Source organism: Protopterus annectens, chromosome 11.part0 (assembly GCF_019279795.1).
Source record: "Protopterus annectens isolate FY-2018-M chromosome 11.part0, PAN1.0, whole genome shotgun sequence".
Taxonomy (NCBI): Eukaryota; Metazoa; Chordata; order Ceratodontiformes; family Protopteridae; genus Protopterus; species Protopterus annectens.
The window spans coordinates 522,667,544-522,739,632 of record NC_056745.1 but is presented as its reverse complement, the minus strand read 5'-3'; positions in this window follow the sequence as shown (position 1 = coordinate 522,739,632).

Here is a 72,089-nt window from a genome sequence, read left to right as displayed (position 1 = left end):
TTTTTTACCTAGGGAGAAGGAGAGTAGAAGCTGGCCAGCGGGACGTTTAGGTTTGTGGATGGAGATTAGGTTTTGGTGTTCAGATCGCAGAGATCTGTTTGGGATGTATGGGGGAAGGATGTTGTTTAAGGCTGGGCATTTATCTGGGTAGAATATTAATTTGTGAGCGGTGGTTAGTTGGAGATAGTCTAGATGGTTAGGGAGTTCTAACCAGTTTAGAGATTGTAGGGTAAGGCAGTGGTGTGTTGAGGTTTTAGATTTAGTGGCAAATTTAGAAATCTTATTATAGCACACTTCAAGTTTTGAGGAGTTGGAAGCAGACAGATTAGTTAGAAGGGGGGCTCCATATAGTAGAGAGGGTAGGAGGTAGGTAATTGCTAGGGTCAGCCTAGAGGAGTTTGAAAGAAATTGATTATTCCTATAGAGCATACCTAACTTTTGGTGGGTTTTCTTTATGTTTTGGTGTATGTGGAGATCGAATTTAAGGTGTTCATCTATGGTGATGCCTAGGAGTTTTGCAGAAGGGACCACTTCAATAGCAGTGTTGGTTTGGCTTAGGACCTTGAAAGTGTTTTTGTCACAGGAGGACACCTGGTTGGGGAGGAAAATTAGTATTTTAGATTTATTGGAGTTGAGGGAGTGATGGTTTTGGTGCATCCAGTTCTCTGTAGTGGAGAAAGCTATTTGTGTTTTGGTCAGTAGTTCAGGAATGTTACAGGCGGTACAAACTAGGGTAGAGTCGTCAGCATATTGGATGACTGTAGTGTCGGGGATGGCAGGGTGAAGGTTATTTATAAAGATGTTGAAAAGCATGGGTCCGAGGATGGACCCCTGAGGAACGCCGGTAGGTGTAGGCAAAAAGGAAGAGGTAGAGTTCTTCCATCTGACAGCTTGGGATCTGTCAGATAGGTAACTGGAGAACCAGGATAGAACATTAGGACAGAGATTAAGGTTGGCGAGATGAGAGAGAAGCTGTGTATGGGAAATGGTGTCGAAGGCTTTCGCTAGATCTAGCAGTACTGTGGATACAAGAAGTCCGGCATCTCGGGCTTGATTGACTGTTTCTAGGAAGGATAGTAAGGCAGTTATGGTGCTGTGACCAGGACAGAAGCCGTCCTGGGTGGGAGTTAGTAGATGATTCTGAGTTAAGTAGGGCAATAGTTGGTGGTGGACACATTTTTCTAGAATTTTAGATATTGGGGAGAGAATGGCAATGGGACGGAAGTTAGAAATAGTGGTGATTTTGCCTCCTTTGTGAAGAGGTAGAATTTAGGCAGAGCGCCAAAGTTTGGGAACGTAAGACTCTTTCAAGGATCTGTTAATCAGAATGCTAATTGGGAGGGCAATACCTTCGGCTGCGCATTTGAGGAAGGAGGAAGGTATGTTGTCAGGGGCATTAGGGCATGGCTTTAGTTTGGATAGTAGCTTTTTTATAAAAACGGTGGACACTGGTTTGAATTGGAAGTTAATAGGACAGTTGTTAGGGTTGTTAGCAGTTGAGTAGAGGGAGTTGGGTGGATTATTGTTTGGGAATGTTTTGGTTAGCTTAGCTATGGATTCTGTAAAGAAAGTGTTGAAGTGAGAGCTAAGCTCCTTGTCAGTTAAACTAGGGTCAGGGCAGGGATTATTTTTTGTCCTAGGGTGGAGAAGGGAGTTAACAGATTTCCAGAATTGTTTTGGGTTGATATTATTGTTGGACTGGAGTTTACTATAGTAGTTTTTTTTGTCCAGCGTGATTAATTTCTTTACTTGGTTGCGAAGTTGGGAGTATTGGAGGAAGGTGGAAGACAGTTTGTTTTTCTGATAAAGCTTCCAGGATTTGTCTCTGTGGCACATGATTTGTTTAGTTTCTTTGGTCAGCCAAGGAGCAGAATTGGCTTTGATTCATTTGTTTCTTAGAGGAGCTAGGGAGTTAAGAGTATCTAGGAAGATAGAGTTAAAGTGCTGTACAGCGTTGTCAAGGGGGAGAGTGTTGAGGGTTTGCCAGTTAATTTGTTTAAAAGTGTTTGTGAAGATTGAGGGGATGAAGTTGCTAAGGTTACAAGTTTGAATGTATTGATGTTGGTATTGGGTTGAGTTAGTTCAGCGATGAATGAAGGCAGGGAGATGGTCGCTGAAGGTGTCAGGGATAGTGCCAGAGAGAATGATTTTATTTGGATGGGAGACAAGAATCCAATCTATGATGGACCCAGGGGGGTGGTTTTTGTTAGGACGAGTTGTAGAGTGGATTACTTGGGTGAAGTTGTAAAGGTTAATGGATAGGGTGGGGGAGGTGTATTGATTTTATTCCAGTCAATATTGACATCGCCTAGAATATAGGTTTCATATTTTATTGCAATTGAGGCCCAGTGAAGAATGTTCTCAAGGGTGGAGATGTTACATATCAAATATCATTTGACTTCAGACTTTTCCAGTTGATATGTAAAAGGATGCTCTTAAATGATTTACACCTTATCCCATTTCTCATACAGAGAGAAACTATTACCTGTTATTTTGGGATGGTTTTTTTACTATGCAGAATGGTTTAGAGAGGCACTGCCTACTATTTTTAGTATTTCCTTAGCTGAATAATTTAGAGAATATATTGTATGCTATTTTGGTGTACTTTCCAAGGCAATCATCTTCTGACTTAACTCCCCAATTTAGGCATATCTCCCTCATTTTCCAACTACCTTACAGATAGACAACAAGCAACCAGATGGCACCAATTCCTCTCTCCTTTCTTCAACATCAATACTGGAGTCCCACAAGGGTCCATACTAGGTCCACTGCTCTTCAACATTTTTATTAATAATTTCCATACCAGCATACCCCATGCTAGTTTCATCCAATATGCAGATGACTCTACCATCATCTGCATGGACAAGTCTACTTCAGAACTACTTACACTCATCCAAAATGCCTTTACCTCCACTGAAACCTGGATGTATAATAACCATTTACCCTAAATGCTAATAAAACCAAACTTATGTTGTTCACCCCCAAAAAACAACACCCTTTTACAAAAATGAATTTACCATCAACTGACTCAACAACACATGCCTCAAAGTAGTCCCATATACCAAACATTTAGGGTCATCATAGACGAACACCTAACTTTTGACCAGCATATTAACACAAACATAAAAAAAAAACATCAGAAACTAGGCATCCTGTACAGGCACAAACATTTCCTCACATATGCAGCAAGACTATCCCCTTGCCTCTTCCTTTCTACTTCCATACTTGCTCTACGGTGCACCTCTCCTTACTAATATACAATCCTCTCTTAAATCCAAACTTGACTCATGCTACAATAAAAATCACAAAATTTCTGACTTGCACCAAACACTCCTCCCACCACTGCATATCACTCCAGTGCCTAAACTGGCTAGAACTTCCCCAACATCTATCAATCCTGCAACTAACCACAGCTCATACGCTAATCTATAATCTTTCTAGTTCTCCTGCCCTCTCCTCTCTGTTCACCATGTATCACCCAAATAAACCTCTGTGATCAGTCAATCAGATGCTCCTTAATGCAGCAAAACCTAATATTTCCACCTGTCAAATGCATTACTCATATGCTATAGAAGAACTATGGAATGCTCTCCCTCCTTCATTTAGGTCTACTAGCAACCATGAGTGCTTTAAGACTTCACTGAAACAACACTTGTTCTCCCATTGGCTATGTACATGTACCGGTACATAGGTTCATAGATTCATAGGTTCATAGGTTGGTAATAGGCTATTGGCCCCCTAGGGCCTATACAAGCCTAGCCATAACAATTCCCTGGATATTTCTTCCCACGATATTTACTTCCCTAGACCCCTGTCTAGCAGGGTGACTGACATGATCCCTGGGGTGAATTTCCTATCTCCCATCCAATCGTCAAGGTTCCTTTTGTAGAGGGTCAAGGAGGCAATCTGCTTGACATGTATGGGCAGTCTATTCCAGAGTATGGGGAGTCTCTGGGTCAGAAACCTATCCCTCCAGCATGTTTTGTTCATTGTGATGACAAGGTTTAGATCCCTGGAGCATGTTGCTCTGAGGGATAGGGATTTCCTTAAGTGAAGCATGTCCAAGAGCTCAGGGTTTGACATGACCTTGTATATTAAGCAGAGATCACCTCTGAGTAGACGATATGCCACAGAGTATAGCTGGAGTTTTTTTAGACGGTCAGCATAGGGCATCTGCTTTAGGCCTGTAATTCTTTTAGTGAGGTATTTCTGTGGCATTTCCAGCTGTTGCAGATGTCTTGTGAAGTACATACCAGACGGGGCATTGTACTCTATAATGGTTCTAATGAGGGATGAGTACAGTGGGACAATGACCTCCTTTTTTCTGTATGAAAAGCTCTTAGTGATGAGGGTTGCCACATATAAGGATTTCCTGACTGTTGTGGCAATGTGGTTATTGAAGGTGAAAACACTGTCCACCTGTGTCCCTAAGTCTCTCATCACACATTCGGTGTTTAGTGTAGTGCCACCTATGTGGTAATTCATGGGTACATGGTTTTTCCCAAAGGGGATAACTATACAATTTCTTGGCATTAAGCTTGAGCCCATGGCTCTGGCACCAAACTTCGGTTTCTGTAAGGCCCTTTTCTAGAATATCCACATCATATGGGGATTCAATAATGGCTCCCAGTTTGCAGTCATCTATGAACTTTGTTAGCCAGTCCCTTAGTGTTGGCCTGTACGTCAGAGAAGTAGATGCCAAACAAGAGCAGTCCCAGGACTGAACACTAAATTCTAGTGAGGTGATTTACCTAAGTACGTACATACTGAATGTCCTCACATGGTTCAATTAGTATAAAGTGTTAACTAAGTATTTAACTTGAGTTCAGTATCACATTTTTTTTTATATTATCTGATATTTTCTCAGTCTGAAGTATGTTGTCTGTTTAGGTACTGCACATTAGATTATTTTATTTTGTCATACACAATAATTTGTGGCTTCAGAGACAAACAAATCATCATTTGTGCAGCAGTGAGGGTGAAGTGGCAGCACTTTTTGTTTATATGGCAGGATACTCATTTTAATCTGTAATTTTCTTATATAGTGCTACCCTGAAAATGGTCGTATTACTACTTTGAAATTTTAGGTAACTAGCAACTGTAATAATGTCAGTGCATTACAATCTTATATTAAGACATAGAGCTTTCTTTCCACAGTTCATTATTATAGGAATGAAATGTATACTGTTGAAAGATGTCCTAATTCCCCCCTTTTTTAAATATCCTATTCTTCTTCGAAATAACATTGACCTGTGTTTGTGACGGTCAAATTGTAACAAAAATATCACACTTGAATCTTGATTAACAGTAGGTCAAAGTCACATGTGTTGTACTCGTCTCCTAAAGATAGGCTAGGTGATGGTGCAAGTGATTTTGAAGCGGGGCTGTCATGAAAGCTGAATGGTGAGTTGGTATGATATCGTGACTTACCTGATACAGGTGATCTTGCAGACACTGATTTGATAGTGCTGCAGGACCGTGATCGGGACTTCGAAAAAGAGGTCCTACTAGATGTCAATGAACACTGGTGTGGCCTGTATGAAATCTGTTCTGCTTGTTTCCCCCAACTAATTACAGTACTTTTTTGAGAAGCACTTGTAGTGTCATGAGATATGCTCTCACATGACCCTGTCCTCTTCCCCTTTGCAAGACTGACACTTACTTAAGTCTGGTAAGTCCTAACTAGTGTACAAATGGAGGTGGCCATGCATGCTTGGTGTGCCACCATACTACACATCAGTGTGACCATGACATTATCCCTACTCTGTGTCATTTCCAAGCAGTGCTGGCAATCCTCACTCATATCCTAGAGGACTGTGACCATTTCCAGCTGACTTGCTATAGCACTGCTTTAAGCCATAACAATGACACAGCACATTTGCTGCTGGCCAGCCAATAATTTACTTGTCTCTTGGGGTAGCTGTGACAAATTCCTGCACCTGGCTCCCCGTTTGTAAAGGTGTCCCTCTGGACATATCTGCCATCATCCTGGAAGTGTCTATTTGGGTTTGGAGAGACTGATATAGAAGCGCATGGATTTTCTCTCTGTACAAGCACAAGAATAATGATCATGTGCACTGTCACTTCCTGCAGATAACGACCATGTGCACTGTCACTTCCTGCAGAGCTACTAAAATGTTGTTGGATGTCAGATACTGTCATTAAACTTGGGGACTGTGTGCCACTTTTGTCAGGCTGCCTCTTAGATATAAACAGGTTATCATCATCTTCATCATCTTTAACAGCCACTCAGCTGCTGATATCCTCCAAATTTATTGGTAAAGTGGAACTGTTTGTTTCTGTAAAAAAATATTTGAAAACACTACTAGTAAAGAAATAGCATGTACTACTGTATGCTTATTAAGGAGGTGTAGGGACACACTTACCATGCACAATGCATTCACTGTCATTCTTTGTAGACGTGGAAGGTTAATCTATTAATAGTAATTGTCATGGGTTGAATGTAATCATTTCATGTCAGCATTCAATTCTCTATGCAAATATATGTTATTGTTTTTAAACCAACCTTCCTGAGTGTACAAGTGTTTCTACTGCAGATGATGACAATAGCCAGTGTCCACACTATCTCAGATTATTCCATTGCCATCACTTTCTGTGTTGTAGTCATTCCCATGTATGAAAAGGAGGTATTCCTCATCCGGTGTTGAAGGGTTAATTGTTGGACCCGCTCCCCCAGTACTGGTACATGCAATGGCATTGTGTCTTGCACTGCTACTAGTAAATCCTACTATATTATTTGACCTCTTCTTGCACTGTGTTAATGTGTTGTTTCTTTCACTAATTGCCTTAATGTCCAGGACAACCTGATTCCAGGCTTTTATCCTCTCAGCTTCTTTGTTCCTGCCTTTACCAAACAGGCATTTACCATATGTCCTAAGGTCTTCCACAAGGATGTAGTTTTACTCATTACTGAAGTTGTGTTTTCTCCGCTTGCTCCCTTGTTTTGCATCATTACTGCACATGAAAAATATGCTAGTCATACGCAAAACCTTTTGATGTAATATCAGTCAAACAACACAACAATGAAATTGTGCCTGCCACTCAAACCCCATAATCATATGCACATGCAAACTCTCAGTCCAGCCAAGTAAAGCTGTGCTATACAAATGTCTACAGTATGATAAATACATTCAGAACAGCCCCTACCATGGTCTTGTATTCATAATTTTATGCTTTTTCATTCTTCATTGACACTCAGAAATCGTAAAGACACTTGTATGTTCAGTCAACATCACATCCTTATTGCTTCATACTTCCCAATTAAAACACTGCATTTCTACAGTGTATGCACAATCATTAAATGACACCAAAGCCATGATTTTCTTAGTGATCGCTAATCATTTCCACTGGTGCTGTAATGATTTTATTTTATTTATTTATTTATTTTACATTTGTTGACCGGGATAGTCCGACTGGATACATGTCCATTTTCAGCGGAGGCCCGGGGAGAAAAGCTCCAATATAGTCTCAATGACAGATAGTTACATATTAGAGTTTAAGATAGAAAAGAATGAAAAACAATGTACATACTACATACTACCACAAACTACCTTTCTCTAACAAACACAACATACGACAGTTCATTATACAGATCTTTAAAAACATGCTAGTGAAATAATTAAGACAGATTATAGATTAGAGTTTGGCTAATATACAATGTACATGTTTTGGATTACATATCCCCACCCTAGGTTGTCCTTTTGGGCCTGAGAAATTAGTATGGCCTTGGTTTAACGAAGAGGAGCTAGTCTGGGTTTGAGCATTGACAAAGCCAATGTGACTTAAAATGGAGTTTTAGACTCTTTTTGAATTGAGCTGGGGAAGTAATAAGCATGAGGTTGTTGGGGAGGGAGTTCCATATTTTTCCAATGGCGTTGGCGAACAGAGCGTCACCGCCTAAGTTGTGGGATTTGAATTTTTGGACAAGGAGTCTGTTTGATGAGCGAAGGCAGCTTAGATTGTTGTAAGGAATTATTATATTTTTCAGTGCAGGGGTGTTATCAGGTTGTTTAAGAATTTTAAATGCTTCTATGAGTTGGTTCCGCTGGAGAAGGTTTGGGAGTTCTATCCAGCCAAGTTTTTTCAGGTTAAAGCAGTGGTGTGTTCTATAGGGTAAGCCAGTTACAAATCTGGCAATATGATTATAACAACATGAGAGTTTGTTCATGTCAGATTTGTTAAGGTTAGTAAGCACGGGAGAGGCATATAGAAGGGTAGAGAGAAGGTGTGAGCGGGCAGTGGCCACTTTCGCCATTGGGGTTAGGAAGGTCTTTATCCTGTATAAGGACCCAAGTTTCTTGTTTACGGACTTAATGGTTTGGGTGATATGCATATCGAATCTAAGTTTATTGTCAATGATAACTCCTAGTTGCTTTGTGTAGGAGTTTGGGAAGATGATGGTACCATTGCTGGATTGTATAGTAAAATGTGTAGGAGGGGATGTATTCGTTGGGTAGAAGAGAAGTAGCTTGGTTTTGTTTGGGTTTAAGATCAGATGATGATCTGAGAGCCAGTTTTCGACTGTGGTAAAACTGAGCTGGGTTGTAGCTAGTAGGTTTGCTAGAGAGTCATCAGAACATATTAGAGTTGAGTCATCTGCATACTGAATACAGGTGGCTTCAGGGATAACTGTATGGAGGTTATTTATAAAGACTGAAAAGAGAAGAAGTCCTAATATGGAGCCTTGAGGAACTCCTATGGTATTTGGTAACAGGCAAGAGAGCTTATTCTGCCTTTGACAAATGACAGGTTTACACTATTCACAAAAGACATTGTAATATGTCCATCATATCAGTAAGATAAACATTTTTTGAAGTGCGCTCACTAATTTTATATCATTTTGAAAAGTTCCATATTAATTTACAATATGTCTACTATTTTTTTCTTAATTTAAAAAGTCTGTAGTTCGCTAATTGATTTGTCGTCAACACAAGTAATCACAGGTTAATATGGTGGTGTTAAACTGCTTCATATAAATTCAGGTCCTTTTACATTTATTTATTTATTTATTTTATTTTACATTTGTTAACCAGGAAAGTCCGACTTGGAATGAGCCAATTTTCATTGGAGGCCCAGGGAGAAATGCTCCAGTCGCATGTTTTTGTAACGTGTGTACATATTTTGTATGCAAATTAGACTGTTTTACACTTAGTTTATGAATTTTAGTAATACACAAATGTGTATGGCCAGTTATGCATGTAAGTTGTTCTCAACTACTCATCAATGCAGACTTGGGTTCACATGAATGTGCTAGAGACAATGGCAGAATCCACAGCAGTTTTTATCAGTCCCCCAGCAAGCCATAGGAATGCAAGGATAGCCTTAGATATACTCAAATCTAAATATCTTTAGAAACATGAAAAATGAAGTTATATGCATGAGAGTTTGCACAGCCATGAAGTCTAATCCTTGCTCATCTGATATCATCTGGCACTCCTTATCACCTCAAACCAGACATCATATAATAAAAGTCAATACCCAGACACACACTGGAATATTTATTTCTGCAAAAATACCCTAGAAAAATATTAGCACTCCGCAAGGAAGGTAGCTAAGGCAATGCACAGCAGCAGCAGTACCAATTGTAAGTAAACTAAAGAAAACTGATAACTGCATACTGTTTTTTTTATCCACCATATAAATAAAATGTGAATGTATTTCTTTAAAAAAGCATGTATGTGACAAAGTATTTTTGGTTAAACTAAACTTGTCAATAATAATAGTACCCTGCTGGTTAACTGAGTTTAGTTAGGGTGATGTCACACAGATGAACCACAGCCCTGCCCATATTTTCTTCATTCTGGTTCTGGAAGTTGGAATGATGATAGCATATGTGAAGGCACAAGGCCGTGCTCTGAGTTGGTCAGATAAGGAGACCAGAATTATGGTCTACATTCTTAGTGACTCATACCCAGATAAGATCCAGGCATGTGCAAGGGGGAGTGAATGGAAAACGACAACTGGCAGGAGCTGGATGAGCACCTCTCATCCCAGACAGGGATCACCTACTCTGGCCTACACTGCCACCACAGGTACAACAGTCTACAGAAGCATAGGCCTGACCAACTGGCCAAGTGGGTTGACCAAGTAGAAAATATAATTATTTTTCTTCTTTTTTGGTCATATTAAAGGTAAAAATAAACTATCTGAAGTTTGCATAACTGAAAGTATTTGCTATAAAAAAATAGGCGTAACTGCAAATATGCATCTGTAATGTTATTATAACAATAATATAAAAGAAAGCATAAACACATCTGTACACAGAACTGCAGCTGTATACAAATGTATGGAATGTTTATATGATAACACAATTGTCTGTATAAATAGAAATGTGATATATGCATTAGTAAAATAATAATCTGCATATGTATGTTTGTAAATCAAAGATATATATCTATACGAGTACACTTAAAACTATTTTGTCATGTTTATAAATGTATATATATATATATATAGTTCCCCTTCACAAGATCGAATGGATGGAAGCTCAAAATTCATAATCTCGAGACCAGAATCTCGAACTTCCATTCACTTGAAATTGTGAATGGGAGGCTTAGGTTTAAAAAAATAAAAAAGTTAACTTACCTTATTGCAGGGGCCAGGTCCCCTGTACCCTAGCAGTTTAAATGTGAGTGTTCCGTGACCGCACTATAGTGGAGGAATGAAAAATCTTCAGTTTTGTGCTTAAGCATATAGTGCGGAATGGGAGGTTTACTTTTCCTTCACTATAGTGCAATCTCGGAGTAGGTATATTTAAGTAGGGGGATGTGGGGGGCACAGCCTCCCACGTGGGAGGTGCAGGGGGGCGAAGACCCCCTGCAAAAACATTTGAAAGGTATTCTTTTTTTTTTTTTGGCCCTTTCATATGTTCGAGTTTCTCTAAATTCGAGATTCTGGTTTCGAGTTTATGACTTTCGAGTTTAGAGAAATTCGATTATATGAAGGGGAACCATATATATATATATATATATATATATATATATATATATATATATATATATATATATATATATATAAACACACATATACATACAAACCAAAAGATATATGCACTGTCACATAATTTCATTTAGCATTGCATTACATTAGGTAGTAGTTAAGGTACTTAAAGATTGTTTTTGTAAAGAAATTATTTTATTTTTGTATTATCCCTTTGCACACAGGAGTAAAATCAACAGACATTAATACCTTTAGACCTATAGCAATCTTATCTTCCCTCACCAAAATCCTTGAAAAAATATATTTAAAAACAATTGCAAGACTATCTCCTGCAGGAAGAACTCCTATCCCCTACACAACATGGCTTCCGTCCTTCCCATAGTACTAGCACTTCCCTGCTAGCCTATATAGATGTTGTCAATAAAGCTAGAGATAATGGCAAACTAGTCTCCTCCTTATTTCTAGACTTGTCTAAAGCCTTTGACACAGTTTGTCACAGCAAACTTAAACTTCAAATGTCCTCACTAGGTCTCTCTCAGCCCTCCCCACTCTACTTTTTGGTGATCCCATCCTTACTAACCTCCAGGCTTCACAAAAAGTAAAATGTGAAGAGTGCTATAGCAAAGTTGCTAAATTTGCAGTTTATATCCCTTTCAGAACCCACCACTGTATTCCACCGAAAAGCATTAATTGGATAGAACTGCCACATCAACTAAAATATACACAACTTCTTACCACCTATAAAATTATCCAGTATCCATCTGCCTGTCCAGCACTAAAAATCATTCTACACAACTATGTTCCCAGTCAGTCACTGCAATCGAGTGGCCAAAAACTCCTGAATGTCAACAAACCTAGCAAATCTGTTGGACATTGTCTGTATTCATACAATGTTTCTAAGGCCTGGAACTCCTTACCTGTATCCATCAGGTCTATATTCTCACTCCCTCCCGTCTTTCAAAACCACTCTGAAAGACTTCCTAGCTAAAATCTGTCTCTGTTCTTGCTCCCAGTCAGGATAAATTATATCCCTAAATGTGAACATGTACATTTTCATTCTTATATCTTCTTACTCTCCCTTCTTCGCTTACTTCCTTACTGCTATCAAAGTCATTTCTCTGACCTTCACTTTCTAAATATACTATACACCTGTTTTACCATCGCTTCATATTGCAATTCTTATTTGTATTAGACTGACTTACTTTTAATTTCGCTACAAACTGTCTAAAATTTCTCTAGATATTAAACATTTGTTATATAACTTATACTGATTCTTAACCAATGTTTTTATATTGTGTCTAATCCGTTATAATTATTTAAACTGCATGCATTTTGTTTTATTTTTGAAGGTTGTAAAATTATTGTTCTTAAAATGTTTTATAATAATTTGAAGCTTTTCTCCCCTGGACTCCACTGAAAATGGGCTTCTACCCAGTTGGACTTTCCTGGTAATCAAATATCAATAAATAAATAAATACATAAATAAATAAATATGGGCCAGAAACATATTTATTAGTATTGTAATTGTATAAGACAGTCATTTATTTCACAATACTAACTGCATGTACAAGGTGGATGAACTCAGACAGACACCATGTCCTAGTCAGAGGAGAGTCTGGGAGAGGCAGTGGGGGGCGTTGCAATGCCAACTGAATAACCAGCATGCTTTAGTCTGAAATGACCAGTTGAATTACTTCTGTATACATTTTTAACTAACTCCTTACATGCTTAGAATTATTAGGCAAAAAAACTATCAAAGCACATATTTTTTACAGCCAAGGAACTGAAAACGTATTTGAATTAGTACATTTTTACGTGTTTACACCTTCTGCCTGAATATAATTCAAAGACTGTTATATGCAAAGCATAACATTTTAAAACACCTTTCCTCCAAATAGATAAGCTGTTTACACTTATAAAAATCTAACAATTTATTTGTTTGGCACAGTAAGTACAGCAGCAACTTAACTGTCTTGCATATTAGTATTAGTGATATTAGTATTAGTGATATTAGTATTAGTGATATTAGTATTAGTGATATCAGTAGTATTAAGGAAAAAAGATTTAAAATACAAATAAACCACAACTGTCTTATGTCTTCTCTTTCCAATGATAAGGAAATAATTTACAACCCATGTCAGAAAGGTAGCAGAACAACTAGGATGGTTGAAGGCACTAGTAAACATGAGTAAAGTAGTAAGCAGTAGTGCATGTTTAACTGATTTCATTAACGTATAAAAAGAAATAATTTATAAGGATAGTGACTGAAGCACTACAGTGTATTCAGTATATTACTGTAACCAAATGTAAGAGATATGTAAGTATATACGTGCAGAATTCTGTATGTAATTGATTTCATGAATGTACATTAAAAATACTTTACAAAGGAGGGTAACTGAAGCACTGCAATACATTCAGTACGTTACTGCTATCAAATGTGTAACTGCAAATGTAAAAGATATGTCAGTATATAAGTGCAGTATTCTGTCTTTAACTAATTTTATAGACTATAAATATTTGTAAAAGGTGTCCAGTACAATATTGCAAACAAAGGCACAACAGGCACAAAGATTTTATATATGCTAGAATAGTAGACTGCAAGGTATAGACCCCACCAAAACTTAATAACAATACACTCTTTCTTCCCAAATGCACATAAGCACTTTCCATGTAATTTTATCTAAAGTATACACAAGCTTTTCTCATATCATTCTTCCCATGTACTCATAAGCATATCCCAAATCACTATGTATAAACACTTTTCCTACATTATCTTTTACTTCAATAAAGATTTATAAAAGTAAAATGTTTTAAAATGTTTTAAAGTAAGAAATTGAATGTTGTGAAACTGCATTTGAAATTTGTTAATGTGTATTTTGTCTTTTGTCTCTCCATCCCTATTTTTCTCTTTTTCATAGTATGCATTCTTTGTCCTTCTTAATTTTATTTCTTTCCCATCTATGCTCATTTTTTTACAGATGCAAATTTCTCAGGAACAGTCCAGAAGAATAGCTCTCACGGTAAGGAGTGTTCACCCTCTGCCCATTCAGGGATGTCCTCGCAGGGACTGAGCGATGGTATCAGTCCTACAGGGACCCTGGCTCATGGCAGCCTGGCAAACCTCACTAAATGATACAAAATTTATGAATCGCTGGCTATCCTTCCTGTAAATACTAGATTCAAATTTATTTCTAATTTTATTACACTTAATTAAAACATCTAGATAACTAATATTGTCACAAAAGCTAAAAAATTGTGGTCTGTTGCAAATAATGAAAACAGTCCTTTAGCAAATCTATATCACTCTCCCAAACAAAAAATAAATCGTCCAAATAACAACCATAAAAATGAATTTCTTTAAAATACTTGCTATTGCACACCTTGTTCTTCTCCCAATAACATATTACTAAAAATTGGGGCTGCTGCTGCCCCATAGCCACTGCTGATTTTTATTTAAAATATTCACCTTCAGATAAGAAAAAAAATATTGCTAAGAACAAGCTGCATGAACTCACATATAATGCCAATCTTCATTGAAGAAATATACTTGACATCCAATAACATTTCTCTAAACCAATTTAATCCAGTGTCTTGTGGTATAACTGTAAAAAGCTCAACAATATCAGTTGTTACTAGCAACAATGTTTCTGAGCATGTGTTGTCCCAAAATAAGTCAAGTAGGCACCAAGAATCATGTAAGACCTGAGGAAACAGATCTAATATATCTTATAATGTGTGATCTATGTATATATCTAGTGGCTCAGTTCTACTATTTTTTGTTTGCCTAATGGAGGGTCATATTTGTTTTTATGTATTTTAGGAGTCCCACACATAACCGGAAAACAAAATGGATATTGAACTGTGATGTAATCAATGTACTATCAATCATTCATTCCAGTAATAAGTCCTTACTATAAATAGTAATATTTTTGTATGCTATATATACTTTGTTGGCAGAAACAGTCTCGTAAAAGTCATTGTTATGTAACATTCGAAATATTTTAAAGTACACATTGTTGAATTCATTAATACTAGTTTTCTTCCCTTATCTGGGCACATCACTCTAACATTTCTATCAGCAAATAACCCTTTCAAATCTTTTTTTCTTCCTTATTTAGATTGCAATATCTATTGACTATTTTTTTGTTATTATTGCTCAATAATGCATGCATGTCGGCTTCTACCAAAATCTCAGATGTAGATATGATAGGAAATAAAGGTGGGTTAAACACACTTTTCCTCTTTAATGCATTTTTAGAGTCTTGATTATCAAAAAGAAATAAAAAATACAACTTACAGGTATACAATTTTAATTCTGTAAGTGTTTTGACTAAGTTGGCCTTTACTGTAGGTTGGAAAGTTAAATCTATGTTAAAAAGTGATTTATATACTTCAGTTATGTTAACATCACCAAAATTGTAAATTGAGCAGTTAGAATTGTCTCTCCAATCTGGATTGTTACCAACTGTTTTCCTTCTTTGTACATAAAGTGCTTTTGTGTGATACATGTATTGTGTCATTTAATTGAACTGTACCTCCTTCTATCCGGTCCTCCATTTTTGATGTTGCATTCTACTGTCTTGGCATTTTTTCCTCTGCTGTTGATTGTTAATCTTCTCCAACCTTCTCAAAGTCACTTGATCTAAAAAACATCATGTTTGCTGTGCATAAATTCGTTAAAATCATCCAATGTGAGAACAGCTCCACAAGCAATTACTTGATTCACTTTCCTGTTCAAATTTCCAGTACAATGAACAACATTTTTATTGGAACCTGCATCTGTGTTCTCTTTCCTCATATTACTCATCTGTGAGGAATATTTATTCCCTTGATGTTTTGTTGATGTACCATATATAGACCCATTTTCATATGGGGTTTTGTCTCTCAGTAATGTTTTAGTCTTTCGATTTTTGTTGATACTGATTACGTGTTCCAATTTATGAAGGATTTAGTTGTAATTTGAGCTAGTGTCAAACAGTAAACCCACCTGTATATCGTTGTTCATTAAATACAATTCCTTTTTCAGACTATCAAGGGTTTTGACATTTTGTCCAGTCAAGATTTCAAAAAAACACTAAAATCAACTAAAACAAACACCACTTACACTGGCAGATACTTTCAGCAGCAAATACATTTCCTGGTACAAATTAACACATTTCAATCAACGGTGTAGTGTTAAGAAAAAAGGGAAATGAATAGATGAATTTAATGTGTATTGTTTTATGTTAGTTTAGTCTGTGGCATTTGAGTAATTATTTAACAATGCTTTTAAATGATGGTATTCTTATTGGTAAGTGCTGTGAGATTTTTACATCCACCTGAGCTACCATTAACTCAGAGAGATTGGACCTTGGTTTAACATCTCGTCTAAAGGATGGCATACCTAGGATTGCAGCACCCCCTTATGCTGCACTCCAACATTAGTATTGAAAACATAGTCCAAGTACCTGGTGTGGAAGGAAGAAGAATGCACAGGCCTTCTGCACCAAAGGCAAGTAGGGCTACCTATTGAGCTACTGTGACTGCAGACAAACACATTAGTTTTCCAGCTCCCTTCAAGGAAAACAGCAATTAATCTTTTGTATCACTATGCATTTTTTAATGATAAGAAGTATAAAACTCTAATGACTGCCATTACTAACTGACTGTAATCATGAGAGATTTTCCACAAAACCAAAAATATTATGAGAGACAGGACAAACATATGCAAAAACGTAGGGACAGACTACAAAAATAGGGAGAGTTGAGAGGTATAGGTAGCACTTAAAATGGAATACCTGGTCATAATAACCTATTCAATGGTTGGAATATTTTTTTGGATGTGCAGGATTTTAAATGATGCATTTATTATATTCCGAATGGTGTTACAACTGTCTGTGAACACGTCTCAGCAGATGAATTTAAGAAATGTAGTTTTAATGACTGATTCCTCTTTATTTTCAGATAGTTTAGTATGGTTTGACATTACCCTAACACTTATAGAAAAGGAGTTAAAGAAACTATAGCCATAGACAATGTTCCGTCTTCCAAGTATGGAACACTATACTACCACTTATAAGGTGAAACGAATGGGCAAAATATGGAACATTTACTAACAAATGGAAGGGAGCTTACAGCATGGCTAAAAGTGTTACTTTATACTTGTTTTACCAAATACCCATTTTTTTAACCAATAGAAACCTTCTGGAGAAACAATTCAAGTTGCAAAACTCCAAAGCCCCAGGTGGGCAAGCCAGGCACCCCCCCCCAAAAAAAATGCAATAATTTCCAGTCAGCATCAAGCAATCAAGCAATGCAAAGAGCAAGCTTGCAATAGCATACCAACCATAACAGTCATAACACTAACAAGAAAAAAGTTTAAAGAAACTACAGCCATAGTTAACCTTCAATCTTCAAAATATTGACTACTACACTATCTTAAGCAATGTGGAACAGAAGGGTAAGGCAAGACACATTTTCTAACAATTAGGAAGGAAGTTCATACGAAGGTTAAACTGTAGATTTTATACTTATTGAAACTGGTATAACAGGTAGCACATTCTCCTTTGGTGTAGAAGGCTGTGGGTTCTATTCTCACACCAGGTAAATTAATTGCTGATACTGCAGTGCAGCATAAAGGGGGTAGTGCTGCACTCCTGAGTGAGCTTTTCTTAGGATGAGACATTAAATCAAGGCACCATCTGCTTGATTTGGCGGTAGTTAAGGTGGATGTAAAAAAATTGCGTGGCACCTATCAAAAAAGGAGTCGAGTAAGACCCCTTGTGCCGTGGCCAAATTTTCCCTACGAGTATAACTACCACCTCATCTCTCTCCTGAAAAGAGGTTACTATTCTAATGGGACTAACCTGATCAACAAAGAATAAAATAAAATAAAATAAATAAACAAAAAAGTTCTTTGATACCACAGTATCCCTTTGCTTGCCAAAACAGTCACTTGGTTACAATGTAAAACTTTCATTTTGCAATGTTCATAAGGTAATAAAGTCATACAGAAGTTGTAATATATTATGTTTTACCATACACCCAGCTCTTCAAACATTAGAGACTTGAGAATAAGTTGAAAATGTACAGGACACCTACCCCCACACATACAGAAAAAGTTAGTAGATTATTTTCATATTCTTTCTTAGCATTTTCAGTTACAAATTCTGAGTGACAAACAACTTCCTTGCTCCTCATCTTAATGATTATTATTTCATTCTACCCCCTATATTGCTAATGTTTATGCTACACCTATACACATGCTCAGGAGTGTATGCATGCATACGCATCTACCAGTTACAGCCACTTGCATGACTGTACACCTCAGATATTTGCTTGAGATCAAGTGAATGAATACATTCCTAAATAATGGCCCAGAAATGTATCTCAGCTCGCTGATGTCAGAACCACACAGTGCAACTCCCCTCTACCCTCTCAACTTCTTAGCTTAAGAATCAGAAATAAGGAACAAAATCAGGAACAGCTTTTAAATATTTCTCTTATATACTTAGGAAGCTGATAGAATAACAAGCTTTGCATTAGCAGACATTAAGGATACAAAATCTGATCTGCCCGTACTTATCATTACTCAGTGAATGTAATCTGCCACAATTTGCCAGAAGCCACACATTTTACAAGGAACACACCAAAATACCTCTCAGTTTCTTTGCCTCAAGATTTCTGGACAAAGCCCAAAATAATGGGAGATGAAAGGACCACATTTTAAATATTATTTTATATATTTTTAACCAGGTAAACCAAATGGATAGTGTCCACTGTCTGATGAAGTGACTTGCTTAAAGTCACAAAGCAGGCAAATGAAGGCAAAATAATTCAAATCCTGCACTTTGGACAACAGGACTCAATTCAGTAAAAGCTATGAAACTGTAATGACTGACATTATTGGCCTTTTAGGTTTATAGGTATATACTAGGCTAATGATCAGTGGGACCTTCATAAGCCTAGCCATGAAATCCAAATTTATTCCAAGAGTTATTATGCCTTACAGGTTATTTTAAGGGGTGTATGTTACTAAGGCATGATGAAATGGCTGCCTCTGTCCATCAGAGACATAGGTATCAGACCAGGAGTGAATTTCCAAATTCCTATCTACAGCAGTTTGTAGAAAAAAAGAATACAGCGGTAGAACTTTGAGGTAATCTGCATAGGGCATTATGTTTATGCTCTGTATCCTTTTTGTGAGAAACTTCTGTGAACATTCCAGTTGTTGCATGTGCCCGGTTGGGTACCTACCTAAGGGGGCATTATGGTACCTACCTAAGGGGGCATTATAATCAATAATAGGTATGATAAGGGCAGATTGCAGTGGCACATTGACTTCCCTGGACCTAAACTGGCAGTTACACTCCGTGATTTATCAGAAAAAAAAGAAGTTAACACAAGAGAGGGCAAAAATAAGAGGCAAAATCAGCAACGTTCTCCAAAAATCAGAGACAGATAAGAAGCAAAAAATTCTAATTCACTTTATTGCATTAACATGCATTTTCTGGGTTTTTGATTTAAGCTATGAAACTGTAATTATTGGCATTACTGACTATCAACCTTAGTGATTTTTAACCCTCAGTAATTTGGCAGAAATGAAGATGGGAATAAAGGTCTGGTACTTAGTAAAGGGAATTAAGGCCTTAAACTCTTGGGGACCTGCTTCCTGTAGTCTAGGCTACAGGGTTTGACCCTTTCTATCTCCATTTGTCTAATGTGTGACTTTGAGTAAGTCAACTAACCAGATAGCGCTCCTAGGTTGTCTCATTATCTTGTTTAAAAGATAGAATAAAAAACATAGGGTTGGGAGGGTGGCCTAATGGTTAAGGTGTTTGTCTTGCAAACACAAGGTACAGGGTTTGAATCTCACAGGGGGATAATTGGCTAGGCTTAAAATGGCTCGCAAGAGCAGTTAGCCTAGTACTAATCTATGAACCTATAATCTATGAACCTATAGGGCGTATGCATGATGCTATATACTCTTGGGCAGTTTCTGAACAATAAGAGCAGAGCATGGTCAAATGGGACACTTAGCAGAGCAATGGAACAGACCTCCCCCTGCTGCCATACCCATATCCCATTACTTGGCAGTCTCTTCCCAGTTACCATAAAACACTGTTAAAATCTAAAAGTTTTATTAAAAGTTTTAAATTAATCCAAATATCCCTGAAAAGGTAAATCATAAATCTTTCACAGAGAAAAACCTTGACAGCCATTTGATGAACAGAACAAAACACTTTCATATCGAAAACAAACAGCATGAGCAACTGTAAACTCTTCCTTTGAAACTCATATATTAATTAAATAGCATGTTGTGAGGCACTAATTAGGGGCTATCTAAAGGGTGCAGGAATTCAAAAGATAAAAGTGTAATAAATTTGCTACCAGTTTAGGACAGCCTATTGGAAACAAGTACATTTTTTCAGAGGGCAGCACCGGAGCACTGTCTGGTGAAATGACTTAATCAAACTCACACTAGACAAAAAAAGGCTCGGGAAATCAAAAGGAACACTACAGGAAGCAGCTTATTAACAGTTTATAGCCTTAACTAAAACTAATGTATTTCGGCTTAAGTAGTATTTTTTATCTATTTGTTAACAATTCAACCCACTGGGAAAAGTGTTGTGTTCCTTTTCAGGGGTGACTCAGGTATACTGTCTAAGTGACTTGTTCACAGTTACATCACAAGCAAATGGAGGTGACAGGATTCAAACCCTGTACCTTTGACTACAGGAAGCAAAGCAATTCCACTTCAGAGCCTTAAGTGCCAGACAATTATAATTAATTTAAAAAGTTAACAGAACTACAACAGGTCCAAACAATGAGAACTATGAAATGTTAATGGCTGATTAACCAAAAACAGAAGTTAAGGGGTGTTTGGTGCAGAGGATTAAGGTGTCGAGCTTGTAAAGATCTTCTTCAAGGGTCCATGTTTTTATCTTTTTTCTACCTCGATCTGTATGACTCTGAGCAAGCCACTTAACCAAAAACCCCTATTTTACAGGAGCATTCACACAAATTAGAGAAATTGTCATAAAGATCACATTCCTGAAAACACCACCTTCTCTCAAATGCTTAAAATGTAGTAATGGATACCTCTACCTCACTCAATCTCCTGACAAGAAGGCATTCAAAAGGCATGCTAAACAGTCAACTGTGCTTCTGGGTTGCACCCCGATATAAATGCATGCCCTTTTGTGACATGCTTGCCATTTATTTTAGCATCAAACATTTTTAGCATTCCCAACATTTTTTAGTATTCCAGGGGATAGGGATACACATAGGGGCACACGCTTTCATAATGGGGCATGTGCCCCTGTGTGCCTCCTGTAGCATCATCCATGCTCATTCCCAGTAGGTTAAAATAATTTCAACGAAGCCAGTCGGTAAAGCAAACCACAGTTTAATCTTCAGCAACAATAAATCCACTCGGTTAAGTGCTTTCGTCTGATAATTCAGACATCATCAGAACCAAGAAGAACATTTTAAATCCAAAGCTAAAAATACAAGTTAGATTGACACACCCATACAGAACCACCAATGATGGTTAGTCATTAATTAGACACACCAGAATTAACTGAATAAAAACTTCAGTACCTTATGTATCTATGCTGACAAACCTAATATTTACCAAGATGCTAAAGTGTTAATGTCCTTCTTTTCAATTCACTATAAATTGAAAATGTGTTCATTCAACCCCGGAAGGTTAGCTGCATCTAATCTCATCTGCCCCAACATTTCTTTATGCAGTAATTGATTCTCCCAATCACCCAATAACTATGGTATCTTAATCTGCTCAAGAATCAAAAAAACAAATTTATTAAATTTCGCACAACGCATAGAATGCCTTGCTAGTGCACTTTTGTTGTCTCTTTTCCTTATACTGTATTGATGCTGGTAGATTCTTTGCTTCACGCTATTGTTAGTCTTACCAACATAAAACGCACAACATGTGCAACAATAATTTTCTGAGCTCTACAGTTCAAATGTGTTGTTGCATCCCATAAAGTAATGTTCAAAACTGCACCCTGCTTATTTACATTAATATAAGACCAGTAAGCACACTGCTGACACTTCCTAGTTGTAGGAACACCATAATTCACGGGCATTTTTTCCAAGGCCCCTTTAACATTTTGCTTGTTATTATATGTAAATGTTGGTAAAGATTTAAATAAGTGACAAATGTTGCTGTCAGATTGCAGCAACATCCAATTTCTATTTATAATCTTTTCAATTGCTTTAACATCTGTTGTGTAGTGCATCACCACATTGTTACCTGAAAAAGTGTTAGCTGTATTCATCTCAGCATTATGTATCATGTTTGTCTTGCCATGCTTTATAATACATGGTGATGCACTACAAATGCAAAGAAAACACCAGAGGCCAACTATTCAGTCTTAGAAAAAAAAACTTTTTAAATCATTAGGCAAGCTGGTCTGTGCAATCTTTCCATGATGCAAAAAAAAAGTATAGCCAGTGGGCTCTGAGCCACAAAATAATTATGGAGAAAGATTTGCCTTATTTCCTTTATTATAATTGATGTCAGAGTAATGTTTAGCTAAGCAATGCTTGTCTGCGAAAAGGCCTGCTATTACCCACCATTGTTCCAACCTTTGCTCTATGGCTACAGTGTATGAATGTAAAAAGGCTAATGAGGTTGAACAGAAGCTAGTTCATTACAAAGTCAATCACTGCATGGAACAGATCAATCAAGAACAATATTGAGGGCCATAGTATGTGTCACATTATTCACTCTGATCATCTGGACTGGATTTCAGAAGAAGCTGCTCCAGTACAGGAACAAGGTCAGTGATAATATTGCATACATTCCTGTACTGACCAAGTTCTGCACTGGGTGCAGTGATCCAGGGTGCATTGGGTCAGATAGAGGTTTTTCCAACAGCCTGCTTATCTGTTATGTCCAAGGAGGACACACCCATTTAGAAAACTAAGGTCAATAAATGACCTCACAAACCGTAGCAGAGTCAACTCACCTAAGCTAGAATTATTTCATTATCATAATGAGTCCTCTACCAGGAGCCAAAGACTTGCAGACAAATACATTTCTGAAGTCACCACGATCAACCAGGTTAGGTGACAACACTGTAAATGAGGAAGTCCATGAATGCTTGTAGGGAAAACAATTTGCCTACATGGTGGAGGGAAGACAAGAAGGAAGCTGCAGTTTGCCCCTTCTCTAACAATGTACTTGAGCCACTTGGAATCTGAACCAAAAGTAATTAGAATATCAAACATTTTGATAACCAACTCCCACACTGATGTCCTATCCAGAATATTTGAGTAATGGAGACATTGAGAAGAATGTCCCTCACTAAATGCAAGGCAAAATTCTCATTCAACCACCTCTTTATTATAAGAGCAGAATTAGTACATCATGTGGGTCAAAATCTGTGCCAGACTTGTTGCAGATAAATCTTGCCATTCACTGCAAACTGCCTTGTTGGGACCTATGGAGTACAAGTCCTGGCTGGCAGATTGTCATATCTTGCAGAAACCCTGTGTATCCTACAAACACAGTGAGGACACCTGTCCAAATGTGGCTTCACTTCAAAGTACTAACCTATTGTAATTGGGATCTATACAGTCCACTCAAGGGACACCTCTGTAATCTCCTTCCAGCTAGTCATTACCTTAAACTTAGACTGAATTCTGAATTCTTCACAAACATGGAAGGTAGTGGTGTGAATCCTAAGGGTATGAAAAGGGTGGAACGCAAATGAAAAGGGTGGACGGCAGATTCTTGTTGCCTGACATCCCAGAATAAATTACCATAAGCTATGGTGTTAAGAACTTGCTACCGGGCAATTATTAAAATACAGTACAAACTCCAGTCAACCATAATGAGGAAAATAACTGTGTAGAGCATAAAGTGCATACATTGTTGAATAATCAGTGTGGTCCTGAAACATGTGACGTGATACAAAAGCAGAAATGCTAAATAAACACGTGAATGGCAATCAAAATATTGACTCTTCTAGAAATATGGCTTAACTATCAAATTTATCACCAGATGATGACTTATCTCTGCCATTATGGTACTAAATGAGAGTAGTTGAAGATTCATATATATGATAAGAACATATAAGATAGTTACAGTTGTTAACCACTACTGAATCGGCTTGCAAGATTAAATGTTTGCAGTAGCACCCTGATCTAGTTTTCATGTTACCTGAAGAACATAACTTTTGAGGTTTATCTCAATAATTAATTCTGTGAAAGTTCAGTCCTGGGACCACTCAACCATGTACGCAGACAGACCTCTCAACTGTCCAGATTTTTGCAGAATGCAAAGACTTTTCCTTCCTATTTTTGCTCTGTTCCTCATACAATTTGTCATTATCTAGCAAATCACTGGGATGACATTGCCCCCCCCATTTTGTCGGGTTTTGTCCAGATTTCTTGCACTAAGAGGTTGTATGAAGATAATATTCTTCTGCGAGATTCAGCCAAATCAACAGAACTGCTGCAGCACAAGATGCAAAATGGATTGAACTTCTTCATTGCTAACAATTACAAAGCAATCAAAAACTCCTGAAGAAGTATTTTGTTTGTGGTAAAATGGCAGGCTCAGATTGAGGCCTGATAGTAATGATCAAGGTAAACTAGGATTTCCATTTCAGAAAGGTTGCATCTAAAATAAAATTATTTAAGGTCTAGTTTTGGAGAAAACTGGATGATTTGTTACCGCTGAAGAAAAAAATCTCAGTAAATGGCGATCAGGTAGTTATTAGTAAGACTTTCTACAACTTTGACCTCCCCATGCCACAGCAACCACAAAGAGGTGACAGCTCAAGTCAATAGAAAAAGAGTACTTAACAAAGAGCAGTCGTTTGGTCAAATACTGAATTGCAAACTTGTGAATATAATTTATCGGTAAGGGAGTCTGCAAATATGAATAGCATATGTTCAGAAGGAGTCTGTGCTGGAAGTAAATGTATAGAGAAGATTTTGCTGATTAAAGTGTACAAGGAAGATTGATACAGTTGTCCATTGCATTGACTGAAGTAATGGACATATGAGAACTTCAATGCAAAATCCAAACCAGTAGCTACATCTGCATACAAAGGAGGATACTAGAGGTAAGAGTTTTGTTCAAATTCAAAATGTCTATCATTTGTCTGCATGAACATGTCTAGAGTTTTATCTGCATATATGTGTTAACATTTAGACATGCCAAGTTTCTCATATGCCAAATGACCTGGTATATGTGGTTGTTTCAGTAGATTTTTCAAAGGCACAACTTACAAAAGCACTTTATAACTCTGAACTAATATGTCAACAGTACATACCCCACAGGCTGTTCTTCATGTCCTGTAGATGTCAGTAAAGTATAAGCTGATTTGCACACTTCGTTTGCAAGTTCAGTGTTAGAAATGTAGACTTTAACAAAATATTAAATTCTATTCCTTTATCAAGCTTTAAGATTAAGATAAAATATTTGCTATTACCCATGCATGTTTCAGCCCAGCTGCATGTCTCAGAGGTGAGTGCACAGTGCCAGCTGGTTATTGATTTGTGCACGACACATCCATCATCTTGTTGCTTTTAATGTATAAACCACTGGACTTCTCTCCTGTCCTTGTTCCATTACAAGAAGTTATGGGACACGGTGCCTACCTACAATACCACACACAGGTGAATAAGAGATATGACATTAGGGATAGAAAATGTCATGGTGCAATTGTACAGAAGCTGAGATGACAGCAACTACAACAACCTTAGAAAAGGAATGTGGTCCAAATCCTGCATTCTGTGCAACATCTGTTTATTTTTTAATAGGCACTGCAGTGCATTGAAGGAAGATGTCATGGCAATATAGTAATTTGTTTTGTAGTTGCTATGCATACTAGAACAGAAAAGGACAACTTTCTCTGAAATTGTGATCTCTAGCTGTGGAGCTCATACCCTATTGAGTGAGGAAGATATAAAAGCATGTGTTACATCATGCAGAACAACACTGGGCTTATCTACTGCAGTGCACTGTTGCTATGTTTTGGATAGAGAGATGCAATACGTGCTCCAGCAGAGGGCACTGCTACACTCTTTTGGGCTGCTGTTCTCTATGATATTCCTCATATGTTCCATTGTCCACATATGTTCTAAAATATTGTCACAATTTTCTTTTCTTATTGGAACTGTGAAGGATAAGTGGCACCACTGCTACCAAATGGGAAGATGTAGAGGTACCTCTGTCTGCAAGTGGGTGAAGTAATAGTAAAAATGTACACACAACTCTGTTTTAATAATTAATCCACAAAGTACAACCTTGATCCCAGAGCATAAAGGGAATATAAACTGTTGTCCTGGGTAGGAGCTTCCGACTTCCACACCCACATTTAACTGCACACTGGCCACTGGCAGAGCTAAGTATTTGGCCCAGCAGTCAAAGGCACCTGCCTCACAGCTATGTATCCACAATAACTACTTTTTTGCACAAAGTATTTTCACATACACACAATTCCCAGGGAAAGTAAACATAATTCTCAAATTGCCCAGAGCTTTCTTCCTGGCATGGGTGTACTGCAATCACTCTGAAGAAAGTCAGAGCTTCCAGTCAATGGTTTCTCTAAAATAAAAAAAAAATGTGAAATACTCTATTTAAAGCCTGTTTTACTAGTAGTTAGCCAAAGTAGTCTCATAGGCATGTGCCATAAAACTTGATACCTCACAATGTAAATAATTTCCCTATTGATGGATAACAATACATACATACATTTATAATGAATAAATACTAGGCATGAGAGCTTAAATGCAAATAACTGAACTTTGCTTAAATAATAAAAAAAAACAGTGCAAGCACAGAGTGGAATATATACAGGATGCCCCAGATATCTAAGTTCACTAGCTAGCTCACCTAGCAGAAATATTCATTATAATAAATAATAGCTAATACTCACAAACAGTTCCACACAGACATGACAGCATCCACATCAACTGATATAGCATACAATTAAATAGCCTATCCCCTCCAGCCCCACTGTTCATAAAATCATTAATCTGTTGCTGGGGAAACACATCATAAACCCAATTATTCTACTCAGCATAACAGCACCAAAATTTGTCAAAACACATCATCTACTTTCCTTGACTCCTGAACCCAGATGTATTTTGAAGTTTTTGTAGCAATTACATCCCACTGGTCTTTCATTTTTGTTTAATTAGCAATAGGTGCCAGCACGTCTGGAGCTTCCTACATTTCACAGACATTCACTGCCCTTTCTCATTCAGAAAAACATATTTCTGTTAATTACTGTCCAACTGCATTTTACTCCATTTTGTTGCTGTTTAACTGTATTTTTTCATACTGTGAGTTCTGTCCTTTTGACTATAAATGATTAATCTGTACTTCATTGCGAGTTTTTTTTTTTTTACTGTGTTCTTAACCTCAAAATTGGGTAGCATAGTCTAGATACAGGCCTGATGTATCCAAAGCTTCAGCTGCATGGTTTTTAACCCTTTTTAAGGTATTCTGGCTACAAATGTTCCCTTAGTAGCACTTGTGTTATCATCTAGTAGTGCTATTTTTAGACCTTCCTATTTTTACCCTCTTAGCTCTTTCAGTTTCTGACAAATAATGGATGGGAAATTTCCTACATTTTCTCCTGCCAGTCTGGCTGATATGGGCATCCTGAGACAGTGGAGCAACTGCCTCATGTACACAACGAACCCTCTACTACTAGCACCTAGGAACACAATTTGTGAGAGATACAATTACATCAAGCACCTAGTGTCATTGTTCTCTCCCCCACAAGCCAGTATATCTGGCACTGAGAAGGTTGGCAACACAAACATCACACCTCAAATACCACCCACACCCATACAACACATCTCCACATATGTGGAGGTCCTCAACGAAAGCATATGCAAACAAAAGTGACCTCTGAGGCATAAACGCATGCAAACACCACTACCCACCACACCACACATGGTCCACACACCTGTGTCTCACAGCCACTAAGGCCTAAACATAAACCCAACATATTAGTCATAGGAGACTCCATTGTGAGACACTTATATGTGCCCCTCACCAGGATGGATAAGGAGAAAGTCATGGTTAGTTGTTTGTTAGGTGCCAGAATCTGCCATATCACCAATGCACTCAAGTATCTCAACAGGACCTGTTATGACTCTGTCATAGTCCATGTTGGAGTGAATGACTTGAGATGTACTTCCCTGGACTATACGAAGAAAGACATGATCTAGCTCACTGAGTATGTGTCCCAGGCAGGTATGTTCCTAGCCTTAAGCAGCATTCTACCATCACTTAGAATGATGCCTCAATACAAGCAGAAAATTATTGACTTTAACAATTGGCTTAGTTCCTAGTGTCATTCCAAGGGGATCCAGTACCTGACAACCTGGGATGACATGACTGACAAGTCACTATGCTTTGCCAGAGATGACCAGCATATGTCTCCTTTGGGCTTCAGGTTCCTGGAAAAGGTTCTTGCCTCCCCCATAGTGCCTTTTTAGGCAATGCCATGAGGTCAAAACTACTAACATGAAAATTTCATCAAAACATAAATTAAAGGTCATGCTGCTAAATGCTAGGAGTCTAAACATGAAACTGCACTCATTGCAAGCATTCTTAACCCTGGAAGAAGCTGACATTTGTGCAGTCACTGAAACCTGCTTCAAAGCTGCGGAGAGCACCTCAGCCATACCAGTTACTCATCTTATCATTCATTCAGACCCCAAACCATGGGCAGCAAAACAAAAGGAGGTGGAGTTGCAATATATATAAAAGACATACAAAACCTCTTGTATGGTCAAACAGTATGATGCACAAGAAACACTCCAGGTGCAGTTAACAATTGACATGACTCTTATTCAAATCATAGCTAGCTATACGCCTCCAACTCTGACTCAAGATATCCACTCCACCTATCTGGACCTCTTCGAATCTATCAAGATTCAACCCTTTACCCTGATCCTGGGTGACTTTATCTATCCAACTATAGATTGGAAGAAATACTCATGCCAAAATACAAATGCCCAGAGATTCCTTGGTTTCGTCAATGCAAATGCCTTAGACCAGTTGGCTGACACCCCCACAAGAGGTGAAAATATCTTGGACTTGGTATTAACCAACATGAGTAATCGCTGCAGCATCCATACAGAGTCATCATCCCTGGTAAGATCCGACCACAAAGAAGTCACTTTCAAAGTCAATCTCCCCTGAACCCCCCCCCCCCCGCCCCCCGGTAGGGCTAACAAAAAAACTTCTCCAAAGCTGATTACAACCTCCTGAGGGAAAGTATATACAGATTCACAGCCCCGTCCCCCTCCATAGGAACTGGTACATATGTCCAAACCTACACCAAAGTACAATATGAGCATTTATATAGCTGCGTGGAATCAGAAATACCAGACAGGACGAAATCCTCCTCCTCAAGGAAGACAACTACAATAAATAAACTCTACAATAAAAGGAAAAAATTGCTGTCTAGGACCAAGAAGGAGCAGGTGTCTAATTGGAAGCAATCTCTCTTTAGACTGAACAAGCAAATAAGAGCACTAATGAAATCCTCCAAAGCAAACTTTGAGTCCAAACTGGCCACATCCACTAAAGACAATCATAACGCTTTCTTCACATATGTCTGCAATCTCAAGGGAAGCACCCAAATCTGCTCAGAACTGGTGGACAAGGACACCACATCCACAAACACTGTAGATATAGCCAACTTGCTGGCAGACAGGTTCAGTGAAAACTTCACTCCTCTGCCCCTACCATCAGTAAAACAGGACATCCCCAGTACTTGCTCCCCTCCCCTTATCTCTAGGGAGCAAGTCACCACTGCCATCTCAAAAGCAAAAAATGCAGCATCCATGGGACCCAATAACATCCCAGGCCACATCCTACATGAACTCAGGCAGGAACTTGCAGTACCATTAGGCACCCTATTCAACCAAAGCCTGAGTAACGGCTTTGTCCCAGCTGAGAGGAAGACAGCCACTGTCATCCCTTTACACAAAGGTGGAGCATCCACTGATCCAGGAAATTATAGACCAATCAGCCTAACTAGCCTGATCTGCAAGGCCATGGAGCGGATTATCATGGACCTCATTAACAAGGACATTGGCAACCTCCAGACACTTGATCCCACACAGTTTGGTTTTGTTAAGGGGAGATCATGCCTGTTAAATTTGGCCGACTTCTTTGAGATAGTCACCAAGGCCATAGACAAGGGGAAGACAGTGCACACCACCTACCTTGACCTGGCCAAAGCCTTTGATACTATTCCCCACTCAGGTATAATACATAAACTCTCTCAACTAGGCATCAATCTATATGTTACCAGATGGGTAGCAAACTGGCTCACTGATAGAACCCAGCTAGTCAAAATAAGGGAAGACACCTAAAGTTGTAGACCCATAACAAGTGGTGTACGCCAGGGAATGGTCTTGGGGCCTCTGCTGTTTGGGCTATACTACTCGGAGGTGCAAGCCAAATCTATTGGGATATGGCTGACCAGGTTTGCAGATGACTGCAAGCTGAGTGCTGTCATCAATTCCACTATTGATGTGGACATCCTCCAAGAGAGTCTCACTCAAATAAATGACTGGTGCCAGAAACATGGCCTCAAACTGAATGCCAAAAAATGCATCATCATCCCTTTTGGGGAAAGTGACATCCCCACAAATTATCACATTGATGATAAGGTACTAAGCACACAATCAGTAGTGAGGGACTTGGGCACCCAGGTTGATAGCAAACTGACTTTTGACCACCATATTGCCTCCATTGTACAGAAAGCTTTCTACATGGCTCATCTCATTAGTAAGGGTATCTCATCCAGGGACAAGGTGGTCATAACATCCCTGTATTCTTCCCATATAAGACCCATTATTGAGTACAATGCCCCTTTTGGCATGTACCTCACAAAGCACATGCAGCAGCTGGAGTGACCACAGAGGTTCCTCACCCGGAGAATCTAGGGCCTCAAACATTTACCCTACACAGACAGACTAAAAGCCCTGTCCCTCTACTCAGTCTCCTACAGATTCCTCAGAGGTGACCTCTGTCTGACATACAAAGGAATCTCAGACCCTGCCCTGATGGCAAAGATGCATATTCGCAAGTCAAGCTCCACTTGAGTAACCCACACACATGACCTCAACCTGGTCTGTGACATCAATAGGACTCGTTGGCAGGACATATTTGTGTCCCAGAGACTCCCCCTTTTGTGGAATAGATTCCCTCTGCACAAAAAAGCAGAGTATGTCATTAAACTTTTTTAAGCGCAACCTAGACAACTAGATGGGGAACAGAAAATACACCCCTGGCATTCCACCTGTGTCCCTGTTGGACAGTAGCATAGGGTGCTGACTTGTTGGAACATGGGATAAATTCTTGGATAGGCTTGTAAGGGCCTCAGGGCCAATAGCCTAGTAACTTCCTATGATCCTATGTTCTTCCATGAGAACATACATTATAGATAAACATAAGAGGAGAGACAGAAAAAGAAGAAAGAAGTACATTCTTATTCATTATCACAATTGTTTGTTTTTTTAGCCCTGAATTACTCCTGACTTCACCTTTTTCCTCCCTTAAGAAAGCAAGTCTTCAGGAGGCATCTCTCAAGAAAAAAGTTTTAAGCACGAGTGCAGACTTCTGGTAAATTATCCCTTACCTTTCTACATACACCATTTGCATTACTATTGGCACTATATTAGCAATGTTGAATAGTCATGTTATAGGACTGCAGTGTTAAACTCCCTCTAAGAAGCTTCACATTCTGTCCACTTGCTCTGTGTAGACTTTTTAAAGAGAGATGTTGTGCAGCTGTAGTGATATTTCTGCCATGCAGGTATGTTTGTTTATGCAAAGCCCAGACTATACTAAAACACACTTTCTCTATGGTTGCATAAAACCCCTCAATAGGTTGAAGTCTACATCTCAGGTACACAACAGGGCACTTTTTTTTCCTCTGAGGAAACACAAGTACAGTCCCTACCCCATAGTTAGAAACACTTGTCTGTAAAATGCATTCTACTATAATAAGGGCTGGATAATACAGTGGGATCACTGAGAGTCTCCTTGAGCATTTGAAATGCACAGTCTCTGGCTGGTGCCAAGACAATCTTATCTAGTTAATTTGTAATGGTAAAGTCTGTAACGGGATTAGCTATAGTACTGTACTGTTGAACAAATTTCTTGCAGTATCCTGTTGTCCCTAAGAATGCCTGTACCTGTTTCTTGGTAGAAATAGTGGGTAATGAATAGCCTCAAATTTGCAGTATTTGGCCTAATCATTTCACCACCCAATCTGTGACCTAGGTAAAATACCTCTGCTGCACCCACTTTACACTTCTTACCATTGATAGTCAACCCTGCCCTTTGCAATCTTCCCAACACTTCCCTGAAATGTTGCACATGTTCTGCCAGGAGATGCCAAAGTCATCCAGATAAGCAAGGGCATAATCTCTTGCTCTTGCTCCTATTAGGATGTGCTTTACTAGCTCCTGGAAGGCTGCTGGGCTCATACTAAAATGCATTTTTGTAAACTCTCAAAGCTCACTGGTTACAGGCGTCAAGATCACCTACCAGTATCCCCCTGGTCAAGTCAGTAGTAATAAGGTATTTAACCCCACCCAACTGTTCTAGGGAATTTATCTGACCAGGGAAGTCTGTAATGGGATTAGACCATCTGACTCTGTGTGATTGTTAAATTTTGCTGTAATCCACATAAACAAGTGGCTCAAACACCACATTTGAGACCTGGAACACTACCTCAGCGAACAGTGCAACAACCAAAGAATCAAAAAGTACAGAACAAAGGACGAGAAGCACTGTGCGCCGTACTTCGCCTCTGTGTCTTTAGAAATTCCCCACTGTACAACACTTCTACAGTCCAAAACAACTTCGGTAATAAAAACCAATTCTCGAGTTATAATCAAATAAAAATGGAAAAATTTATTGTAACCAAGACGCCAATACTGGTTAAGCGCTTTCACTTGTTGAAAACAAGCTTCATCAGAACACCATAACTAGTTGAACAATTCCTTAAATAACATTTTTGGCGCCATTTCAGTTTAAAATTTTAAAGAAGTACACACATATTATAATATAAAATTTGCTCATATTATGATATGAACTACAATACTCATAAAAATATGATGTTATAAATAAATAAATAAATAAATTCCAATAGCCAACACATATATAAAACTGATTTAAATGAAATACAGTATAATACTGTTCATTTCAAAGCCAAGAATGGTTTAATTGAAATGGTGTCATTCAAACCCGGTATAACAGAGGCATCCGTATAAATTTGCCACCATAATTCCTTATACAGTAGCAAACTATTAAAATCACCACCTCTATTATTGACTTGCACCAAATCAACTATACCAAAATTAAAATAGTGTTTGTCTCCATACTGCTTTATATGTCTATACAACGCATTTTTTTCGTCCTTTCTTCTAATACTATACAGGTGGGAATAAATGCGTTTATTCAAGCTCCTTTTTGAGTCTTACCTATATAGAAACCAGAACACATCCTACATATAGCAATATATACCACCATTTTAGTTAGACAATTACCCCCACAAAAATTAACACAAGTGTGTTTGTAGTTGTCCAATATCACACTATCCCCCTGAAATATAGTGTAACATTGTTTACATGCCCCACATTTGGTAGTATTCCTAATTGTGGTCTTCTTAGTAGGAATGCCCTTGTCCAAGATGGATTTGATGTTAATGCTACTTTATAGACAAATCTGGGACAATCACCTAAAATAGGTGCTATATCTTGGTCAACTAATATTATGTGCCAATTGTCCGTCAAAATTTTCTTCACCTTACCAGTATGTGCTCCAAATTCCAATATACAGGTCCTATCAAAGTTATTAGACTCTGCCTTCTTGACAACCAATGTGTCTGTACCTAAGGCTAAACTAGAGTTGTATTTTTCACCCAATAGGGGCTTATATTGATTCCCCCATTTACTCACTACATATTTACTAACATTGGCCATAACTCTTACATCATATTCTCTATCCTTAAATAAAGAAGTAATAAATTTAACCTCATCCAACATATCCTTGTGTCGTGATGTCATCCTAACTGTTCTAATGAGTTGACCCTTATAAATGTTAGTAAATTGTTTCCTCGGGTGGTAGCTAGAATATTCCAAATAATTGTTCGAAAATGTACTCTTCCTAAAAATTCTCGATTTAAACTGGTTACCATCTCTAGACACAATAGTGTCAAGATAAGCCAAACCTTCCAAACTTTTGGAAAACGTGAATTTTAAAAAATTGCTGCTACTGTTCATAAATTCCAAAAATTGTACTAACAAATGCTCACCACCATCCCAAATCAAATAGATGTCATCAAGATATCTAATGTAATGTTTAATATACTTCATAAAATGACTACCAAATATAGTCCTCTCTTCCCATTCAAGCATAACCAAATTAGCATATATGGGAGCACAAGCTGCTCCCATAGCTACTCCTTTGGTTTGCTTGAAATACTCTCCCTCAAAAAAAATGTAATTGTGGTTGAGTACCAATGACATCATGTCAGTGAGAAGGCATGTCGTGTCCCACTGTATGTCTGCGCATTTTCTTATACTAGTGGCAAAAGCCTGCAGTCCATCTTCCTTCGGTATACAAGAAAATAGGTCTATGACATCAATGGTCACAAATGTCAAGTCTGAACTAGATAAATAGACCGGATAATTTTTCAAAAATTCCCATGAGTCCTTGGCTATATGTGAGATCTTGTCATAAACATGTTTCAAATAAATGTCAATGACCTTACCTATTTGGAAGGTCTTAGACCTACTCCCTGAAATAATTGGTCTAAAAGTGGGTTCTTCTATACTTTTGTGTATTTTAGGGATACCTACTATTGAGGCTATGTTATGGTGTTCTGATGAAGCTTGTTTTCAACAAGTAAAAGCGCTTAACCAGTATTGGCATCTTGGTTACAATAATTTTTTCCATTTTTATTTGATTATAACTCGAGAATTGGTTTTTATTACCGAAGTTGTTTTGGACTGTGGAAGTGTTGTACAGAGGGGAATTTCCAAAGACACAGAGGCGAAATACGGCACACAGTGCTTCTCGTCTAACATTTGAGACCTGGAGATTGTTAGACTTCTGGATTATTCCAGGTTCCAACATGTCCTTCATTTTCTGTTTCAGAGTCTGTCTTTGTTTCTAGTGGTCCTGTATGTCTACATGATTTCCCACCAGTTTGATACACATTGTTCTACCAGTAAACCTATCCTCAGATTCTCACAATACTGCTCAGATTTCCAGATCCTGGCAGGAGGTTGGTTGAGGAGAGAGGGCCACCCCATCACAGGTGGTGTCATATTATACATCTCTGAGGATGTAGACCCACCCCCAGACTCCTCCTACAAATCATTACAGAAGCTAAGTACCAGGGCCTTTGTCATGACATGGCATTATCATGTTAACATGTCAGATTTTGAACTTTGGCCTCCTGCCTGGCAACTCTATCATGTAATTGACATTCATTCACCTTTCTTACAGTGGTCAAATGGCCCTCCCAGGCTGTCTGCAGCTTGTTGTGTCTCAGAGGAATAAGTACCACCTGTTGTCCTACAAAATGCTCATTGACTGTAGTTGTCCTGTCATACCAGACTTTCTGCTGCGGCTGTTATTGTGTCTATGTTAGGTGCTCCTAAGACATCCCTATGAGAACTGAGGTTTAGGACATACTTCATAACTCAGTTCTGGGACCACTACTGTTCGGCATATATTTCTCAGAAGTACAGGCAAACACAGGAGGACTATGGCTAACCAAGTTCGCGGATGACTACAAACTGGGAGCCATAATTGACTCTCCGGCTGACATGGACATCCTCCAAAAAGGCCTTACTGAGACAGACACCTGGTGTCAAAGTCATGGCCTCAAGCTAAATGCCAAAAAATGCATAGACATCCCATATGGGAAAAACAAAACACCCACAAATTACCACATAGGCGGCAGCCCCCTTAATACAGAAGAGGTAATAAGAGATCTGGGGACCCAGGTAGATAGCAATCTCTCCTTTGACAATCATATTGCCAAAGTAGTTAGGAAATCCTTCTATGTGGCCCATCTAATAACTAAGGGGTTCACATCTAGAAATAAAGAGGTTATAGTGCCCCTCTACTCGTCACTCATCAGACCCATCATAGAGTACAATGCCCCATTTGGGATGTACCTCACAAGACACTTTCAACAGCTTGAAAGACCACAAAAGCACCTCACCAAGAGGATTACTGGCCTCAAACATATGAAAAAACTCCAGCTGTACTCAGTGGCATATTGCTTACTCAGAGGTGATCTCTGCCTGACTTACAAAGCCATGTCCAACTCAGAATTGATGGACATGCTCCACCTAAAGAAATCTAAGTCACTGCAAGCCACACGCTCTAGTGAGCTAAACTTCGCCACAACAATAAATAGAACATGCTGGAGGGATAGATTCCTGTCACAGAGACTCCCCATGCTTTGGAACAAAATTCCTAGCTACATTAGGCAGAGCCCCTCATTAACACTCTTCAAGAGAAGCCTTGACGAGTGGATGGGTAACAGAAAGTACACCCCAGAGATCACTTCATTGGCTCTGCTTGACAGAGGCTCAGTTAATTAATCAATGGGGTGGTGAAAGCCAACACACTCTGGCTAGGCTTTTAAATGCCCTCGGGCAGATAGCCTAGTACCTACCTATGAACCTATGAACCTATAACAGACTCATTGTGAGAATCACACTCAGCATGAATTAAAACCATGGGGCCCTTATTCTGTGGCCATATAGTAGCTCATAGGTGGAAAATCTTGTGCATTCCTGTGGCACCTCCCTGTATGAGAAGAGGAGAGAAGAGAAGAGAAGAGAAGAGAAGAGAAGAGAAGAGAAGAGAAGAGAAGAGAAGAGAAGAGAAGAGAAGAAAAGAGAAGAGAAGACAAGAGAAGAGAAGAGAAGAGAAGAGAAGAGAAGAGAAGAGAAGAGAAGAGAAGAGAAGAGAAGAGAGGAGAAGCGAAGAGAGGAGAAGAGAAGAGAAGATGAGGCAGGTACTAGTTCCATAACTCCTGAAAGTAGTCTGCTAATGCCATCAGTATGGTCTATATTGCAGAAGAGCAATTAACCCCCCCCCCCCACCACCAGACCATTTGTCTGTGGATAGTAGGGATCTTCGTTAAGTGTTTTATCCCCAAAGCACTTCCACAGACATGCCAGCAGTTCTAACATAAAGTTGGATTCCATCTATCAGTATTTTCCTAAAAAAACTACCCTGCTGAAAAAGTATAATAAAGAATCTGCTATCCTATCTGCTTAAATGGGAGACAGAGACACCACTTCTTTTTACCTTGTGCTGTAATGCAATGCAGCACTACCAGGATATATTTATTTGCTGCAGAACTTTGGGTACACAGATGTCCCTCAGCATCCATGGCTGCTCTCTGAAATTGATTCTGAATAGTCAGCAAAGGCATCTGCACTACCTTGACTTTGTCTCCAGTCTTAACAACCTTTTGGCACTGCTTTTATGTCCTGCAGCACCTTATTACTTTCCTTGCAATCCAAGGCCAATGAAAAATCTGTACAAGCTTTTAGTATGCTGCATCCCCATATGGCCTGCAAAAGGAATATCATGAGCAGTGGCCAGAAGTGAAAGTTAGTAGACCCTGATACTACCATCTGCTGTAGCCCTCCTTCACAATTCTATTCTTTATAAAACAATCTTTTGTCTCTGTATATAGACTTTCTATGCCCTTGAGTGTCTGGAGCCTCCTTGGCTACCTCCCTCAAGTACTGTAAACTAGGGTCTGAGATCTGAACATACCTTAACTATGCCTTATACAACATGACCAGCTCCCCGTCCAGTGGAGATTTGATACCATCTGTCAGTGGTGCCTCAAGTTCTGTTTGACTACTATCACTTATCTCTTTCCTATGAGTATCACCATTCAAGGGAAGCCCAGTATTTTTTCCTGCTCTGACTCAGATCTTGGGTCACTGACCAGTTCCCCCTATGAAGTATCCACATCACCAGCCACAGATGGAGGTATAGGTTCTGGCTGAGTCTGTCTCCTACTGTCTTCCCCCTGGGTTTGCCTCCATGTCTAGCTTCATATAAAAACATATAAACAAGGTACTTTACCATCAAAGTAATTCCCTGTAAGGACATCAGGAGGCATGTCCTCAAACTCAACCACCTGCTTGCTACCTTGACTGTCCCCATCCAAGACCAGATAGACTTTAGCCAAAGTATCTGAAAAAAAGGTTCTTCACCTAAGGCTGTAATTGGAGTGGACTGCCCAGGCAAGTAGGCCTCTTACATGATAATTAAAGGTTTGACTATGTTTATGTTTGAGGCTATTTCCTGTTTGGCATTGGCATCCTTCCTTTCTACCAGTATAGGATACAGATTTTTACAATAGTTGGGTACAGCTATTGTCGCTAAACAAATCACCACTCTCACAGTGCTAGTCTTGCTTGATGCTTCATGAGACTTTTGATCTTCCTCTGCCTTAGTGAACAGTGAGACCATGCATGCCCTATTTGGTTGCATTTAAAAAGTTCCAAAACCTGGGTATGTGCCTGAACCTATCATCTTGTCCTATACTATTTGCTGAGATTACTTAGGATACCCTCTATGAGTTGCCCTATAACTGTGTGCAGGGCTGGGTCCCTCTTCCTGTACAGTGATAACCCTCTAGCCAAGTAAAAGTCCCCTTTCTTCTTCATTTCCTCAGCAGCATTATAGTCACAGTCTACTACCCAAATTTTCATGCCTTCAGGCATAGTGCTAAGGGCTTGTTCCCTGACAAAAAGATTTGCAAGAATTTCAAATGGGGTGACCTTACATCCACTCACCCATCTGTGAAAATAGGTGCTGATTGCTGCAATATACTCAGTCGTACTTTTATCTACCTTTTCCTGTATTCTATAAACTTTTTTCAGTACAGATCTGGTGCTACCTTGTAACAAGCAAGAAAATATTTTTTTAACTTTGTCAACTGAGTTTAGAAACTGCATGCATTTCTTTTTTCATGAGCAAGGGAGGTAAAACCTCACCCACTGACCTTGGACAAACTGGTACTGAATACACATTCTGTTAAAAGCCTTTATACAACAATCCAAATCACCCCCCCCTCCCCTATACCAAGGGAATGTTTTGTATTAACCTGAGCTTCCAGGGTGTGATTTTCCCCTTAACTATAACTTGCATACTTCTGATAAATGAAATCATCTACTTTTCATGTACAATCTGGCTCCCAGAGCATAAAAGAATATGTACTGCTGTATTGCATATGATCTTCGAGCTTCATTACCCAAGTGGAGCTGCATACTGGCCATTTACAGTGCTGAGTCTTTGGCACAGCAGTTCTAGACATCTCCTTCACTGCCGTCTCTGTGAAACAAAGTCTTCCAGCACCCCTTTGTCAATGGTAACTGCCTTTCACACAAAGTATTGATTACACACATACACACACACACACACACACACACACACACACACACACACACACACACACACACACACACACACACACACAATTCCTAGGGAAGGGTAGCAAAATTTTCCAGTTTCCCACAGCTTTCTTTCTGACATGGTAGTACTGTTCCCACTCTGAAGAAAGTCAGACACTTTCAGCCCAATTTGCTCTAAAATCAAGCCAAATATAAAATACTCTGGTCAATATCTCTTTCACTGATAGCCATCTGAACAGTATATTGATAAACCACAATGTAAAGAATGATTTCCCTCTTGACAGATAAAGAACCAATGCACTTATAATAATACCAGTCACAACGGCTTAAAGTAAGCAACTGAACTTTACTTATACAATAAAGAAAATAGTACAAAGTAAAAGATGTACAGTATAGGCAAGTGCACACATGGAAATATAAAAAAGGCTGTAAACATAAACATGATGCATATAAAAATATACATGCCCTGTGGTTAGTTTACTATAAAAATACTGTCTTAAATAAAACAACTGCTATCTACAGGTGGTCCCACACAGGCAAGACAGCATCCACATCCACTGCTATAGCATAAAGTTTAGTGCATATTTTCCCCCACTCCGAGTGTTTGTGACATCAACAGCCTGCTGCTGGAGAAAGGCATCATAAACCCCATTATTATTATACTCAGCATAAAGTCACCCAGGTTTGTTAAAGTACATCTGCTATCCTTGAATCCTGAATCTCAGTTGTGTCTTAAAATTCTCACAGTGATTACATTCCACTGGTCTTTCATCTTTTCTTGTTACAATAACAAGAGGTGCCAGCACATTTGAAGGTTTGCACATTTCATATGCATTCCCTGCCTATGATATTCAGAAATACAAAATTTTGCATTCCTACCACAAGAAAACATACTGCTGATAAACATGAGTACAGAGAAAAAAAGTAGAAACAATTGTTCTTAATCTTTCAACCTGGCATTATCACAGTTGCATTTCTTTTAGTTTGCCATTGCTAGCAACACAAGGTCCATATCTTGCAATATAGTAATATATCATGTTGGTCTATCTGTTATTGTCTCCACAGTAAGTGGCCTTGTGTGGAATATATGACACAGTCTGATCACAGACACATTTTTCTGTTACTTTATGCATCTCGTATGAAACCTTGGTTGTCCTCCTCATACAAGCTATGGCTTTCACCCTACTGCTGTATAACTCCCTATTTCCCCCCATCTGGGATGACCTAGTTCTATCTCCTTTAGTACCTCATACCGCTGTTTAATACACCGTGCATTTTTATCTCTCACTGATATGATCTTCCCTGTTTTTTGTGTTAATACTTCTAACTTTTGCTGTTAGGTTTTAACATTCTCACTGCTATTGCTAATGTCCTAGTCTATTAAGACATTTTTTTCTAATATTTTGGTAATCCTGACTGTCCTACAAGACTCAGAAAAAATTGATATTAATGGAATAATTCAAACTAGGGAATTTATCAGCACGTAATTTCAATTACCAAAGAGTCTCGGTCTGCTCAATTTTATTCTTAAAGTTGCCCCGTTTTGCATTTAATAAAACTTATTCTAAACCATAAAAACTAGAATTTCTTATGGTCTGGATACTAAATCTTTGTCAGCTGATTGGGTCATGTAATGTTAGTATAGCTATATAAAGGCTTGTACTTATCTAATATGTTGTTTTCAAGAAGTCCATTGTATTGAGGAAGACAGAACTTAAGAGATTCCATTTTAATTGTTCGACCATCAAGCTGTTGTGTTTACAATTTGTATGGTTGCACCTTGCAAAGTTCATCCTTTTTTCTTGCATAGCTAAAGATAGCTGCTGATGCCATAGCATACCCAGTCTCTATCTTTCTCAATAGATTGCTATCTGAATCATATGTACCCTCATTATGGAAAAAATCCATCTTCATAAACTTGGCATCTCAGCTGACATCTTTTAACTTTTGACCTATTGCAATAGTATCACCTCTCTCATAAATTCTTGAAAGATGTATTCATAAGCAACTCCACCACTGTCTTCTGCAAGAATGTCTCTTAGCATTCACTCAACATGTCTTCCACCTAACACACAGTACAACTACTTGCCATTTTATCATTAACTGATACCATAAACAAATGCAGGGACTCAGGTAAACTTGGTTCTTCCTTATTTCATGAACTGTAAAAAGCTTTCAACACAGTTTCTCACCATAAACTCCTGTATAAACGGTGTCAATGTGGACCACCCCCTTCATTATTGTGGTTCAATAGCCTTTTAACTGACAGGCTCCAATCTGTGAAATAGCAGAATACTCTCTTTCCATACGTACAATCTCCATTGGTGTACCACAAGGCTCTATTCCTGGTTCCCTCTTTTTTAATAGCTTTCTCAATTATGTCTATACCTGCATAGGTCCAGCCTGTTATACAATATGCTAATGATTCTACACTTACATGTACATCTAATAACTTGCCTGAACTCTTCCATATAACACAAGAAGCTTTTTCCTCAGTTAAAAAAATTACTCCATAATGCCCAGCTACTACTCAGCCCTAAAAATACAAAGTTACTGCTATTTTACCCAAATCCCACAAGTGTGATAAAGCAAATTTCAAAATCTTTTCACTAAACAAAACTGAAATTGAAGTAGTCTCCCATACAAAAAAAATCTTGGAGTGATTATATTTGATACATTTAATTTTGAAATGCATGTTCAAATTAACATGAAAAAGACTCATCAAAAATTTGGAATACTCTACAGGCATAAAAATTTCTTTAGGAACACCACCAAAACCATTTATGTCACTATCTACCTTCTCCCAGCTCTCTTACATTGTGCACCCTTCCTAACCAACTTTCAGGCTTCAGTTAAAAATAAGTTGGAGGCATGCCATAGTAAGATTGCAATATTTACCAACAAACACTACCACAGCTACCACTGTTTTGCTCTTAAGGCTTTGAACTGGCTTGAACTGCCTCACCACTTAGATTATATACACCTTATCTCCACACACAACATTATTCACAAAGCTGATAACTGCCCTGTTTTATCGCTATTCACCATTCTTATCACCTTAATAGACTGCTTTGATCTAATGGACAATATCAGTATATATAAACCCCACAGATCCTATGGCCAGTCTCTACTCATACTCTGTCTCTAAAAACTGGAATTCTGTCCCTGCACGAATTAGATCTACCTCTGATCTATCCAACTTCAAACTACTACTAAAACACATATTAAATAAAACCTGGCACGGCTCCGGCAGTACCCCAGGCTGAACAAGTCTTTCCCTCCTACTACCTCCAGCATACTTTGATTATGTTCCAAGAAAAGGAATTAGTAAAATCTATTAATCAGGCAAAAAGTGAATATATTTTTCCTAGGCTATATCATCTAGTCATCTCAGTTCCAAGGAGTGTACTCAGTTTCATCTCTATTAACTCGCAACTTGATCAAATATTTGCACTATGTTTGTATAGGTTCACATTGTATGAACTGAAGCTGAGTTTTTAGTTAATTAATATGTCATTCTTCTATATTAGGTTTTGTTATAACTATTTAACTGTAACCATATTATGTCATTGTGAGGCATTTCTCCCCAGACCTCTGCTGAAAATAGGATATTATCCCAGTCAAACTTTTTTCTGGTAAACAAATGTCAAATGTATAAATAAAATAAATAACTGTTTACATGTTATCTACATTACTGATATTGTTCAGAAATTAATGCTATCTGTTGTTCTATGTCACAATGCAAAGTGTCATTCATTCCTTGTAGTGTGCTCTTTGTGCTATTTTTGCTGACAGCACCACAGCCCTCCCACATAATCCTTCTTACGTACATTTATGTTCTTATTTACACATAAGTTACTGCACTCACATTATATTGTACTAGTTAGTTACTAGAGCTCAGTATATAGCATGCATACCCTGCATGCCTACCACATTGCCTCAGTATCCCACATGCATATCTCATTGGTACCCTATCTTCCATGCATAGCCCATTGGCACAGTATCATGTATGCACATATCACTGGCATAGTATGTATGCTATGCCCTATATCCTGAATACACACTTCTTTACACACAATTCCAAGCTCCACCATAAATACATAATCTCCTTGTTTTACGCAACATGCTGTTATCTTCTGCTTGCTCCCTTTCTTGACTTTTTCTAGCATGTTGCATATCTAGCATATACTATGCCTGATTGCACTAGCGTGTATTTGTCCATTTTTTTTATTCTTGTGACGCTTCTTGTAAATCGTTTTGCATGAAACACTGCAGATAGTAACTCTTGATATTGCACTGCAGACTATGTCCATATGTAATACGTGCTTCCTTGCGTATATTAATCTAGCCGATTATCGTCTATATATCGGTCGCACTGTTTTGCGTATTGCTACATCATGACAGTTTTGCACTGTGGTATACTGCTTCTTGTTTTATGTTATGCATACACTCCATATAGTATATACTGCTCATCTCTGCTGACATGTAGAATACCTATTACAAAAACACTAAAAAACATATTCTTCATTTCAGGAATAAAGCTTGCTCTATCCACTTAACATTATTTTGTCCCAATGAAGTCAATGAAATTAGAACATTTTTGCAGTTATAAAAGATGAAGGTGGTTATCCTACAGGTAAACAAGTATAATTTGTGGGCTGATCATCAAACTCTCAAATAATAATTGCATACATTTCTTACAGAAGATTTAAAACATTTTTTGTCATACATATATATGGTTACAATTAGGAAGAGCAAATGCTCACGTGAGTGAATGATTTTTCATGCTGACAAAAAATAAGCAAATGCTCATGTGAGTAAACATTCTTCCTAATAGAGTTTCTGCCAGCAGTTGTTTGAATGGTCCAGCGGAGTAAGAGGAATTTGCCCTTACCCTACTGTTGTCAGATTTTGGGAATTAGTTTGTATAATTAGCACGGCACCCCCACATGGGGGCTACCCCTGCAAAAAGATACAAAATAATAATTGTAATTTTTTTTTTTTTTGAGCATTCCCTCATATGAGCATTTGCTCTAAACTGAACGCTGTTTGGAGGGTCGATCATATGAGTGTTCGCTGTTTCATAACACTGACACACACACACACACACACACACACACACACACACGTATATATATATATATATATATATATATATATATATATATATATATATATATATAAAAACATCTTTGGGTATCATACACATACGTTTAAGAAAGGTCTTCACTCTGAAAAGGTGTTATACAGCAGTTTCTCAACTTCACAACTTCTAGATGTTAAAAGTCAAAATCTAAGCGGTGTTACAACTAAAAATGCTTGTTTCAAGCATCCAGGTGAAGAACAGTTAACATTCCCAAACCACCTACATCAAAACATTAAGCCAAACATCAAAATCCAGACATTACTTAGTGAAAAAAATCAACCTTCCCTCAGGAAATACCATCAAATATAACTCCCCCTGCTATCACTAGGGAAAAGAGCCCTAATGCTCTCTCTAATGCCAAGAACACTGCATCAATAGGTCCAGACAATATCCAAGGACGCCTTCTAAATAGCATGAGACATGAAGATTTACCAGGACCTCTGGAATCGCTATTTAACTGTGCCTCATGACTGGAGAATAGCAACAGTCATTCCTCTGCACAAAGGTGTGCCATCGGGTCTATATTATAATCTCGAAAGTTTAATACTTCGAATCACTAAAGATCGAACTTTAGTGATCGAACCATTAAACCATCGAAACCCTACAAAATCCTAAAAAATGAAGAAAAAAATGTAGAAGGTGTTTAGGGAGGGGGGCAAGCCTCCCTGCACCCCCCACACCCCCCGTTACTTAAATATACTAACTCCGAGATCGCACTTTAACAGAGTATGGTTCAGAAATGGAAGATTTCTCTTTCCTACACTGTAGCGTGATCCCCTCAGGGTAAGTTTTTGATGTTTGAATTTTTTTGTTTATCTTCAAAGTTACGGAACTTTGATGATTTGGTGTTGACAATTTTGTATTCGATGTTCCGTAACTTCGAGATTATAATATAGACCCGTGCCATCTACAGGCCCTGGAAACTACAGACCGACAAGTCTCACTAGTCTCATGTGCAAAGCTATGCAAAGAATTATCAGGGAAATGATCACTAATCATACAGGAAACCTCCAGACACTGGATCCAATCCAACTTGGTTTCCTCAAAGGTAGGTCATGCCTACTCAACCTGGTGGACTTCTTTGAGAAGGTCACCAAAGCAATGGATGAGGGCAAAATAGTCCACACTGCCTACTTTGACCTAGCCAAGGCATTTGACACAATACCCCACTCAGGCATTGTTGACAAACTCAAGAGGTTAGGTATAAATCCTTATATCACCCAGTGGATAGCCAGCTGGCTAAAAGACAGAACTCAGTTGTTAGAATTGGGGAGTCCACCTCTAAAAAGTGGCCAAGTATAGTCTCTCAGGGTTCGGTCCTGGAACAGCTCTTTTGTGCCATTTACTTCTCTGAAGTCAAAGCCAATGTCAATGACCTATGGGTGTCTAAATCTATAGTTGATTGCAAATTATGAGTGGCCATAGAATCCCCCACTGACACAATGTTGTCCGGGAATGGCTGACACAGAGAAATAACTCATGTCAGAGCCATGGACTGAAACTAAATGCCAAGAAATGCATAATAGTATCCTTCTGGAATTCATCCATCCCTGGTAATTATCATATTGACAACACACATCCAAGAACTGACCCAGTAGTCAGGGATTTGGGGACCCAAGTAGATAGTAATCTAGCCTTTGACCATCATGTGTCTACAGTAGTGAGGAAATCGTTCTATGCTGTGCAACTTAGAAACAAAGGTATGGTATCTAGGTCCAAGAAAGTCATTGTTCCACTGTATTCAGAATTCGTCTGACCTATTATTGAGTGCAATGCCTGTGATATAAATAGGAACTGCTGGATACGCAGATATATATCCCAGAGATTACCCCCTTGTATAGAACAGGCTCCTCATCCATGTGAAGCAGAGTTCCTCCCTAACCCAATTCAAGTGTAACTTGGACAGTTGGATGGGGAACAGGAAATTCATCCCTGGCATGGCACCATTGTCTCTTAACAGACACAGGCAGCCTGTAAATGTTTCATCTTCCAGGCCCCTGCTTGCAAATGTTTCATCTCCCAAGTCCCTGCTTATATTTATCAAGGGTACCAGAACTTGGCAGAGATTTGGGATGCATTGCTAGTGTTAAAAAAGGTTCTTGTGGTCATTTAGCCAAGTAAACGCCTATGAACTTATACTGACTGTACATAAAATTCTTTACAGAAAATACAGTTTCTGCACCACAAAAAATATATATTTATCAGACTGTGTGATTTTTCCAAAAATGAAAAGCAATTAAGATCTATTATCTGAAGCAATAAACCTTAAAAATGAAATGGCAGTGATTTGTTTTAATCAGAACTGTTTTCTTTTTAAAGTTATGAATAGAAAATCAGATAAAAGCTTAACTTGCTAAATGACATACTGAATTCAAAAAGGAAGTTACTAATTAGGCAGCAAGATTTTTTTTTTTGTTTGTTTTTTTTACAAGAAGGCATTTCATGCATACCTCTCAACTGTACAGTTTTAAGCAGAATGTCCAGATTTTTGTCTTATATTTTTGGTCTGTTCCTAATAAAATTTGTGTCTTGCTGGCAAATCACTGAGAACTGAAGTCACTAAATAATACTAAATAATGATAGACATTTGAGTTTCAGTTTTTATATCCTTCACAAAATATATAATAATGCAAAACCTGTCATCATAACAACTTTCGAAGTTTATAATAATATTTCAAATCTGTCCCTATTTTTGGGCCTCTGTCCCCCATTATTTCCAGCTTTGTCCAGATTTCTTGCATTGACAGATTGAGAGGTATGATTATGATTTTACAGGATTATGAGAATACAGATGTTGTTCTTGCTAGGCAGAGAGCTGAAGGAGGATGAGAAGGGAGGCAGTAGTCATAGTCCGGGGCTGTGCAGGTGCGTAGCACATAGCCACGAACAGTGGCGCTAAGTGAATATGCAAATTACTTCAGAGTAACATAGTTGCATTGAATACAGAAGCAAAACCTATAATCATGCTCTTTTTCTCTATGCATGGAAATTATGTAAAGGCCATCCTTTCATATATGTGAACTATTTCAGTTTCATAAATAGAATGTGTGTTGACATATTGTGGGAAGTGCGGCTGAGTGCAGTCACACTTATAGCATTATAGTAAAGCTGCGGACTGTGTAGTGAAATTGTTGTTTTAGTAATGTCAGCAAGGGAAGAGTACCTGTCAGTGGCAGAAACTACTGCATTTATGTACTGAAAAATGTCAAGTCGTGCTCTTTAAAATCTCAGTTAGATTATGTTGGAGACAAAAATAGCAGGCCAGAGGAGTAATCTTTAACTACTGATTTCATGCAGACAGTACCATGAAAAGTGTCTAGCAGTAGCCATTTTTTCCTCTATAGTACAGATGTAGAATAAGGGATCCAGACATAGACATGATAACTTCATCTATGAAGAATATTGTGTACTCATGGTACCACTTAGGACATATGGCAAAGTGATGCCAGGTAAGCGGTGACCCAGACAAGTCAACTGGAGCAAAGCATGGAGCCAAGAAGTTATTGAAATCAATGAATTTGGAGGCAGAAACAAATCACTGGCACAGTGCAAGAAAAGATCAAATGATATGGTAGGACGTGCTAGAAGCAAAACCAGACAGAATTCAACTTCCAGGACCACTATGAGGGTGTGTGTGCTCCAAATCTTATTAACACCAGATGATGAATACCTTCTATCCATCCATGGGAATCACTATGATACAGAAGATATTGTAACAGGAATAATTAGAAGAGACATAGACACTGTTCCATCAAACCAAACTCTGCAGCAGCATCTGCACTCATCAGGTCCTGAAGGTTGCTTTAAAGTATGTTGTGTCTTTTGGCTTTTCCCGGTTAGGGGTCGCCACAGCGGAACTCCGGTCTGCTAATGATTGGTAGTTGATTTTTACGTGCCGAGTTACCAGCCCTGACACACACCTTTAACGAAGGTACACCCACTCACGCATGTCTCCACGCAGAAGACGCTCTAGCTGAGAATCGAACCAGACAGCGTCTTACTGTGAGGCAACAACGCTACTGCAGCACCTTGTAAATGTTTAACATTGAATGGTGAGAAACTGTATTGTCATTAAACACAGCTCAATTTATTATAGCATCTAATGAAAATGAAGGCAGACTTCATAGCAAGTGTACCACCAACCACCCCTTGTAACCCTGCTATAATGTATGCTGTTGCAGGATTACTAAAGATGGCACAGTGGTTCAGCTGTAGCATTGTCACATCCCAGCAAGAGGTTCTCCAGTTCAATTCCCAGCTGGAGTGTCTTCTGTGTGGAGTCTGCATGTCCTCCCTGTATTCATGTGGGTTTCCTCCCACATTCAAAGACATGCATTTTGAGCATTTCTCCCTTGGCCTCTGCAGAAAATTGGCTACGTTCCAAGTTGGACTTTCCTGGTTAACAAATGTTAACTAATAAATTTATGTATTTTAATGATTTCTTTTACAGAGTCGGTATCAGAAGCAAACAGGTCAACTGTATCAATAATTATGGATGAAGTCAGCAGTAGAATAGATGTTGCTGACTGTGATAAAGGGAAATACTGCCACCCTAGCTATCTGGACTTTTGTATATAATTGTGTCATTTGTGAATATCAACATAACTTATATGCTTGTGTTACAAATGTATTAGAACTGTATGTCATATAAGATGGTTTGTACAGACATTTGTGCTGAAGAGATATTTTGTAAAGTACTGAACAATAATGTATATGCACTTTTGTAACTCTTTAGATGTATATATTTTAACAGAGGAGACTGAAACACAGGAAATCAACTTGCAAAACTTCAGAAGAATAGTTGAAATTAAGTTACTTTATGGCGGAGCCAGAAACAAAGGATGTTATCTTTCAGTTTCAGTCAACATGAGACAGAATGTCTGTACTAGAGAAGTTTTTTGTATTGTCTTTAAATGTGGAAGAATGTAAATTATTTTATGACTTCTACCATTTGCCAAAAGATCTGAGGTCTATGCATTTTCACAGGTAGATGCTAAATGCTACAGATGCATCAATGGTTGTGAGCCTGGGAAGTCAGATGAGAAAAAATGATGTAATTCTGCAAGTATCCCAGCAGTAATATTTGGAATATTATTTTAAGAACTCTCTGTGAGAGAGAGACTGAGCATACTTAACTAGGGTGTGACAAAAGGAGGTACTGCCAGTCCAGCTATCTGGAATTTTGTAAATAATTGTATGTCATTTGTGAATATCAACATGATTCATATGCTTATGTTACAAATGTATTAGAACTGTATGTCATATAAGATGGCTTGTACAGAGGGTGTTTTGTAGAGTACTCAGCTTAGAGATGTGTCCACAGTGTACCCTACTGGAAGAGAAAAGAAATGTACATAAACTACTGTAACTGTGTAATTGTATATATTTTAACAGCAGAAATGGTAACATAGAAGATTAACTTGCAAAACTTGAGAAAAATAGTTGAAATTAAATTACTTTATAACTGCGCTATAAAATATGGTATCAATACAGCAAGGAGACAGGATGTCTAAAACTAGGGAGCCTTCTGCATTGTCTTGTAAGTGTTTATTGTTTTATGACTTCTAGCAGCTACAAAGATCTGAGGGCTAAGTATTTTCACAGGGAGATGCTAAATGCTGGCACTTTCTAGCAATGTGGTATAGCTTGGGAACTAAAGTCAGATGACAAGAAGTGATATCATCATGCAAGCTAACCTAGCAATAATATTTCAGATATTAATTTAAGAACTTTCTGAGAGAGACAGAACATACTATATTTTGTCTTTGACCTGACAAGAAGACCCATTCACCACATTTGCCTTGCTCCGTAAGTTAACTAGGGTATAGTAATTCTTTTAGATTCAGTCAGGAATATAGTAAAGCATAGCTTAGATATTTTCTGTATTTATTTGAGACTGTCCTGCAATGTTCTGTTAAGTATTTCCTATTAATTTTAACTCTAACATAACTGTGATTATTTACTGAGTATGTTCATGTTCTTTTATTATTTATTACTAAATATATTTAAACCTATCATTGTGGCTGATATTTGTGAGACATATTTAAGTTCTGAGAGTACTTTCATATTTATTCACTGTCACTGTGGGCCATTCCTAATAGCCTTGATCTTGGTCAAACTACCATTTGTATTGATAGTAACATTACACAGTAAGATTGGACACCCTTTGTTTAGGGCCTTAAAGTAGCTGATAAAGAGTGACTGGTGGCAGCAATAACTACCTTATCGTCTGGGCAGAGGAGGGATAGCTAGTAAACCTGTGCCAGCCTTTCCCAGGTATGTGTGTGTGTGTGTGTGTGTGTGTGTGTGTGTGTGTGTGTGTGTGTGTGTGTGTGTGTGTGTGTGTGTGTGTGTGTGTGTGTGTGTGTGTGTGTGTAAATCAAACCTCAAAGAGTGTGTGTGTCAGCTACTTGGGCAGGGACACAAAGTACTGGTTGGACAGAGAGGGTGCTGGAGGCCTTGGCTTGGTCACTCAACTGAGACCTCAACTCTACAGATGTGCCAGTGGGTAGTCTTACTGGGGATCTGGAGAAGGGGAGAGAAACCATTCCCAGACTGACTGTGGTCACTGTGTCCTCTTAAGGGAAATTGCACTTGATGCAGGGAGCTGCATCTGGGAAATATTGTGTATGTACCTGTCATCCTGCCAGTGTGTATGTCCCCCACTGTTGCCAGTGGTGAGGATTGAGGCTCCTTTATTACTGGGCCAGTGATGGGGTGTTACATATCAATTGGTTATCAGTGGTGGGATATCCCCATATTAAGATTCAGTGGTGAGGATATTGAACTCCTGTAGCCTGTAAACAGTGGTTACTGAAGAAGGTGTTTGTGCTCTCAATCAGCCACACAGTAAACATTCAGAGTTTCATATCACAATAGTTTTATTTAGTTTTTGTTAGGTTCATTAATCAGGGAGAGCAGGCAAGGATGTCAGCAGAGGAGTATGGCAAGCTGACAAGGATCTAGTTGGCTGAGATGTGCCAGGCCTAAGGACTGGTGCATGCCAGCCTGACTAAAGCAGAAATGATTGCAGCCTTGGGCACAGCTATATCACAGACCAGCAACCAGTATAACAACCAAGCTGGCCTTGGAGATGTACAACTCTAAGGAAATGGACAGTTCAGCCTTTCCGCAGAGGATTTAAAAATCTGTCTGGCATTAAAGTGACATGAACTGGAGGAAAAATAGAATCAGCAGAGAGACTGCAGCATTTGGAGGCTGAAGAAAAGAAGAAACAAATGGCACTAGAATTAGCAGAGAGTCTTAGATGTCTGGAAGCTGAAGAGAATGAGAGGCAGAGGCAGTATGAGAATGAGATGTTGACTCTTCTCAAAGGTCATGAAGGTAATGAGGAAGTGAGTAACCAAACCCCAGAAGCCACAAAGGTCAGTAAATTTTTTCCCACAGTTTGCAGGGGGTGATAATTTTGATAGTTTTATTCATATGTTTGAAAGGGTATGTAAACAGTATAATGTTGAGCAAGGGCCCTCTGTATGGTTCCTGACCCCCTTACTCAATGGTAAAGCTGTAACTGCTATTTCTAAATTGTCTAATACTGAGTGCTTAAATTCTAATACTGTTAAAATTGTTTGTTAGAGTGTTTTAAGTTAACACCTGAAGCTTATAGAAAAAAAGTTTTGTGAGCATAGACACAAGACAGATGAAAGTGTGTGTGAATATATTGCTGAGTTAAGCACTTATTTTTATAGATTGGTGAGTGTGTGTCAGGTCACCACTTTTGAAGGGCTGGCAGACCTTCTGGTGAGGGAACAAGCCCTTAGTACTTTGCCGGAGAACATGAGAATCTGGGTGGCAGATAAGGAATGCAGGACCACAGATGAGTTGGAGAAAAAGGGACAGCCACACTTAGCAAGCAGGGCATCACTGCGCAGGAAATGGGTAGACAGTGCTGCTCACGGGTCTAAGGGAACCCATGGTGTGCTGCCTAAACCGCCCCAACAGAGTCTGCTAGTAACAGGGGAAGCCAGTAGTCCAGGTACACATCCAGGACCAAGGGTTAAATGTTTTAAATGCAACCAGTGGGGTCATGTAGCATATAGATGCCCATAGAGGCAAGATGGGGAACTAAAGGTGGGAGAACCAGTAAGTGGGAATGACAGAATACCAGCAGTAAGTTGTCTGGAGACAACAAATATACCAAACAACCACAAGAGGTTATATCATCTCTTAGTAAATGGGAAACAGGCCACTGCTAAGAGAGACACAGCCTCTGACCTAACAATTGTGAAGGCTGCAATGGTTAAAGAGGAGCACTACTTGCTTGGGCAGTCTACTCCAGTCAGACGTTTAGGAGGGATCCCATTCCAAATACCTTTGGCTAGGGTTCACCTTGACTGGGAGGGTGGAAAAGGGAACCAGCAAGTAGGTGCGTTTGAGGATATCCTTGCTGATGTCCTGATAGGGAATGATTTTGATAATGCAGTACCTTGTGGGCATGCAGTGGCACACAGTCAGGCTTGTAGACAAGCATGTGGGTCTGATAGCCTGGGGGTCTCCAGACAGACTGCACACTTGAAGCCAAGACTGGTGAGGTGGCTACTTCAGGGAGGGCACTACCATGTAGCAGTGAGACTGAAGGTGAGCCACAGCTGTTTGTGGGTACTGATATTCCCTTGGACAAAGTGACTGCAAGGGCAGAGGTGAGTAGTAGTACCCAGGCTGACAGTAAGGCACTGCTGTCAGAACATACCAGACATCCTGTGGAAGGGGAGCTGGGAAGGGTTACCAAGAGACAGTTGAGACAGGCACAACTCTCAGACCCTACATTACAAAGCCTGAGGGAGGTAGCCAGTTAGGCACCTGATTGTCAGTGAAAAGGGGAATCTGTATACTAGGACAAAGGGTTACTGTATAGACAGTGGACCCCTGGGGGAGTGTTAGAGGGTGAGACAATACAGCAGTTGGTAGTGCCCAGAGCCTACCGTCTGGCACTTCTAGCCATAGCCCATGACATTACCTTTGCAGGTCATATGGGCATAAAGCATACAAAGTGACGTATAATGCAGAACCTTTATTGGCCTGCGATTTCCAGAGATGTAACAGGGTACTGCAGGACCTGTGAGCAGTATCAAAAAGTAGGCAAGGCAGTAGACAAGGTCAAAGCTCCTTTGATGCCTTTGCCTGTAATTGAGGACCCATTTCAGAGGGTAGTTATGGATATTGTGGGTCCTCTGAGTACCCCAAGTTCCACAGAGAAGACGTATATCCTAGTGGTAGTAGAGTATGCTACCAGATACCCTGAGGAAGTGGCATTGTCCTTCATTGAGAAAGAAAAGGTGGCAACTGCTTTGTTAGAGATTTTCAGCAGGGTATATTTCCCAAAAGAAATACTGACTGACAGAGGTGCTAATTTCATGTCAGACCCTGATGACTTGTCTGTGGAAGCACTGTTAGGGTGAAGCACCTAAAGACCATCCCCTACCATCCTCAGACTAATGGTCTGGTGGAGAGTTTAAACTCTATACTAAAGACTTTGTTATGGGCATTTGCAGACCAGTTCAAGAGGGTGTGGTAGAAATATTTGCCCCATCTGTCATTTCCTTACAGAGGGGTGCCCAGAATACGCAGGTTTTTACCATTTGAGTTGCTGTATGGTCATAGGGTGAGGGAACCTCTAGATCTGATTTGAGATGAGTGGGAGGGTGAATATGAATCCCACAAGGAGTCTGTTGTGGCATATGTCCTAAACCTCATCACAAGGCTAAGAGTGATCATGGGCTTGGCCCATGAGAACCTGGCAGAAGCCCAACAGCTAAAAAAGGTCTGGTATGACAGGAATGCTCAAGCCAGAGATTATGCTGTCGGGCAGCAGGTAATGGTTCTCATTCTTGCCAGGCACAACAAGTTGCAGGCAGCTTGGGAGGGACCCTTCCAAGTGGTAAGGAAGGTCAGTGATGTTAGCTACATGGTAGAACTGATAGGCAGGCGACAGGGGCACAAGCTGTACCATGTTAATATGATTAAACCTTACCATGATAGGGAGGCCCTGGTGCTAAGTATTTGCAGTAAGAGGTAGGAGGAGTCTGAGGGGCTCTAGGGCTACAGATAGCCAGCCAGTAAAGTCCCAAATTACTATGGTGGAGCCTAGGGTTGCAGGTACATGATATGACAGTGCAATACTGTACGCCAGTGTAGATGGGCTTTCAAGATAGGGAATGGGATAATGTATTCAGTGGTTAGTATTGTCACCTCACAGCAAGAGGTTCTCCAGTTCGATTCTCGGCTGGAGCGCCTTCTGTGTGGAGTCTGCATGTCCTCCCCACGGTTGAGTGATGTTTAAAGACATGCAGGTAGGTGTGTGCGTGAATGGGTGTGCCTTCTTTGAAGGTTGGGTGTCGGGCTGGCATCTTGGCACCGTAAAAATCAACTGCCAATCATAAGCAGACCGGAGTTCTACTGTAGTGACCCCTAACTGGGAAAAGCCAAACAACATTAGTATTCCCAGACAGTCATCCCTCTCAAGCAACGTTTATCAAAGGTCACTTGAAAAACTAGCTTGAGTCTTCGAGGGGGGGAGAAGTGTGACAAAAGGAGGTACTGCCAGCACAGCTGTCTGGAAGTTTGTAAATGGTTATGTTTCATTTGTGAATATCAACATGATTCATATGCTTATGCTAGAAATGTATTAGAACTGTATGTTATATAAGATGGCTTGTACAGACGGTGTTTTGTAGAGTATGCAGCTTAGAGATGTGTCCACAGTGTACCCTACAGGAAGAGAACAGAAATGTACAAAAACTATTGTAATTGTGTAAATGTATATATTTAACAGTGGAAACTGGAACATAGAAGGTTTTCAAGCCCCCATAAACCGCGAGAACACTGCTGCCTATGCAGATCTGTTCACAGAAACCCTGTACAAGCATGTTAATAGCTGCATAGAGGCAGCTGTACCCACCAGAAAGTACAGAACTAACTCAAAAAACAAGCCACCCTGGTGGAATCACAAAATTAATAGGTTGTACAACAGGAGGAAGAAAATCATGCAAAAAATAGGAGGTGCAGCACTCAGCAGGATAAAAGCACTCTCATCAAACTAAACAAACAACTCAGAGGACAAATACAATCTGCCAAAACCGAATTTGAGGTAAGTTTGGTCTCCCAGGACAAGGACAACAACAAAGTTTTTCTTGGCTATGTCCGCAACCTCAAAGGCAATACACAATTGTGCAGCGCTCATTGCAAATGGAGCCACCTATACTGGGCCAGAAGACATAGCAAACCTCCTGGCTGATAAATTCAGCTCCAACTTTATGCCTCTCTCTACCTCAACCTTCCCTCAGGAAATATTATCAAATATAACTCCCCCTACTATCACTAGGGAATAGATCCTTAATGCTTTTTCTCTAAGATCAAGAACACTGTATTAATGGGCCCAGACAATATCCCATGGTGCCTTCTAAATAGCATGAAACATGGGCCTCTGGAACCACTATTTAACTGTAGCCTCCAAAGAGATTTTGTGCCTCATGAATTGAGAAAGGCAACAGTCATCCCTCTGCACAAAGGTGGGCCATCTACAGACCCTGAAAACTACAGACCCATAAGTCTCACTAGTCTTATATGTAAAGCCATGGAAAAAATTATCATGGAGATGATCAATAGAGAAATAGTAAACCTCTAGACTCTGGACCCAATCCAGTTTGGTTTCGCCAAGGGCAGATCATGCCTACTCAACCTGGTGGACTTCTTTGAGAAGGTCACCAAAGCAATGGATGAGAGCAAAATTGTTCACACTGCCTACCTTGACCTGGCCAAGGCATTTGTTACAATACTCCACTCCGGCATTATTGACATCTCAAGAGGTTAGGTACAAACCCGTATGTTAACCTGTGGATAGCCGACTAGCTCACAGACAGGACCCAGGAAGCTAGAACTGGGGAGTCCACTTCTACAAAGTGGCCAGTCACAAGTTGAGTCCCTCAGAGATCAGTCCTTGGACAGCTCCTTTTTGGCATTTGCTTCTTAGAAGTCAAGCCCAATATCAGTGTTCTCTGGCTGACTCAATTTGCAGATGATTTCAAATTAGTAGCTGTTATTGAATCTCACTCTGACACAAATGTTCTCCAGGAGGGTCTGACACAGACAAACAACTGGTGTCAGAGCCATGGACTAAAACTAAATGCCAAGAAATGCATAATAGTATCCTTTGGAAAGTCATCCATCCCTGGTAACTATCATATTGACAACACACCCCTTAGAGTTTACCCAGTAGTCAGGGACTTAGGGACACACATAGATAGTAATCTAGCCTTTGACCATCATGTGTCTATGGTGGTGAGGAAATCATTCTATATTGCACAACTTATAAACATAGGTATGGCATCTACGTCCAAGGAAGTCATTGTTCCACTGTATTAGGCATTCAACAGACCTATCATTGAGTACAATGCCCCCTTTGGTATGTACTTAAACAGGCATATCCAATGTTAGAAAATATGTATTAATGTGTGTGTTCAATGCTTATTAGAAGCTAAAAGAGTTAACACGTTTTTCATTCTATTTTATATACATTATTTTATATACAGCTTAGTTTTATATGAGACTGAAAGATGCTTTTGAAACTGCAGTGTGCTTTCTGAAACTTGCAAGATGCCCTCTGACCTAGTAACTGCTAGCACAGCGAAATTCATGTTTATGCCTTTTGGAAATGTACTTGAAAAACAGGTGATTATCTGCTAGGTCAGGAAGCAATGAATGAACAAGGCTATATTCTATAATGTTATGATTTTGAACAATTAGCTCTGTTCGTGGTATGAGAACATGCACAGCTGCAGAAGGAAGAGATAAAGATGGACAAAGAACTGTTGAAGAAATGAACTGCAATCTATACTTGCTTTGTGCTCAAATTAGCCGTAGTACCTTGAATGGTAACATTGCATATATCTAACCAGTGGTAGCCAAGGCCTCGTTGTTTTTCTTAGGAAGTTTCTCACAAAAAATTGATAGTACAAGCAGAAAAGCATGAAAACAACTGCTATGTAATGATGATGTTAAAACTTGTGATCTGCTACGTCAGCTTGGTAGGCAATGTCTTATTAGAAAATGTATAAAAATGCTGGTATTTCCTGATTCTAGTTAGACAAACTCTGTATTAGCATGTTTTTGTCTCCTTGCTACAAGATTAAAGTACCTTAACCTGAACCTACCATGTATTGATCATTTTTAAAGTATATTTTTCCTTTGACATCCAACAATTGGAACATCCACAGAGGTTCCTCGCTAAAAGAATACAGGGTGTAAGTAAAATGTCCAATGCAGACTGCCTCAAGACCCTATCTCTGTATTCTGTCTCCTATAGCCTTTTGAGGAGAGATTAATGCCTGGCATACAGGGCATTGTCAGACCTGACTCTGATGGACCTCCTTCATATCCACAAAACAAACAGCACCAGAAATACCCATTCTAAAGACTTAAACCTTGCCTGTGATATAAATAGGTGCTGATGGAGAGAGAGGTATGTATCCCAGAGACTACCATGTCTATGGAACAAGCTCCCCATCCATGTGAAGCAGAGCTCCTCCCTAACCCAATTCAAGTGCAGCTTGAACAACTGGATGGGAAACTGGAAATTCATCCCTGGATTGGCACCTGTGTCTCTAATGGACACAGGTAACCTGTAAATGGTTCATCTCCCAAACCCCTGCTTACACTTATCAAGGGTGTTAGAACTTGTCAGAGATTAGGGATGCATTACTAGGCTTAAAAAGGCCCTTGTGGTCTCTAGCCTAGCAAACAATATGAACCTATGAACTTGCAAAACTTCAGACAAATAGTTGAAATTAAATTACTTTATAACTGCGCCATAAAAGATGGTTTCAATGCAGGAAGAAGGCAGGATATCTAAAACTAGGGAGCCTTCTGCATTGTCTTGTAGGTGTTTTATTGTTTTATGTCTTCCAACAGCTGCAAAGATCTGATGGCTATGTATTTTCACAGGGAGATGTTAAATGCTGGCAGTTTCTACAAAGGGGTTTAGCTCGGGAACTAACGTCAGATGACAAGAAGTGATGTCATCCTGTAAGCTAACCCAGCAGTAATATTTCAGATATTAATTTAAGAACTCTCTGACAGAGACAGAATATTCTGTATTTTGTCTCCGACCTGAGAAGAAGAAGACCCATTCACCACACTTGCCTTGCTCTGTAAGCAAGTAAACTAGGGTGTTGTAATTATCTTAGATTTATAATTCTCTTAGATTCAACCAGAAATATAATGAAGTATAGCTTAGATGTTTTCTGTGTTTAAGATTGCTATGCAATGTTGTTTTAAGTATTTCCTGTGATTTTGAACTCTGATGTAACTGATTATTTACTATTTTCTTGTTAGTTTATTATTTATTAAATAAATTTAAACATTGTGGCTGATATTTGTGAGACATATTTAAGCTCTGAGAGTACTTGCATATTTATTTGGTAACAGTGTGGGTCACTCCTAATAGCCTTGCTCTTGGTCAAACTACCATTTGTATTGATAGTAATATTACACAGTAAGACTGGACACCCTTTGTTAATGGCCTTAAAGTAGCTGATAAGGAGTGACTGGTGGCAGTAATAACTACCTTATAGTCTAGGCAGAAGGGGGCAAAGCTAGTAAACTTGTGCCAGCCTTTCCCAGGTGTGTGTGTGTGTGTGTGTGTGTGTGTGTGTGTGTGTGTGTGTGTGTGTGTGTGTGTGTGTGTGTGTGTGTGTGTGTGTGTGTAAATCAAACCTTAAAGAGTGTGTGTGTGTGTCAGCTACTTGGGCAGGAACACAAAGCACTGGTTGGACAGAGAGGTTCCTGGAGGCCTTTTCTTAGTCACTCAGCTGAGACCTCAACTATATAGCTGTGTCAGTGGGGATTTTTATTGGGGATCTGGAGGAGGAGAAGGAGAAAGAAACCAGCCCCAGACTGACTGTGTTCTCTACGTGGTGTTAAAGGAAATTGTACTTGATGCAGAGAGCTGCATCTGGAAATACTGTGTGTGTACCTGTCATCCTCCCAATGTGTACTTGCCCCACTTTTGCCAGTACTGAGGATTGAAGGTCTTTGATTACTGGGCCAATGGTGGGGCATTACATAGGGCACAGTAATTTCTCTTAAATACAGTCATGAATATAGTGAAGTATAGCTTAGATTTTTTCTTTATTAATTTGAGACTATCCTGCAATGTTGTTTTAAATATTTCCTGTGATTTTGAACTCTGATGTAACTGTGATTATTTACTGAGTATTTTCTTCTTTTATTATTTATAATTAAATATATTTAAACGTTTCATTGTGGCTGATATTTGTGAGACATATTTAAGTTCTGAGAGTACTTGCATATTTATTTGGTGACACTGTGGGCCATTCCTAATAGAATTGCACTTGGTCAAACTACCATTTGGTTTATTAGTAGCACTACACAGTAAGATTGGACACCCTTCGTTAAGGGCCTTAAAGTAGCTGATAAAGACGTGGCTGGTGGCAGTAATTTCTACCTTATAGTCTGGGCAGAAGGGGCATAGCTAGTAAACCTGTGCCAGCCTTTCCAGGTGTGTGTGTGTGTGTGTGTGTGTGTGTGTGTGTGTGTGTGTGTGTGTGTGTGTGTGTGTGTGTGTGTGTGTGTGTGTGTGTGTGTCAGCTACACAAATTACTGGTTGGACAGTGAGGGTGCTGGAGGTCTTGGCTTGGCCACTCAGCTGGGATCTCAGCTCTATAGCTGTGCCAGTAGGGAGTGTTATTGGGGATCTGGAGAAAGAGGGAGAAATCAGCCCCAGACTGACTGTGGTTTCTGTGTGCTCTTAAGGGAAATTGCACTTGATGCAGAGAGCTACATCTGGAAATACTGTGTGTGTACTAGTCATCCTTCAAATGTACATCCCACACTGGTACTAGTGGTGATGATTGAGGCTCCTTGATTACTGGACCAGTGTTGGGGCATCATATTATATTGGTTGGTAGTGGTGGGATATCCACATATTAGGGTTCAGTGGTGTGGATACTGAATTCCTCTAGCCTGTAAACAGTGGTCATTAAAGAAGGTGTTTGTACTCTTAATCAGCCCCATAGCGAACATTCAGAGATTCACATCACAACAGTTTTATTTATTTTTTGTTAGCTTAGTCAGGGAGAGGAAACAAGGATGTCAACAGAGGAGTATGGCAAGCTGATAAGGAGCCAGTTGGCTTAGATATGTCAAGCCAAAGGCCTGGTGCATGCCAACCTGACTAAAGCAGAAATAATTGCAGCCTTAGTCACAGCTGCACCACAAACCAGCAACCAGGAGGACAACCATGCTGACCTTGGAGATGCACAACTCTCAGAAAATGGACAGTTCAACCTTTCCACAGAAGACTAAAAAATCCATTGGGAATTAAAGAGACTTGAACTGGAGGACAAATGTTTGGAAACAGAATTGGCAGAGAGACTGCAGCAGAAGAAACAAATGGAATTTGAAGCAGCGGAGAGACTGAGATGTTTGGAAGATGAAGAGAAAGAGAAGCAGAGGCAACATGAAAAGGAGATAATGACTCTTCGCCAGAGTCATGGAAGTAATGGGGAAGGGATTAACCAAACCCCAGAGGCAACAAAGGTCAGCAAATTTCTTTCACAATTTACAGAGGGGCATAATTTTGATAGTTTTATTCATATGTTTGAGAGGATATGTAAACAGTATAATGTTGACCAAGGGCTCTGGTTATGGTTCCTGACCCCTCTTATGCCACGGTAAAGCTGTAACTGCAATTTCTAAATTGTCTGATATTGATTGCTTAAATTATACTGCAGTCAAAATGTGTTTCTTAGAATGCTTTAAGTTAACACCTGAAGCTTATAGAAAAAAGTTTCATGAGTGTAGATGCACGGCAGATGAAAGTGTGTGTGAATATGTTGCTGAACTAAGCACTTATTTTTATAGGTGGGTGAGTGGATGTCAGGTCATCACATTTGAAGGGCTAGTAGACCTTTTGGTAAGGGAACAAGCCCTTAGCACTTTGCCTGAGGACATGAGAATCTGGTTAGCTGATAGACAATGCAATATTGAAGATGAGTTAGGGAAGAAGTGAGACCTATACCTAGCAAGTAGGTCATCACTGCACAGGAAAGGGACACCCAGTGCTGCTCACGGGTCTAAGGGAACCAATGGTGGGCGGCTCAGATTGCCCAACATAGTCCACCAGTAGCAGTGAAAGCCACTAGTCCAGCCACACATTCAGGACCAAGGGTTAAATGTTTTAAATGCAACCAGTGGAGCCATGTAGCTTATAGATGTCCAAGGAGGGAAGGTGGGGAACAAAAAATGGGACAACCAGTAAGTTTGAATGACAAAATACCAACAGTAAGTTGTCTCAAGACAACAAGGGCTCCAAACTACCACAAGAGGTTATATCCTATCTTAGTGGATGGGAAAGAGGCCACTACCAAGAGAGACACAGGCTCTGACCTAACCAATGTGAAGTCTGCAATGGTTACAGAGGAGCACTACTTGCTTGGGCAGTCTTCTCCAGTCAGAGCTTTAGGAGGGACCCCATTCCAAATACCTTTGGCTAGGATTCACCTTGACTGGGAGGGTGGAAAAAGAAGCCAGCAAATAGGCGTGTTTGGGAATATCCCTGCAGATGTCCTGATAGGGATTGATTTTGATAATGCAGTACCATGTGTGTATGGAGTTGCACTCAGTCAGGCCTGGAGACGAGCATGTGGGTCTGATAGCCTGGGGGAGACCCAGACAAGACCACACACTTGCAGCCAGGACTGGTGATGTGGTTACTTCAGGAAGCGAGCTACCCTGTAGCAGTGAGACAGAAGGTGAGCCACAGCTGCATGTGGATACTGATGTTCCCTTGGACAGAGTGACTGTAATGGCAGGGATGAGTAGTAGTACCCAGGCTGACAGTGAGGCACCGCCGTCAGAGGATGCCAGGCGTCCTGTGGAAGGGGAACTGAGAAGGGTAACAAAGACAGACTTGAGACAAGCTCAGCTCTCAGACCCTACATTATAGGGTCTGAGGGAGGTAGCCAGTGAGGCACTTGATTCTCAAGGGAAAGGGGAATGTGTATATTGGGACAAAGGGTTGCTGTATAGAGAGTGGACACCTGAGGGAGGGCTAGAAGGTGAGAGAATACAGCAGTTGGTAGTGCCAAGAGCCTACTGTCTGGCACTTCTAGCCATAGCCCATGATATTCCCTTTGCAGGTCATATAGGCATAAAGCATATCAAGAGACATATGATGCAGGACTTTTATTGGCCTGGTATTTCCAGAGATGTAATAGGGTACTGTAGGACGTGTGAGCAGTAGCAAAAGGCAGGCATGGCAGGAGACAAGATGAAAGCTCCTTCAATGCCTTTGCCTGTGATTGAGGAGCCATTTCACAGGATAGCTATGGATATTGTGGGGCCTCTGAGTATCCCAAGTTTCACAGGGAAAAAGTATATCCTGGTGGTAGTAGATTATGCTACTAGATACCCTGAGGAGGTGGTTCTGTCCTCCATTGAGGCAGAAAAGGTGGCAAATGCTTTGTTAGACATTCTCAGCAGGGTAGGTTTTCCAAAAGAAATACTGACTGACAGAGCTGCCAATTTCATATCAGACTTGCTGGCTTGTCTGTGGAAGCACTGTGGGGTGAAGCACTTAAAGACCACCCCTACCATCCCCAGACTAATGGTCTGGTTGAGAGGTTAAACTCTATACTCAAGATGATCCTATGGGCATTTGCAGACCAATTTAAGAGGGAGTGGGACAAATATTTGCCCCATCTGTTGTTTGCTTACAGAAAGGTGCCCCAGGAATCCTCAGGTTTTTCACCCATTGAATTATTATATGGGAATAGGATGAGGGGACCTCTAGATTTGATTTGAAATGAGTGGGAAGGTGAATGTGAATCCCACAAGGAGTATGTCATGGTGCATGCCCTAAACCTCAGGACAAGGTTCAGGGAACTCATGGGCTTGGCCCAGGAGAGCCTGGCAGAAGCCTAACAGTAGAAAAAGGTCTGGTATGACAGGAATGCTCAAGCTAGAGAGTATGCTGTATGGCAGCAGGTAATGGTTCTCATTCCAGTCAGACACAAAAATGTGCAGGCAGATTGGAAGGGACCCTACAAGGTGGTAAGGAAGGTCAGTGATGTAGAACTGCTAGGCAGGAGGCAGGGGCACAAACTGTAGCATATTAACATGATGAAACCTTACCATGACAGGGAGGCCCTTGTGCTGAGCATTTGCAGTGGATAGCAGGAGGAGTCTGAGAAGGATCTGGTGACTGATCTCCTCAGTGAGGCTCGGATTGACACCTCAGTGGAAGGGGTAGCAATGTCCCAGCAGCTATCCCCTACACACGTTCAAGAAACCCGGGCAGTGTTACAGGAGTTTGGGGACATGTTCACTGGGAAACCAGGGTGCACCCACCTGGTGGAGCACTAGGTGGACACAGGACACCAAAGGCCTATTAAGCAGGCCCCTTATAGGGTGCCCGAGAGAGTTAAACAGACTCTGAGGGAGGAGACACAGGAAATGTTGGAACTAGGGGTAATCCAGGAGACCAGCTGTCCCTGGCTGCTTGTACCAAAGAAGGATGGCAGCACCAGGTTCTGTGTAGACTATAGGAAATGAAATAGTCACACAGAGTCAGGTGCTTACCCCATGCCTAGGACAGATGAAGCCCTAGGGCAGCTGAGTGGGACCACTACTGATCTTACCAAGGTTACTGGCAGGTGCCCTTGACTCCCAGTGCTAGAGAGAGGTCAGTCTTTGTGACTCTTTTTGCTTGTAACAGTTCACAAAGATGACCTTTTGGATGAAAAATGCCCCATCAACTTTCCAGAAGCTGGTAGATCATATCCTTTCAGGAGCAGGAGATTTTGCCCTTGCTTACCTAGATGATATTGCCATGTACAGCCATTCCTAGCAAGAGCACATTCAGCATGTCAGGGAGGTGCTGGGCAGACTACAGAGGACAGGGTTAGCCATTAAGCCCAGCAAATGTCAGGTGGGTATGGCAGAGGTCTCCTACCTGGGACATAGAGTGGGGAGTGGTAAGATGAGGCCAGACCCTGCCAAAGTGGAAGCCATTCCAGCATGGCCTGCCCCTGTTTCCAAAAAGCAGGAGAGGGCATTCTTAGGGACAGCAGGGTACTACAGAAAGTTTGTCTCCAATTATTGTATGATAGCTGCTCCCCTCACAGACTTGACAAGACGAAAACAGGCCAGATAAGGTAGTGTGGACCCCAGCATGTGAGCAGGCATTCCAGAAGCTTAAAGGAGCTTTGGGAGGACCCTCTGTGTTAGTCAGTCCAGATTATAGCAAAGAATTTGTTGTGCAGGTGGATTCTTCAAACCATGGGGTGGGGGCTGTACTTAACCAGATTTCCTCAGAGACAGAGAAGAGCACCCAGTGGTATAGCTCAGTTGTAGCCTCCAACCCAGGGAGGAATGCTATGCAGCTGTAGAAAAAGAATGCCTAGCCATAGTGTGGGCACTGCAGAAACGTCAGCCTTATCTGTATGGAAGGAAATTCACTGTAGTTATAGACTGCAATCCCTTAACATAGCTACATCAAGCCAGCCAGCAAAATGGCAAGTTACTAAGGTGGAGTCTAGGCTTGCAAACATATGATATGACACTGCAGCACCACAGTGGAGTTAGCAATGCCAACGCAGATGGGCTCTCAAGACATGGAATGGAGTAAGGCATTCCCAGATAGGCTCAATCCTCTCAAGCAACATTTCTCAAGGGTCACTTGCAAAACTAGCTTGGGTTTCTGGGGAGGGGAGGTGTCAAGCTGCCAGCCCAGCTATCTGAAATTTTATAAATAATTCTTTGTCATTTGTGAGTATTGATATCATTTATACAGAACTGTATGTTATGTACTGAGCTTTAAGAATGTAACCACATCATACCCTGCTGGAACATAGAAGATTATCTTGCAAAACTTAAGAATAATTGAGGTTAAGTTACTTTATAGCTGGGCCATACACAAAAGATGTTATCTCTCAGTTTCAGTTCAATAGCAGACACAACGTCTAGAGCTAGAAATTTTTATATTATCTTGAAAGAAAAGTAATTACTAGGTTTTAAAATTGTTTTACGACTTCCAAGATCTGGCAAACATCTGAGAGATATGTATTTTAACACAGAGATGTGAAAATTCTATTAGTTTCTGTTTTAGCCTGGGAACTGAAATCAGGTGATAAAAAGTGATGTCATCCAGGCTAACCCAGCAGTAAAATGTGATATTAATTTAAGAACTCTCTCAGAGAGAGACTGTGAATTTTGTATTTTGTCTTGGACTTAGCAAGAACATCCACTCATCATCACCATCTGCAGTTGCCTGTCTGTAAGTAAGATTTAGGGCAAAGTATCTCTTTTAAATATAGATAGGAATATAGTAAAGATTAGTTTAGATGTTTTCTGTATTTATCTGAGACTGTCCTGCAATGTTGTTTTAAAATATTTCCTGTGACTTTGAACTGTGAAGTTACTGTGTTGATTGACTGAGTATTGTCTTGTTCTTTTATTATTTATTATTATTAAATATATTTAAATCTATCTTTGTGGTTGATATTTTTGAGACATATTTAAGCTCTTAGAGTACTAAATAGCCTTGGTTGGTCAGACTACCATTTGGATCATTAGTAACATTACACTGTAGGATTGGACACCCTCTGTTAAGGGTCTTATAGTAGCCGATAATGAGTTGTCTGATGGCAGCTGGAACTACCTTATAGTCTGGGCAAAAGGGGGCCTAACTGGTACACTTGTGCCAGCCTTTCCCAGGTGTGTGCATGTGTGCTTGTATATCAATCAAATCTCAAGGTGTGTGTGTCACCTACTTGGCAGGGACACGAAGCACTGGTTGGACAGAGAGGGTGCTGGAGGTCTTAGCTTGACCACTTGGCTGAGATCTCAACCCTATAGCTGTGCCAGTGGGGAGTCTTATCGGAGATCTGGAGAGAGAGGGAGAAAACAGCCCCATACTGACTGTGGACTCTGTGCGCTCTTATTAAGGGTAATTGCACTTTATGTAATCCTCCCAATGTATACTTCCCCTAGCTGTTGCCAGTGGTGAGGATTGAGGATCCTTGATTACTGGGCCAGTGCAGGGGTGTCACATGGAGAACAATAGGAGTTTCTCTGGCTGTGCAGTACCATAAAAAATAAAACTATAATTAGGATTGCAATTGGTTTCATGGCATGTTTTTTGTAGAAATAGGAGTACTTGCTGCAATTAAAGTAGAAGAAGGACCATATTTTAGCTCAAAGGATGAGAAACTGAAGTACTTTCCAGCTTTCTGATGAAGTCCATGTCTAAAAAGGGACAAAAGTGCTAGGTTTTATGTTTTGCTATAAACACTTGCTTTGGAAGTCCTATGGCTCGTATTTCTCACCTCACAAATCCTACTCTGGAATTTGTATATCTACAATGTTGCTTTTCTTAAGTTTGTATTATCTGTACTTCTGTCACTTGTTTTATGTATCTCTTTACAATCTCTGCTCTGCACTCGGGCAATATCTTTTTTTTTATTTTTATTATTTTTGGGTCTTTGTCCCCCATTATTTGTGGCTTTGTCCAGATATGTTGCTTTAAGAGGTTGAGAGGTGTGGGTACCTCTAGTCAAGCAGGCATTTATTTCCAGGGCTAATACTTACCTGATACTCGTGTCTCTGTCCGAGACTCAACTACGTCAAGCCCATAGCTCTCAACCTTCCATCTCCAAAATGAGGAACACTAGCCCTCATAATGTGGAACAAATGGACAAAATGTGGAACACATACTAATGGCTTACTAACAAATTCAACTAGGAAGGTCATAGAATAGTTAAAATATGCCGGTTTTACTTATCAAGATCTTTTAATGACTTAATACGATTTCATTGCTATTTACAATGGATTTCACTTAAAAATTCCTAACACTTTATGTGTGACAGAGTCTTTCAACTGGAACTTTGAGGAACGTGAACTTTAAGACCCCAAATGAGGTACGTTCCTCGTAATGAGGTACACTTGAGAGGTATCAAGCCTAAAACAAAAACGTGTCAAAATGCATTTATTTTAGAGAACTATTTACTTATTTTTAAGTACACAAAATGTAGTTGTGTAAACGTACGAACGAATAGAAACTGACACCGTTTTAATGTAGAAACGAGAAACTACGACAGGTGGTTAAGTCTTATGTTTTGGTAATAAGCTGCATTGCAAACATACCTCTCAAGTGTACCTCATTACGAGGAACGTCCCTCATTTGGGGGGGGTCTTAAAAAGTTCATGTTCCTCAATGTTCCATATTGAAAGACCCTGTCACATTCAGTGTTAGGAATTTTTTAAGTGAAATCCATGGTAAATAGAAATGAATCATATTAATTCATTAAAAGATCATCTTTATAAGTAAAACCAGCATATTTTAACCATCCTATGGCCTTCCTAGTTGAAGTTGTTAGTAAGCCATTAGTATGTGTTCTACATTTTGCCCATTTGTTCCACATTGTGAGGGCTAGTGTTCCTCATTTTGGAGATGGAAGGTTGAGAGCTATGACTGCAAACAAACAAGTCAGTTTGTATCAGTGGAGGATGTGGTCTGTTTTCCGAAACATTGCTTTAAAAAAGTAATTATACCATTTAAGTGGGTTCATCTGCACAAAAGGGAGAAGAAAACTGCTATAACCAAAACATACGTTGCACAAATCATTCTTTTGCACTTTTTTCGTCTGTATGAACTATGCGTGCATAGACTGGACTGACGGTAACAGACAGTAAGGGACTATGAGCAAGAAGTAGAAATGAGGAATTTCTAGTCTGTTGATGTTGACCATATATCGAGCTTGAATAGCACCCCTCCAGCTCTGAAATGGCCATTATATCGCAGAACATATCTCTCAAGTGTACCTCATTATGAGGAACTTACCTCATTTGGGGTCTTAAAAAGTTCATGTTCCTCAAAGTTCCACATTGAAAGAGTCTGTCACACATTTAGTGTTAGGAATTTTTCAAGTGAAATCCATGGTAAATAGAAATTAATCATAATAATTCATTAAAGGATCTTCTTTATAAGTAAAACCAGTATATTTTAACCATCCTGTGACGTTCCTAGTTGAAGTTGTTAGTAAGCCATTAGTTTGTGTTCCACATTATGAAGGCAATTGTTCCTCATTTTGGAGATGGAAGGTTGAAAGTTATGTCACAGAATGTCCCTGAGCTTGCCACATATTTTTGATTTGCTCCTTATAAAATGTGTGGTTTTCTGGCCAGTCATCGAGGACTAGAGTAATTACATGACAGAAGTGAGTTACAGACTTTCTACCCTCCAGAAAACACATGCTAATACAAAACCTGTTATTTTAGTAACTTTTAAGGTATAGAAGACCAATGTTTAATGTCTCTTCCTGATTTGCAGCCTTTGTTCCTCATTATTTTTTGGGTTTGTCCATCTTGAGCTAGGAGGTTGACAGGTATGCACCCTCCCACCACATGAACTGTGTAAAAATGCTCAACACTTCAACTGTTCATTTGCCAGTCACCCAGTTATCCATTTTGCGGTCACGGGAACCTATCCCAACACTCGACTGGCACACTGGAATAAATTTATGTAATTTGTTAACTAGGTTGGGGCACTGATGCAAATGGCCCTATTTCATGCTCAGCCTGGAAAATAAAAATAAACACAATATTTAAAAGTAGAGTATAAACTTTATGGGAATAACATGTAAAAATATTATAATAATAAAAATGCCAGCACAGGTTGCAAAATAAATATTTATTCACTGGCATAACTGGAGGAAAAAAACAGTAAACCAGTTTTACTCTACTAAATGAGTCACATTGGTATAATAAAGAAACAGCTTACAAACACACTTGTGTATAATTTATCACATGATATCAGAGCCATGTAAACCAAGAATGAAAATAAAGTAAAAATTATTTTACCTTGAACATTAACACCCTGTATCACTGTTTATTTATTGCATTTGTTTACTGAGATAATCCAGCTGGGCTGAGAGTAGCCCCTTTTCAGTAGAGGCTCTGGGAGAAAAGCTCCTGTCTATACAATATAACAGTATTCTTAACTTCCAATAATCACAAGTTGCAAGATATCAAAGGTTTTAAAAATGCAGTGCTGAAACAAAATAATCAAGAAGTTTAGTAGTAACTTAAGTTCATAGGTTTGAGTACATGAGGTGTACTTCATGGATCTGTGTACCTTGGGTGAAATTATGTCATAACCAAGGGTTTCATAAGAGCAAAACAGCATCTTATGCAAACCTGGCTTGAGTTCTGTTTTGACGGAACTTTGTTTATTGATTTGCCTTAGGGGCAGATGCATAAAGTTCCATTTGTTGAGTATGCAGTTTGAGTAGAGTGAATCCTCTGCAAAATGTTTACATTTGGTTATGGACAGTAGTAGTTTATTTCACAACTGGACAGTTCTACTAGTAGATTAGGAGTAAATAAGTGATTTTAGGCTTGAGCAGAGATCAGGCTTATTAATTAGTTTATGGATGATTAGGAGCTGGGCATGTGTTAGAGTATGAAGGAGTTCTAGCCAGCTGAGATTTTTGAGCACCAGGCAGTGGTGAGCACTGTATGGTAGATTTGTAGATAATCTGGCTACTTTACTTTAGCACTGATCTAGTTTCTGTAAGACTGAAGTTTAAGTTACTTAGGACTAGTAAGGAGTGGAGTAGGGTGGGGAGTAGATATATTGAAGTAATGGATTTTTGGGCAGCATCGGTAAGGAATGGCTTCATTTTATATAGACTACCCAATTTTTGATTGGTCTTTGTTACAGCTTGTGATATATGAAAATCAAATTTCATTTGATTGTCAATAGTAACACCTAACAGTTTGGTTTATGTTATTAACTTGATTTGTGTATTATCTCTGGAGGTTATGGAAAAAGGGTATTTTGGATTTTGGCCTGTCTAGGAATGAATAACATAAGCTTAGTTCACTGGGGGGAGGGTTAAGGAGGAGTTGGAATTTGCCAACCATGCTTAAATTAGGGAGAAGGATTTTTGGGCTAGATGTTGGAGAGCAGATAGACTTCCTGTTATGCAGATAAGTGTAGAGTCATCTGCATTTTGGGCTATAGCGACATGCATGGATGCAGTGGCTAAGTTGCTTATAAATAAATTGAACAGTAGGTGACCTAGAATTGAACCCTGTGGTACTCTTATGGAAACGGGAAGAAAAAGAAGTAGTAATTTTCCCGTTTAACAGGTTGAATTTGAATCCCGGCTGAACACTGAAAGTTTGAGTAGGAGTTTTTGGTGATTGATAGTGTCAAATGTTTTTGACAAGTCAAGGAAGAGGGAGGATACTAGGTTATCTACATACCTTTCATGGTTAATTGTATTAATAAAAATTATCAGGGCTGTAGTTGTACTCTGAAGTAGTCTGAATCCATGCTGGGTGGGAGACAGGATTTTATTTTATAGCATAAATCTAAGTAGATGAGTGTGCATACTTTTTCCAGTATTTCTGATAAAAGAGGCATAATTGTGATGGGCATATAAATTGAGATGTCTGTGGAAGGACCATCTTTATGAAGTGGGAGTTTAAATTATTTTTTCCATAGATGTGGAAAATAGTTTTCTTTATTCCCTGGTTTATTAATATGGATACTAGATATGCTGTTACATTTACTGTTAGTTTAATATGTTCTGGAGGGAGATGGTCCGGGTTTAGGGTGGTGTACTTGAGTTTCTGAATGAGTTTCTTAGTGGTGGAGGTTGAGACAGGTTTGTGTTAGAATAGTTTGGGGTGGAGGTGCTGAATTGTTTGAGTTTTTGATTAGGGAGGCTACTAATTCAATAAAATGGGAGTTAAACTGTTTAATACACTTGGTCTAAGTTGGAATGATTAGGTTGGGTGCTTTTTCCTGGTTTAATGAGGTTATTAATTGAGGCTCAACAAAGTATGGTGTTGGGTTTTTTATCCTGAAGACTGGCATAAAAGAATTTCTTATGAGATGCTTAACTTGTTTTCAAGCTGTCTAAGTTATTGTAGGTTAGAAGGTGTTTTGGATTGTAGATATTGTTTTCAAGTACTATCACTGGTTTTCATTAATTCTTCTGTGTCTTTGGAATGATGTGAGTCAGAGTTGGTATTTATTATTTTATCCTTGATAGGAGCTAAGTTATTGAGGATTAGAAAAATTATATTCTGGATACTGGCCAAGTCTCTTGCCACCCCTATAGTGCTTTTTTAGGTGGTGTTCCAAAGACCAAATTAGCACCGTAACAGCTACAAACAAATGCAATCTGAGGGTCATGCTGCTCAATGCAAGAAGTCTAAATCTCAAAATGCACTTACTCAAAGCACTCCTTAAAATGGAGAACATCAACATTAGTGCCATAACAGAGACCTGGTTCAAGGCAGCAGAAAGCACCCCTACACTACCAGGCTATAACTCATTCCACACCTTTCAGCCTCAGAACTTGGACTGAAGCTCCAACGGAGGTGGTGTTTCCATATTCATAAAGGATGCACACATCTCCAGACTAGTAGCCCAACATAACTCATCTGAAATACTTCA